Raw genomic sequence first — 70,169 nt, forward strand, 5'->3', positions numbered from 1 at the left:
GTCTGCACTCTACCTCCTAAACCCAAGGCTGACTCAGCTCTTCCTCTGCAACCTCTAACTTGTCCATACCTGGCACGTGGAGCTAGTAGGAACGATACTATCTGCCCTTTACAACTTGAATCAAGCTTTTCAATTAAAAGAGCTGCACCACATTAGTTCTTCCAGGCTAGATCAATTTTATGCTTTAATTTGTGGAGTTTTAATAGAATGGTGAGGCTATTCAAAGCCTTGCTCTCTTCTCTGAACTCATTCTGCAGGTACTGACAGGATCTCAGCACTAATGTTGCGGCTCCCAGTGACTTAATGGTACCAAGCACATTCCTTCGCAATGTCTGTTTGCCCTTTTTATCAGGAGTTTAACATTGCCCTTAGAGGGCATGTTTTTGCAGTCATAAATATGCTCTTTGCATTTACACAGTTGTGGTCTTGCAAGTGATAATGGGCAGAGATGTTCACTTGAAACTCTTTGCAGAATAAACAGTAGCAGTCAAAGGTGAGCATGACATTCTCAGTGCTTTGTTAGCACAGATGTACTGGGAAAAGGGCCCTAAAAGCCCTGGAACCAAGCATAGAAAATGGCATTCTTGGAAGTAAATGTTAACCCTGTTTAGTAGGTGGCAGCTTCCAAGAGGAAAGGCGTTCTAGGGAATGCTGCAGCATTGCCGCATTCATTCCAACTGGTGCTGTTGTCAGAGGCAACAGATAACTGCCTTGTGGATTCTTACCTGGAGTATATCTACATGTTGAATTACCCATGACCGCTGTGAGTGTCAGCATCCCTGCAGCAGTGTAACCTGCTGTTCCTATGTTGACTAGCGCTCATCTGAAAGCCACCACCTCCAAAGCCTTTCCATGCTGCAAGTGTGGGATTTTCTCACCTGCTTGGGTCACATTTGCATTTTGCTGGAGATGATCTCAGTTTCCCTTCCTACCTGCTTCTGAGCAGTCATGAATTGAGTTGCATATGAGCATTAAGGAAAGAACAAGCTCCTGTGATTGATCTGTGTATGAAGGGGAATCTGCTATTCTTCAAATAGTGATTTGTCACTTGTTTTTTACACAGTGAGCCGAGCACTGATGGTCAAGAGTATACTGTGTTGTAGCCTCGTTGCAGGACTTGCATGCTGGTGTGTCTGCAGTGTAGTACTAGAAGCAGACTTACTGAAGGTGAGGTTGTGCTGATCTGTGACTTCCCCAAAAGCTGCCAGATGGAAATGGCTTTTCAGAACAATGAGGATAACACTGTCGTAATGAAGCTGTCTCATTAAACATACTCCAGGTGAATCGGGTATCTGTTTGATATGTCACGCCTGCATTGGGGAATGCCACTTGTTTTCATGTTAAAAGCCAGTGTCCTATCATAAAGTGCTATATCCATGTGGCTGTGGAAATTCACATTGTCATGAGGACCCTCATCCTTTTCAAGCCTCTGTACTCAAGACACTGGTGACTTGAGCTGCAGGTTACCGAGCACCTCTTGCAATCATGGCCTTGCTTTCTGTTCTGCTCCCAAAATCAAGTCTTCACATAACCCCAATTAAAAAGCCTTTTTCTTTCCTGCAGCTCTTTTTGCCATCCTCAGAATGCATTAGCTAACAGGGATTGTGAACATGAACACCAAGCACTACATAAATAGTAAGTATTAAAAGTATATTAATTTATATAGCACTTAAAATGCTATATAAATTCAACCTTGAATGAAAGCCCTTATCCAAAGCTGTCTAAAGAGCTTGTACATTTTGACCTGGGGAGAAAGGAAAGCACATCCCTTTAGGAAAAGTGAAAAGCTTCACTCAATGTCTTGTTATTTACATGTGCATTTATATTGCACAATCAAGGATTTGCACTAGAATGTATCATTTGCCAAAACTCCGTTTTCCAGCTGAATCTGGCCAAGATAAGAAGGGAATTACATATGCCAGAGGGAATATATGTCAGAGGACTGCAGTAAAAGAGATTTAAGGGGTTTGAAATACTGTAGAAAAGACTATAATAAGTGAGTAGTGGTCCAGTCAGCTGTTTTAATTACAACAGGGCTGCTTATTGATCTAGTATAGAGATTTACCCCCACCTGCAGCACTTCAGCAATATTCCCTTCACCCATTTAAGACAATAGTGCTTCTAAGAGCCATATGAAGAATATAGAAGTTGAGAATGGAAGTCTTTAACTCTGAGTTTGGTCTATTTTCCATCCCATGTAAGCAACTTATGTATTTCCATACAAGTGACTCAAGTATGTGGCTCAAGCCAAAGAAGGCACTAATAAGAGTATGGAAGGGCGACTCTATCAGGAGCTTGGTAGCCCTTTGCTCCGGAAGGGCTTGATTATTTAACTTCTTGCTATCAAAGTCATGTGGTGAAAGTAAAATAGGGTGAAATGAAAGCAGTGTTGGTGCAAATTTGGCACAATTGGGTTTAAAGCCTGAAATGTGTCCTTAAATAGTGCTATTGGCTGTGGCAGAGCATCTGCGTGGGAAGGAACCAGAGGCAGAAGAGGAGAAGGTGATGATTATGATGGGTATGATGCTGTATCATAGAGTACGTGTCCATTTAATTAACATGTACAAAGAGCTTTGCTGCATTTACACAGGTTTGGGGGGTGTGTTGTGCTGCCTTTGTAGCACCCAATGGTTATTTGCCCTCTGTGTTGGTGACAGGATGAAGCAACTGGTGATTATTATCCAACAGCTGTGTTTTAAGGAGAAAAAGGAATAAAAACTTACCAAGCACAATAGTATTGGTTTTCATTGCACACCAAGCAGGGCTTGGAGCTTGTGGGTCAAGAAACCTGGGCCTAGATGTAGAGATAGCTTTATTTTAGAGGGGGGGAAACTCATTGTTAAAACAGAAAAGATGAGGAAATTGCCTTATTTTCCTTTTATTACTACACCCCACTCTTTGCAGTGGGGAGGGAGAAGGAGGGAGGGTTTATAGTCTATAGGCCCCGTGCCCCCTTATACTCCCGTATGTAAGGAGTTGGTGGCTGGTCCATGTTTATAGTCTATATCTAACACTAAAAGAGGGTGGAATGCCCGCCGGGATCCTCCTTCTCACGCTCTCCCCTCAACACTGGCAGCCATTCTCGGGCGGGGAGAAACTCACCCCCTGTGGGCGGGGCAACGGGCCCCGCACCGCCTCCTATTGGCTGGTAACGAGAAAGGGGGCGTGGCTCCTGCCCCCCAGAAGTCCTCACCCTCCCGGGCTAGCTGCGGCGCTGCTATTGGCTGAAGCGAAGGGGGTTGCGTGACATCACCCCTCTCCCTCCCCGCGATTGGGCGAGGCTGCGGGGAGGGCGGGGCCTCGCGAGGCGGCTCCCGCCGAGGGGTCGCCGAGGCCGCAGTAGCGCTTGGGCGGCGGCGGTGGCGGGCGGAGGCGATGGGATCCGCGGTGCGCTTCCCGCTCCTGCTCCTCTTGGGGCTCGCCGGCCCCGCGGCCACGCTCGCTGGGTACATCGAGGTGTGTATGGACCGAGGGGTTCTGTGCGGGGCGCGGTGCCGCTGCCCGCTGAGGGAGCGGGGTCCCCGGGGAGGCTGCCTGGGCGCCGGGCGTTGGCTGGCGGCGGAGGAGAGGCCGCGGTGGGACTTTCTCGCCATCTTACCGGGGTGTTCCGACCCCTTCGGCGGTGGATTAGCGCCGGGCGGTGCGTTACCGGGCTGCGGTGGGCAGGAGGAAGGCGAGAGGTGTGCTGAAGGTAGAGGGAGCTGGAGCTGGACCAGCTTCTGCCTTCTCGTAGGGGTAGGCGGTGGTGGGTCCGTGTCTTCAGGCAGAGTGCTTCCAGCCGGATACCGCAGGCCTCGGGTTCCTCGTTCCGCTGGGATGCTCGGGGATTGGGGCTTGCGTTGGGAAGTGACCTCTGCATTCTTGGCACGGTGCAGGAGCGGTGAGCTTCGGATTGGTCTAGAAGCTTAGGAGAGTATTAGAGGGCAGTTTGGGAGAGAAAAGCCTCGGTTAAACGGATCCGTTTGATTGCATCCGCTTGGTAAATCCTGAATAAATCCTCGGGTTTGAACCGTTTCCTTGGTTTTCGGAGGGGATGCTTCAGCCAAGGGTTAAGGGTTTGCGATTAAGATGAAAATGGCTTAGATATCACAATATGCATATGTATACACGCACATCTATACCTGTGTATATCCATGGACATACTACATTTATATCTCCACATGTAAGTATTTGGAAGGTGGGATATTCTAACTGTGCCCCATACACATACATCTACACCAATACATGAATATGTATTACATTTGTCTCTGTATGAATGCAGTTGGAGGGTGGGAAATCCCGACTTTACCCCTAAACCCCAAAACTTTGTGTAATTTCTCGATCTCAACAACGAAATGGAGATGAAAACCCCTTGACTGAAGGACTTCACACCATAACCTGCCTTTTCAAGTGAAACAGCAAAACAAAGAGCAAAGGATGTGCTGGGCTTCAGAGGTGGCACATCAATAGAGTTTAGTAATCAGTGCGTGGATGTTGGTTGGAGATACAGCTGCCTTGTGTGGGTTCTGGGTTATTAGATGGATAAAGAACGGGCTTGTGGCTGTTGTGCATGGCTTGACTTGATGGCTTGCAGTAAAATCAAGGAAGTTTGGTTAAGCAGAGCATCTACCTCTCAAATCTGGACCTGGGGGTAGGGAATGAGTGGCCATGAGTGGGGTTCTGTAATAGTTTTGCGTATGTGTTGTGTGATACCAGTCAATGACTTCTCAGCAGCTATGGAGAACAGTGTTCCACCTCCCTTGTACCATTCCTGCTGTTCCATTTCCATAAATCAATGGAATGTGATGGTAATTGTCACTGGGACAAGGATAACCTCACGCTCGTTGGGGCTGTGCTGAGGGTGTCAGATCTGGTTGCTTGGCTTTGCCTTGGTGGAAAGGGGACTGTCCTAGCTGCCTTTGGGTGGCCACGTTAAATCTGAGCTCTCTGCACTTGTTTGGGAACTCCTCCAGCTGCAGGTCACTTCCTGTGTCATATCCGAGGCTAATTCGGGCCCTGTGCACATCCCTTTGGGAAGCTGCTGCTACGGACTACAGAATGCCAGCTTGGGAAACAGACAGAGCTGTAATTTCACCCCGAAGCCCGGTGTCCATCCGACAAAGCAGATCCTGGGATTTGCCAGTCACAGGATGGGCAGAGGGATTGGCTAAAGGAGCCCTCAGCACCCCAGGAGCGCCCGGCAACCCATGAGAAGGGGGATGCTGATGACAATGAAACCCTTCCAGCATCATTCCTCATCAGGGCAGGGGGATGGCTGTATTAGGGTTGGGTTTGCAGGCTGGTGCTGGGGCACTGTTAGTGCATAACCTGTCCTCGCTGCCCCTCCCGCAGCGCGGTGTGCATCCTCTCAAGACACGACGGCATCTGCTGACACAAAATGTCACTGGAATTCCTTCTTTTGCTGCATCCTCTCCCGCTGCCATGTCTGTGGGGGACTGCAGCTCTCCAGGCTCCGTTGCTGCCAGGTTTCCTCATGGATGTGGAGCTTAGGGAGCAGAATGGTTACTGGTTTGGGGGTTTATGCTGTGATACTTATTGGATGCTGTCAGGTAACAGGGTTGACAAATAGACAGGAGATTGCTTATTTGTTATTTTCAGTAATAAAGGTGATGTTTGAGGATGGAGTTAAGGAAAACCCGTAGCAATGGCTGCAGTGATTACTTCAGTTGGATTGGCACGGTCCCGTTTAGATGGATTTGCTTTCCTTGATGATCTCAGCCACCAGTCCCTGTCCCTAGAACACCCAGTAATCCTTTTAGGGACTACAATTTGGGTTTCTTCCTTTCTTTGCCATCAAAAACGCACATCTGGGAGTGGCAGATGTGTCTTTTCATTTGAATTACTGGTACCCGAACCTTTGTCCAGGGCGTTCCCAAGGGCTGGTGGCTGGGGACAGTCAGGTCATTGTGGTTGATGGCATATAACCTTTAACAGTGCCTTTTCTGAATGAATCCGAATAGAAGAGCTTGGAGAAATCACTGATGCACGGCTATTGGTGTTGTATTTGAGCAGTGTGTGTCTTGGGGTTGTGCTGGATTCGGTGCCTGCTGCCACAGCGACATTGATGCCAACTGGGAAAAGAGGAGAAATCCGTTCTAATTGGATGTGTATCCCAATGATAAATTACTTGTGCGGTGCCCTCAAGGCCTTTAAAGATGCAAAGTTTCTTCTTTATCACTTGACCTTTCAGTATAATCAGATCAGAGGCGATGCAGACTCGATACTGCTTCTCTTTAATCAGGTTTGTTTCCAGTGGCTTTTTCCAAAACTATCTCAGATGCTTACCTGCATGTTCCAAATCACCAGGATTTGGGGTGAGACACCCCCCCCCAACAGCATGTTTTGCAGCAGAAGGATGTGTTTTGTGTTATCCTTTCTGTGTGCTTCAATTCACACCGACGAAAACGAGCCTTGTGCCATTTCTGCAGCCCTTGGGGACTTGTAATTGCCTGCTGCATTGAACAAAGAACTCCACCTAGGGGAAATTTCCACTCCTCTGTTGAAGTCCCGAGGAGAAACAGCTCAGGAAAATTCCAGCCTGGAGCCTGTGGCCTTTGGTTTCCCTCACACTTCCCAGTAACTGGTAGGAAATAGAATTTGCCATGAAAGGGATGCCTCGACAAAAGCATCTCTGCAGCAGAGCTATGTGCGAGGGGATGAAGCCCATCAGATGGACAGCTGCTATTGCAGAGGCTCTGGAATTTCTGCTGTGTTGTGGAATGCCATGGCAAGGTAAGCCCTGCTTGTTGGAGAAGGCCTTCAGCTCCTCTTGTTTCACATGTGAAATATTTATGGTCTCTCTCTCAAATGGTTTTTGAGCATTAATATCTATACTGGTGGGTTTTGTTGTTAATGTGTTCGCTGCGTCTCCTGAGAGCTATTCAAACCTATTGTGTAGGTGGCTTTAGCTGGATGTGAGCTTTGTTATCATCATATACAGCTACTCCTTCAGCACCTTACAGTGCAAGGAAGGATTAATGCAGTGTCAGGGCTCTGTACACCATTTAAGTTTCTCCTTAGGTGATGCTTGTAAAAATTATACCTGTTTTTTACTCCTTGTGTGTCTCCTTGGGGACATTTGGACCTTAATAGAAGTTATTCTGACTGTAGCATCTGCTTCTACAAGTGTACTTAAACCATAACCTTGGTCTTCAGTTGAAAATAGAAGAGAAGTGCACTACCTTGGGGGAGCAGTTGCACTCGATGATCTTGAAGGTCTTTTCCAGCCTAGCTGATTCTGTCTGCAACTATCTGCTTTTTCTACTGGCCCATAGCTCTTTGCAGGCAAATGATTTATCCTACCACAGCTTTTACCTTCCTGTTTATCTTAAATGGAGGCTTTAGGGCACTTTGACTATATTAATTTTGTTATTTGCATTCCAGTATTGCCATTCTTGAGCTTTTTTGCTGCACAAAGGGGTGTGGAGAGAGGAAACAGATTGACAACATTGCTCAACGTTGCCAAAGGAACTCTATAGATGCATATATTTATTGTATGCTTACTACTAAGTTATAAAGCAGCAAGAAGGAGGATGTGAGTGAAGTAAATGGGCAGGTTTCTCTTTACTGTGTCCTGACCAAATGGTGTGCTTGTTTTTCTTCTCTGGTTCAGGAGGGCTGCTGGCTCCTCACTGGGTACAACAGGCTAAAGGGTAACTTGGGCTAAAACAGGGCAAGTTGTGCTTCAGGTTGTGTGCTGCAGGGGAAAGAAACAAGTGAATTCCTGAGAGACCGAGCACAAGCAAATGTGCATTTCAGAAGAGAGAGTTTGGCTGGGTTGAGAGGAATTTCTAACCGTTAGGTTTGCACTAGATTCACTACCTTCACCCCATCTTCCAGTGCCTAAAGGGGATGCAGGAAACCTGGAGAGGGGCTTTGGACAGGGGCCTGTAGGGACAGGCCAAGGGGAATGGCTTTAACCTGCCAGAGGGGAGACTGAGATGAGCTCTTAGGCAGAAGCTCTTCCCTGTGAGGGTGCTGAGGCGCTGGCACAGGGTGCCCAGAGAAGCTGTGACTGCCCCATCCCTGGCAGTGTTCAAGGCTGGGTTGGACACAGGGGCTTGGAGCAAGCTGCTCTAGTGGAAGGTATCCCTGCCCTTGGAACTGGGGGCGAGCTTTAAGATCCCCTCCAAACTAGGTTGTGATTCTATGTTTAAAACACACAATTTCACCTCTCTGTGTGGTTGTCAAAGTTCCAGCTTGGGGTGAACGATGAGAATCGTCATGTTCTGCAAACAGTGTTCAAGTCATCCTTCTGGCAGCAAACCAGCCTGCTTGGCTTTATGTAATCAGGGACCCACCTGACCAGAAATGCGTGTGGCTAAGCCGCTTACCAGCGCTTCGGTTTGATGTAATGCACTGGGTATTTTGTGTACAGCCAGAGGGAGAGAGAATAAATTCTTTAGTTTTGAAAGATAGGCCCTTATATGTATTAAATTTAGTTATAATGTTTTGTTGTGTTTCGTGCTGTCAGCTGCAATTGTGTTCTTGTACAAGTTTATCCATGGCAGCCCTTCCTTTTGGGTTATATCTTTAGTGCCAGTCGTTCTTAACTAGTGTGAAGAGTCTAAGTTGCTGCTCTTGGTGGCAGGGAGTGGAGCATCTCCCTTATGAGGAAAGGCTGAGGGAGCTGGGTCTCTATAGTTTGAAGAAGAGGAGACTGCGGGGTGACCTTATTAGTGTATATAAATATATAAAGGGGGAGTGTCATGAGGATGGAGCCAGGCTCTTCTCAGTGGCAAACAATGATAGGACAAGGGGTAATGGGTATAAACTGGAACACAAGAGATTCCACTTAAACTTGAGAAGAAACTTCTTCTCAGTGAGGGTGACAGAACACTGGAACAGGCTGCCCAGGGAGGTTGTGGAGTCTCCTTCTCTGGAGACATTCAAAACCCGCCTGGACACATTCCTGTGTAACCTTATCTAGGTGTTCCTGCTCTGGCAGGGGGATTGGACTAGATGATCTTTTGAGGTCCCTTCCAATCTCTAACATACTGTGATACTCTGATACTTCATAGAATCCCAGCCTGGTTTGAGCTGGAAGGGACCTTAGAGCTCATCTTCCTCCAACCCCTTGCAGTAGCATCTAGGCAAAGTCTTAGCTCTGAAGCCTGCTGAACAGTGACAATACAGAGTTTAAATTCATCTTCTTTGCAGGCTTCTTCTTGGGGGTTTCCTCTTCTGAACCTTGGAGGTTCCCACCAGTTATTCCAACTGTTAGGATTTTGCCCTGGTGAGCAGTGTGGTGGGTTGCTGTGGCTGCCTCCAGTTGATGGAGTTGGATCTGAAGTTGGTATCCTGTGCAGCCAGCTTTAAAGAAGCTTACAGAAGAGGCGCAATCAACAGCTCCTTGGCTTGATGCCTTTTGTGCCTTTGGGGACTGAAAAGCATCATGAAATGATGACTTGAGTCTGAGTTTTGCAAGTCACCAAATAGGAAGGGCTTAGAAATGGCCAGCACAAGTGAACTGCAGCCTGGAAAGAAACAGCAGTATCACTAAAGCTTCATGTGTCTTGGCTCCAGGTGAGGCACCAAGCCATCAGTAGTGTTACGGTTCTCCTCTTGGCAATGCAACTCCAACCTGGTACCATGCAGAGGTGCAGCGTGGATGCTAAGCGTGCTTCAGCACTCAGATGCCAGGCTTTGGCTCGCTGACAGGGATGCATTTAAGTGATTGCATGCAGTAGTTTCTCTCTAACAAAATTACAGCAGTCAAAAGTGTCTTTTGATGCAGGTCGAGACGAACACAAGCACACAGTGATGTCTGGGGCCATGGTTCCTCCTGACTGTAACAGCAGGTTGATAGTGAAGTTTCCATTTAAGAAGGGTCATTTTACTGATCACTTTTAAATAGAAGTAGTGTTTAACCTCCAAAGTTCCCTTATTTAGGTCCTTTTTCCCCCTCCAACAAACACTTGCTGCTTAGGTTCTATTTTCAGATGTCTGATATGTTCTGAGGTGTCGTCAGTGTTTTGGGAGTTTAAATTCTTGCATTAGAGTTTTATTCTTCTGTTAACTCTGTATAACAGGAGCTTGCATTTTCTCACACAGATGCTGTGCTTGCCTTCTTTAATCTGCCACCTCAAAAGCACTAAAGCAGTCAGCGAGGAGACCTCAGAAATGGTCTCTTGATGATGCTGTAGCAGAGATGAAACAGCCTTGGTGGAGTGCTGGGTATTTTCCAGGAGTTGCCCTGTGCTAACTGCAGTACTGAAATCAAAAGCTAAACATTTGCATTTCTGTTTCATCTTTGGGCTGTTCTTTAAAGACTCTTCTGTTATTTTTAGCTCCAGCTTCTGCTGAAAGCTTTGTCCCTCTTCTTTGGGGTTTTGGCTTGGTGAATCCCACTAGTTCTGACGCTGTGGTGTGGTGTGAAGTGACAGGAACAGAAAGCAAAGCCTTGCTGTTGCCATCTGTCACAATGAACATGATGCACTCCTGTTTCAAGCGGATTTGGATTGCGTATTCACAGCAGAAGCTGGTCTCTGCTTAGACCCATGGTAACCTCCAACATAAAGCTTTTAATCACCAAGTTCTCTGTGTGGTTTTGGGCTTGGCGTGACACGTTGCCAGGTCTAAGTTAAGTCATAGGGGTGTTATCGCTGTTTAATCTTTTCCCATTCATACTGGGACTCGTAACTTGCCAAAAATGATTCTCCATGAACTGTAATTCACTAATACCAAGCACCAGTTGACTTCTTAGGCTGGTAGTGGTACAGTAATTGCGGCTCAAGTAGAGAGGGGCTTTAATCTGCTGAGTATTGCTCTCCAAAGATGAAATGCAGCATGTCGATTCAGGCCTGTGGTCTGAGTTCCCAGCCACTATATCGGCACTTGAACGTGAGCCTGTCTCTGCATAATTTATCAAAGCTCTTGCTGAAGAAATTGGATTTGATGTCTGCAGTGTTTCACACACACGTGTTTAGAAACCCTAAAGAAGGGAGTAATGGCGGGATCCAGGCTGAGCATACCAGCATGCGTTGAGGGGCTTGGTCAGAGCTGAGTTCTCAAGGGTAGGGTATGGCAGTGCTCGTGTATGTGCTTCGATGCTGCTGCGTGTCCAGGTAAAGGGAAACTGAGGGTGCATGTTATCACAGAGAGCAGTTATTACTCTTGAATGGAGCATCATCCATCCCTGGAGACATTCAAGACCAGGCTGGATGTGGTTCTTAGCACCCTGATGTCCTCATTGCAGGGAGTTACATGACCTTTGAAGGTCCCTTCCAACCCACACTTATTTGATGATGCTCACAGCTCCCATTTGGGACTGTTGGGATGAAATTAAGTTCCTCTAAGTAGTTTGAGTTGCAGGGTTTTAAATAACTGCTTTGTTTCCACAGTCTTAAAGTAGAGCCTCAAAACCTCAAGCAGTGAGCAAGGTTTTTTCCTTGGTGGTCAGCCAAGAAAGCTGGGATTTTGGGTTGGCAACGTGTTGGTGTATTAGAGCTCAGCCTTTGGGCACAGTGCTGAGGACTTAGGCAAGAACCAGACCCCAGAAGAGGCTGAGCGTGGGGGTCATGGAATGAAGTTGGGGTGTTCTATGGATGTGTGGAGCCTGGCACAGAGCATCGTGTCGCAGCAAGAGAGACCCACTGGAGGCTTGGGGAAGAAGTGTTCCTGCCCTGTTGCTCCTGATAAATGCTGTCATGTTCAAATGGCATCGATACTTGCTCTGCTACAAAGCTACTCAGTATGTGGAGATTCTGTTTAGGGCAACAGCTGCCTGCTCGGAAGCAATTTGCCACTAACAAAGGCAGGAGATGAATGGCCTGACAGAGCTCAGCCTTGATGCAATGGAGGCTTTGCACTGCTGTAGCCCAGCCTTGGCCAGAGCTGGCTGCATGGTTTGAATCACAGCATGTGATTTGCTTGGATCTCCCTCACCTTCTGTGTTTACTGGTCTTCTCATTGTGTGCGTGTACAGATCTACTTGGGTTGGTGAATGAGAACTTTGGCTAATGACACTGAAAACTATCACCTGGGTTTAAATCCCCAGTGCTGTGTTCTATGCAGAGGGCTTAGATAGGAATTAATCCATCCTTTGAAATACATCTCTCTTCAGGATGTCTTCGTTTCTCAGGTTAAGAGACAAAGTCCTTCCACCTTCTCTCCCTCTCCACCGGGTCCTTCCCTTGGCAGTGTGGCTCTGAGGAAGGCTAACAAGAAGAGCTGGATTCCTAACGTAGCTGTTAGGATGGCAGGAAGTCTTTCCCCATTTGCTTCCATGTAAATGCCACAATACAGGCAAAAGGCATGTTGGAAGTAGAGGCTGAAATTCCAGGGTTTGGATGGAACTACAGCATGTGTGCAACTACATGGAGCAAGATTTCCATGTGACTTGGTGTGATGAAGAGAATCCTTCTCACAGTATATACCCGTATGGGAGGCTTTCCACAGGGCATCTACAGCATGTTAATTCCCTCGGTCATTGCAGGGCACTGACTAGAATGCATCACTGTCATCCTGTTGTAATAGATGCTGCTCTATTTCAAGAGCATTCCTGTTCTGAAATGGCCACTGTCAAACTTCTTAGTCCTGTGCATGCAAACAGCAAAGTGATTGCTCCAGAGCAGAATATTATCAAGATACCCACAAAACTGCAGGCTTCATCTCTAGTGTTGAAGAGAAGTGGTTTCTAAGGCTCTAAATGGCCTTTTTCTTCAGGAGAGAAGCGAAGAGGACTTCACCTCATTGCTGTCCTTGGTTTCCGTTTGGCTTTTTGGGGTTCCTGTTGCTATATTGCAATATTTTGGCCAAAAGTTAGCTTTTCTCATACTGTTCTGCTGTTTTATTTAACAGTGTGTGATGATTAAACCTGCCTGTAAGCTGCTTCTCGTGCCCTGATAGGGAGCTGGTGGGTTTTTACTTTTTATAACGGCTAGCTTTAAATACTGCAGATCAAGTAAAGCAGAGATTTTGGTTTTGTAAGGATTTGCCTTGGAATATCTCTTGAAATACATCTCCAGGCAGCTCCCATTGAACGGTATGCATCTACATCACATCGAGGGTGACGTTCTTCAGTGATGAAGAGGATTAAAAGAGCCATTAAGCTGCAAAATACACCACATGTCATGTAAAGCACAAAATAGAGATACAGATTGCACATGCTGCAGTGGTCCAGTCTGTTGGAATGCATCAGGATGTGAACGCCATCAACTCAAGCCAAGTTTGATATGCTCCTATGGCAGAGAGCTGAAACTGGAACTTAGTTTGTATATGAAACACTTCATTGTGCTGTCTGCAGACACACTTTCTTGCTTTCATTTTCTCTCCTGTCTATGAATGGGTAGTTGGTCCTGTCTGCAACACCTTGGCTCCTGAGTGAAACTGCAAATCATGCGCTTAGCAGTCTTTGTTAGTGAGAAAGACCTTTGGGAATAGCGGCCTCAAAGCAGAGATCTGTCCTTATTATTCCCACCTCTCTGGGCTAATACATCCCTTTTATTGATAGGGATGAAGATATAGGCAGCCTGTAATGGAATAGCTAGACCTTTTGTCTTTGCCGTGCCAACCTTGACACACATCAATTAATTTTGTGCCTGTTTCCTAAGCCGTTTTCCTCCTCAATCTGATAGAAGAATTCTCAGAGTCCTCTAAATGCTCCTGGCTTCACAGCACAAATTCACCTATTACTGGTGTCACTGTTGTCCGGGCAAGCTGGGCGTTGTGCAGGGGTAGGCAGCCTCTGAGGATTTAGTCTGTTCAGGAGCTCAGTTGGGCTCTAAATGGTTGCTTTTCTTCTCAGGTGTTCAAAATAAGGATATGAAACTGAGATGTAGTTAGTTCCTAACTGTCTCATGCTATTGCATCATCAAGCTCTGATTTCAACATGGCCTTCTGGGGTACTGATGTGTGAGGTGTCCCTGCCCATGGCGAACTAGATGGAACTAGATGATCTGAGAGTCCTTTCCAACCCTAACTATTCTATGATGTCAAACATCTGTATATATTCCATAGGGCTTATCCACAGCAGTGATTTACCACATTCCGGTGAGGTTACTATTAAATGTTTGCAGCCAAGATGCCTCCATGGCCACATTTAGAGTTAAAAACCACCTTAGTGGGCCATGTCTGAAGTCAACCGGTGAAAATAAAACCCCAGCTCCCCAGGGTTAGAACTTTATTGCAACATTTTCATCCTCTGACTTAGAGAAAGCTCTAATGAAACTACTCAGCCTATGGCTAGGAAAATGGTGAGCGGCCTTTTGCATCAATGCACAGATCAATCTATGCTCCAAGTGTGGTCCTAGGCATGTGAAGGCAGCATTTCCATTGCTGTCCTTATCTGCTTGGAGGGCCAAGGAAGGCAAAACTTGTTCTACATCTTTCTCACTTAAGTGTGTATCACGCGGGACAAGAGCATCAGAGCAAGCAAAAGAGTTCCTCTAAGTACCAGTAATTGCTGTCTTCTGTCCAATAACCTTTTCCAAACAGGAAAACAAAGAGTTGTTTGGAATCCTTGTGTTCAAAATGACACATCTTGAAGTATTTCTTTACTGGAGAATACTAAGTCTTTAGGAAAAAAAGCCAGTTTTGCTGCTGTGATGGACAGCCTGGACAAAGGGTTTTCAATAAAAGAGATGGAATAGTAATACCTTTCAGAGAGCTTGAAGAGGATTTGAGGTGATGGAAGTTCTCAGTGTGTGCTGCCTGTTTAAGGCACAGTGAAGTGGTGAAGTTCATAGAACTGATCATCATGTGCATGCAGTTACAGTACAGGACTTCTTCCATCAGCTAAGTAGACAGAAAAGAAGAAAGCAGTGTTTTCTCCATCCCTCCCTTGGTAATTCCCAGAAAATGCTAAAGGAAACCTCAAGAAAACAGGTATCAGTGTACAGACAGTTCCTGCTGAAACCCAGAAGGAATTGCTCACAAGCTGGAATCTCATTTTATCCAAGATAAAATTCAGCTCTCCTTTTTTGTTGTATTTCCATGCAATGCTGCAAGTGTGATGGAGATGGAAGAGCTATAAAGCTCAGGGGTGTTTGTACAGCATACACCACCAGTTAAATGTGGGACAGTGTGAAATGTTTGGGGTTCTAGGCTGGCTTCTGTTGAACTGTGATCTCAACTTACCCAGCTCTATCTGTGCTATAAATTACCCCTTAATTTTCTAATAGCATTAAGCAGTTCTTCTAAGTAGAGATGTGTTGCTTCCCTTAAAGGGACTGTTTAATACAGCCATTAGAGTTTCTGTGTGCTAGCCTGCCTATGATAGGATGCTGTGATTATTAAACCCCGGCTGATAAATTAATGCTTCAGAAAGAAAATGCAGCTAAATTAGTCAGGATTGCTTTTAAAGAGGAAAAAATAGAAATCCATTAAGCCATTACTGAGCTCCTTTACTTTCAGTGACCCTGCTGCTGACACAACTTTAGGGGGACTTCAGAAAGCTCTTTGTTATTTGACTTCTGGTGTGTCAGACTGCTCAATCTAGGTGCTGGCAGTGCAGGAAATAGATGGAAGTCCACCCTTTATCCTCTGCTTTTGGAAGAAGGAAGCAAGTTGGGAGATTTGAGCCCAAATTCTGCTCATAAGACCAGGATGCTTCTGAGAGCTGTTCACTGATGGGGGACAAGCTTAAAACTAAGCTTTTGCCATCTGACACTTGGAAGCTTGCTCCGAGCCATCCTCCTGCACTTGAGTCTCTTTGCTGCTCACAAAAGGTAGGGCTTGTCAGGCTTTAACCTGCTCCCGTGTGCTTGCTTCTCTTCCTCCAGGTTGCCAGCATTAGTGGCAGGAAACTGGCAGCCTTTCATTGGCTTTACTGCTGTTTGCTGGGATCAAAACTAGCAGCAGGCTGGCGAATGAAAGGCTGGGTTTTGGTGAGAATCTGAGGTGGTTTTGCTAAGTTAAATCTCTTGCATTTATTTTGGAGTCAGTGACGACTGAAAACTGAAACTTCCTGGGGTGATGTTTAGGGGAAAGTTTTCTGTTTTGGGTAAAAGAACATCCTTTACTGTAGCTGAATAAACTTCTAGTAGGAACCTCAGAACAGCAGGTACAATAACTGCAGTAACCTGTGCTTTTGCCAGGAGCTTAAAAGATGTAAGTATCAATGTGGTTGCATTTTTACTTACAGCATCCGTTTGGATGCTGAAAACAGCAAAGCTGATCCATAGCTTTTTGGTAACTTGTTCATTTTGATCTGGATCAGCATTCACTTGGCAAAGCAGCCCTTGGATCAGATAGTTGAGTGGGGACTTCCCTGTGTTCAGAAGATGGTCATTAGCATGATTTGGAAAGCCAAGACTTGAAAACCTCATGGATTCCTCTTCCCCATTTGAAGTTTGAGCTGGGCTCTTTCGACAGCAGAGTTACCATAAATTTGGAGTTGGGGTGGTTTTCCTTTCCCAGAAGATGGTGAATTTTGGGCTGGAAAGCGATCAGCATGACCTGCAGGGCTTCATTAGAGCCATGCACAGTGACTTATTCCTGTGTGGTGTAGGGAAGTTGATGTGTTACCCAACTGCGGGACTTGAAGATACGAAATGGGTGTTTTTCCATGTTCCAAACCAACTGCAGTCTGCACATAACCAGCCAGTCTGTCATCCTGAACAACAGCTATAAAGGGAGGGATACTTGAGCTTGAAACCAAACCCAAACTGCATTGCAAACTGCATTCCCACTTGTTATCTTTCCTTTATCTTGCATTTTTTCCCCCAGGCGTTTTTCCTTGCCACTCCAAATTCTTGGTGCTCTGTTAAGATACACCCTGCAGCTTCCTGCTTGCTTTTAGGATGCTTGTGTATTAGGGAAAAACACAATCTTAAGTCATTCGAGGGGTTCCATGCGTGGTCAGGCTGAGTTCCTACATTGCAGGCTTCCTTGTGGTGCTCCCACTGAGATAAAGCCAATAGTCATGCTGCTTTGAGGGTTTTGGTTTGTTCCCCCTTGGAATGCTAAGTCACTTGGATTCAGTAGTAATGTTACTCTCCTGGTCTCCTTTCTGCCAGCTTTTCCCACTAGGAAAGCTAGTGGACGAGTGGTATGTGTGAGTTGGGATGCGTTTTAGTCCAGAAGTCATTTTTGCTTCGTGCAAATTGTTTTGAAGTGCTGGGAGATGTTGGAAGTGTGCTTTCTTGTGTGTTATGGAATCTCTGTATCCCAGTAACCACAGCAATTCTATTCCCTAAGTCTTACTGTAGCTAAAGAGCATTAAGGTAGGAGTTGTATTAAACCATGGGGAGAAGTTACAAAACAGGGTTATACCTCAGTACTCCTCCATATGTCAGTGAAGCCTTTATGGTGTGACCAGTGATGGTTCATATTAACAGCTCAATAATGAAGCTGAAATCCAAAAGAAGAGCCAAATGCTTTTCCTAAGCGGGGTCCAGGTGGTTTGGATCTTCCAGTTTCCAAGGAAGGCAAAATCACCCCATGGCCATTTTCTCCAGCCAGTTTTGGGTGCATGTAGAACCTTGCAGTGAAGCTGTCACTTGCTGGCTGGCAAAGGAGACTTCTTGAGGCTCTGTGGTTCAGATGCCCAAGTAATTCCAGTGGGAAAGCAGTAATTAGTCTTGCTGTGCCCAGCAGAATGATGGCACAGATTGGAGCAATGTGGAGTTGAGGATTAAACCAGGCTGAGCCTGCTGACGGGTGACCTCAGGCAAGTCACTTGACTTTGTGCCTTAGTTTAGCCCAGGAATAAATAGGTCCAGCTCCATGTGCTGTGATATGACTTAGGATCTCTCCATGAAAAGGGGCCTTTAAGTGGCTCTGGTGCTGTGTTCTGCTGAAAAGGGGAAGGAAGAGGCCATGAGTGCAGCCATCCAATGCTTTGCGTGGAAATAGTTGCTGAAATCCTTGTGAAGAGTGGAAAGCGGCTCAGCTTGTGAAACATATTTGGACCTACCTATGCACTGTGTAAGGATTATTAATGGCATAATAGTGCTGAATTTCTCTATTTTCAGGGTGGCTCTCGTGGTAAACTGTTCCAGTCCCAGCCATTAGACACAAGTTTTGCATGCTTGAGGCCTATAAATTAATCTCTTTCTAAAGCACACTGGTCTGGGTACAGGAACGTTTGTTCAGGGAACGTTCCAAGTGAGTTGTTGTGAACTCAGCCTCTCTGGGGGTAGGAAAGAGGATGCCGAAGGCAACTGCGTTACACAAACAACTTCAGGAAGCCAAGACTATGCTGAGCTGTGGCTTCGCTCAGACTAGCTGTGCACCAGTACTGCCTGCAGTGCTGCTTCCCCTATCTGAGCATGGCAGTTCCCCAGTGCAGATGTCTGACAGGCACATTATCTGCCCAATGACTCATGTAGGCTTCGTTTATGGAGCATGATAAGCTAGAGGAGGAGGAGGAAATAACCTGCTGCCTCATTAATATGAGCTTCAAGGGCAGAACGGCTGCCCGGGAGTCACAGGTACTTGGAAGTTCCCCCTTTTCTCTGCAGGAAGCAGGCTGCAGCAGCATTTGGTCTGTGTAAAGCTCTGGATGAAGATCCATCGATGGTTGTCACTGTTAGACATCCAGTATGAGCTGCGCCCGAGCTAACACTGCAGCTCCGCACTGGTTCCCAGTTTGCTGCTGGTGCAGGATCCTCCTCCCCAAGAGTCAATAAAGGACGAGCAGATGAGAACTCCTCCCCTTCCAGCAAGTTAAAGCAAGCCAAAGACTGCTATTTCTGCCATTGAAATTCAAAGGCAAACACGGCGCTGGTATTATCAGCTCACACCAGATCTGCCTGCAGACAATAATTCTTCCTGCCTTGGCCCCCTGCCCACGTGCATTATTGTAATTATCAGCAATGGAAAAAAAACCTAAAGCAATAAAGCTGGGATGAGCTGCTGGGCTGAGATTTACTGCCTGCTGTGTCAGGCATTCATTAGCCTGCCTGGGTTCCAGCCACCTATCTGCTAAATAAAAGCAGGAAGAGGAGCGAAGGAAAACCAAGCATGAAACACAATCTGAGGCAGGAATTGAAAGCTCTGCTCATGTGCACGAGTTCGAAATGCCAAAGCAGGGGAATTTTAAGTGTTCTGCTCAGTTCTTGGGCCTAAAGTTTGGAGCAGGTTGCTCCAAGCCCCTGTGTCCAACCTGGCCTTGAACACTGCCAAGGATGGGGCAGCCCCAGCTTCTCTGAGCATCCTGTTCCCTGTCCCAAGTCCTCTGCGCAGTTTTCAGCCCAGGAAAGGGTGGAAAGGTAAAATATTCATGCATTTGAAAGCAGCAGCCATTGAGGATTGTGGTTCCAGGAGGGCTGATAAGGTAACAAGGCTCATTTTAGTATCAAAGGGACTGTTGGAATTCCTCAGTGGTCTTGAAAGAGTTCAATTTATAACCTCCGGATCTGTGGCTATGACAGTGACAGAGGAGGAGCTGCACCCTTGTGCTGCAGAAACAAGAGGAAATGCGTTAAGAAAATAATCTTCTTTCTTCTTATTTCCCTTTTTCCTTTAATGAAGGTGGGAGGTGTTCATCAGGGTAGGAGCTGCTCTGAACAACGCGTTCTCAAGTCCCTCAGGTTGTGCTTCACGTGCGTTCTGATGTTAATAACCAGGATTGCTTTCAAGGGGCTTTGCTTAATTAAAACCAAACAGCACAGGCAATCTTCCCAAGTAGTGCCTGGCATTCCCTGTCAGCGTGGCAGCAAAGAGGTGGGGAATTCTTGTAATTCTTCCAGCAGGGAATCTGCTGGGACCTGCAGGCTCTGCCACAAAAGGCTGCGCGTTTCCTTCTCTGGCCACCAAGTCAATGCCGCTAGCAATCAGAGCTTCATTTCAGCACCTGCTGAATTCTACAGGCTGGAGTTCCAGTTGGAAAATGACTTAATCTTCTGTGGGTTTATCCAGGCAGGGCTGCTGGTGTTTTGCCTCAAAGGAAAGCTGCTGGGAAGCACAGTGTGAGTTTTGCTTGCAGGCTCTCGGTACTTCTCAGGCTCTGATTTTCCATAGTGCATGTTCCATGATCGTCTTGGGAAGCAATTTGTGAGCAGCTCTTTAGCATGAATGAGAAGGGAATCAAGATTTCCTGCTAAGCTCCAGTCCACCCTGCTTTTACTTCAGTGAAGATTGATACTGCAGCTAATCTGCTGAGATAGGCGAGGGGTCTGCAATGTTTGACCTCACTGAAAATTCAGGCCGTAGTTAAATGATGCTGCTTGTGGGTATCTTTGTGCTATTCAGGTACTCAGGACCTCATTTCTGTCAAACACAGGGATGAACTTCTCTTCCCAAAAGCAAAACTCCAATCCTAAAGTCCCCAGCAGCACGTGGCAGGCTTTCCTGACCGGCCCTGGATAGGGAGCTGTGCTGAAGAAGGTTTGTTTTGTTGAGCTTTAACAGATCCTGGAAATAAAAGGCAAGGAATATGTGTGTGGTTTTCAGGTTGTATCTTTCCAAACCAGAACTGCAATGTATTGCACGTGTTTGAGGGGTAAATGTACCTGTTCATCACAGCTGGAAGAGGCTAGTAGTGAATTAAAATACTTGGGCATCGAAGGGGAAGATGTAGAGGTTTGAATTCCTGTGTTTCAGAGACCATAAATCAGACACTGTGTGACAGGGTGAGGAATTCAACTGACTTTAACTGGCCAGAGATTTATGTGTTTGTGGAATCAAATACTTCCTTGGTCTTGGAAAGCAAACTTGGGTTACAGAATTACACCAAAAGGCAGAGTGGAATTTATCATGAAGCATCCTGTGAATGCGAATGCCAGTGAGGAAAGTGATGGTTTATGTAAATCTGTTTCCCAAATAACATTCATCTTGCTCTCACGTTATGGATATATATTAATAGGATAATAGCTCCTCAAATAACATTCAATGAGGAGGTACGCAACTGGATCAACTCTCTTCCATTATGTGTGTGTTGCCCCTCCTAAGCTGTCAGCCTGCTTATTTAAGAGGTTGCATAGTTGCTCCCCAGCACTGAAGGAGGCAGCTGCTTCCATTTATGGCTGGGAAATTCCCAAAGAAAAATGTTCTGTCAGCTTGTTCATCCCTCTGCAATGTGAGTTCTCTGCAGTACTGAAGAGCTTAACGAAGGACATGGCTTTATCCCAAGCTTCGTGCTGGTTTGCATGTTCCTTAGCTCTCCTTTTGCAAAGTGGTGCTTGGGGATGTCCCATCCCTGGCAGTGTTCAAGGCCAGGTTGGATGGGGCTTGGAGCAAGCTGCTCTAGTGGAAGGTGTCCCTGCCCGTGGCAGGGGGTTGAAGCTTTAAGGTCTCTTCCCACCAAACCAGTCTATGAATGTAGACTGGATAACCTCAGCCTGAGCAATCTGCTTTTATTTCTGATGCACCAAAGGCAATTGTGTGTAGCAACTAAAATTACTTTGTCCCAAAAAGGTGACTTTCTTCACTAAGTAGCAATGTTAAAGATGTGGCTTCCACTGGTACAGATGAAGTTTGCTGTGCCCTATTCTCTCATTACAGGTAGAATGAGGTGAACATGCTGCATTTTAACTGCTGGGGTTGGAGCAACCTCTCACTCCAAACCCTTATCTTGCAGGTCATGGGGTTAAAGATTCAACTTGCGTCTATCAAAGTTCATTCACTTACTCAACAGCCTGATGCAAGACAAGATTTCCATTGGATTAAAAGTGATGAAATCAAGTCATTGGTGCCTCGTTTGTTCAACTGTGAACTGGGGCTTAGCATGCTCTGGTAGTTGGGGCAACAGGACTGCACTGATAGGTAAAGTATGTGAGCAATCCATCCAGGAGGAGGAGTGGTATCTTTGCCACAGTGCGAGGTGTCAGGCTGGAGAGGCAGCAAAAACAAACACTGGATGTGCCTGGGGCTGGTCATGATGTCAGGAGGCTGGTATGTGTTTGAACAGGAGTCTGCTCATGCAAGAGCTGCTGTGAATGGATCACTTAGGGATGTTTCTGCCTCTTTTGCTTATAATTACATCATTTTGCCGCAGTTTGCTTAGGAGAAAACAGATTTGCAGCATCAGTAGTGCTAAAGATCTCCAAACCATTCCAGACCCGTACCTTTTGTTCTCTTTTGATGCAAGGGTTAACACCTTGTGCACGCTCCATCTTGCATTTCATTTTGTCCTTTTCAGAGTGCAGATTGAATCTTGAATGCAGTTTCATTGTTGTCATCAGGCAAAGCGATTGTTTCTTGAACATGTCAAGTCTTGTGCTCTCTGGAACCTGGTTTTGGTACCAAAGTGGTGCTGGTTTGGAGAGAGATAGAAAGGCCCTCTTACAAAGGGTGTATGTGTGTATTTATAGAGTGATGAAGAAGCATTCTACATTTGCCTTTTTCTTCTGGAATGCTACAGCAGAGAGAAGGCAGCACAAGAGCATGGGTTTGCTCTCTGCCATCCGTTAGCACTTGATAGAAGTGAATGTCTATTAAATGGTTTGATTTCTTAAAGGAACAAAGTTACTGCATCCTGTTACCATCAGTGCATTCATCCTGAGCCCTCCTATACTTGAAGTACAAACTGTCTTATTTTTGTTAGGACAGAGCACAACAAATTCATATGCTAAACTTGTGTGTATGAGTGGACTTGGAAGCATTCTGTTGTGGGACATTGATGCCTGTCTCTTATATATGGTTCAGTGTTTTATTACTTTGTGATCTGTGCTAGAACTTGCTCTCATGTTGGGTTAGATTAAGTAGAAGCTGCTTGTATGAGACTCTGTCTTAAATGAAGATTTTGGGAGAAGCACAAACTGGGAACTCCTAGGAGGGCTTGTGCAGCTATTCTATCAGTAGTAGCAATACTGTGGGTAACCTCACAGAGGTGTTTCTGCCAAAAGCTACTAGTATTAGTTATTTATCCTCAAATATAGGTTAAAGTTTTTCAGTCACCTTTGTGGGTACAACCTTGAAGCGTGAATTACTGTTGGTTTTGGCAAGCTGTTGAAGTAATAAAAGCGGAGTTTGGAAAAACACTGTTGAAAACATGATGTGTGCTCAGCAGCTTTAAGGAATACCATTATAAAATGGTTGGGAAGACTCCTGCAATGTTCTGGTTTAAGCAGAGGAGATGGCAGAGGCCTTCTGGTTCTTTGGGTCGTTCTGCTTTCCATGCAATCAACGTGTCCTGTCTTTGTGTTCACAGGCGCTCGCAGCCAATGCTGGGGCAGGCTTCGCAGTGGCAGAGCCTCAGATTGCCATGTTCTGTGGGAAGCTCAATATGCACGTGAACATCCAGACTGGGAAATGGGAGCCTGACCCTTCCGGGACCAAGAGCTGCTTTGGAAGAAAGGAAGAGATCCTGCAGTACTGCCAGGAGGTGAGGTTTCCTGTGTGCCCCTGCATCTTCACTGCAGCCAAGGAATTGGATTCCCATTTAGCCGGTCAGTAGCAAATTAACCCCGCAGGAAAAGAGCTTGCTTTTGACTAGCTCAATTCCATGACCTGTTTGCAGAGCAGGGAGGACACTGCAGTGGGATTGAGGAGCTGCCTCTGGTTTATGTCAGCTTGCATTACCACAGAAGGTGATCAGTGTTTTAAGTAGAGGGTTTTTGCAGGGGTATCTCCAAATCTTAACCTGGTTCACCAGCATCACCACCACGATGTACATAATGGAACCTGACACTATCCTCATCAGACTGTGGCTGGGTTGTTCTCAGCAACATGTTCAGAACAGCCAGAACATTAGAAAAGTACCTTCATCAAAGAGCTGACAGTATTTACAGGCTCTTTATCCTTTATTGTAGAAGATGTAATGTCCTTTCAGTGTGCTCCAGATATGCTGTAGCATATTGGCCTTGATAACTGCCTCTGATTGCTCCTGTGAGGTGACAGACAAGGAAAATACTTTAAGTAATGAATCTTTTAAATAGGAAAGTGATAGAATGCACCATGTCTGGACTTAGATAACTTTTAAAACTGTTTTACAAGGCTGATGTAATTGGGGCTACATTTGGTTCACGTAGTGAAAGCCTAAATATAAGTCAGCGTCTGGACTTGAGAACTCGAGGAGGATGTAGGAGTCATATTAATACATCATAAATGGAGCAGGCATAAGGAAACCTGAGGGGGTAGGTGCATATTAGCCTGACAAGTGACAAGAGAGTCTGAAGATGTTACTAAGCCCTGTTTGTTGGTGACTGCCCTCTTCCAGAGGGTATCGTGCTGCACCAGACAGAATGAAATGGAGAAATCTCCTCCAAACCCAAGTCCTCCTTCTCCATTACCATGCAAAGCCAAACACCTCAGCTTAGTGCCAGCAAAGGCTTTTGCTCCTGACCTGGCTTCCTCCTGCTGCAAAGAAGTGATGGATGACACATTCCGTTTCTCAAGCCCTGGGTGCCAAACAGCTTTTCTATGTCTTCAGCTGTTGTAAGCTTGATCCAGAAGAGAACGTGTGTCCATGCGCAGATTGGAACTTGGCTTTGTGTGGAGAATCAGCCTCGCTGCTTTGGTGAGGAGCCACTTGCCCATTCTCTGTCCTTTCTTGTTAAACAGATGTATCCAGACCTGCAGATTACGAACGTGGTGGAAGCCAACCAACCCGTCAGCATCGACAGCTGGTGCAAGAGGGGGAAGAAGCAGTGCAAGGACCACACTCACATTGTCGTGCCCTACAAGTGCCTGGGTGAGTCTGTGGTGGGATGTGTTTGTGTGTTCATAGGGAGCAAAAAGCCTTCTAGCTTTAAACAGAGGGAACAACTGAGCTTTACAAGGCTTCTCTCCTCCGAGGTTGCCATTTCCGCATCCAGCTTCCTCTTAAACGTTTTGATCTCCACAAGATGGAACTCTCCCTGTCTCAAACAGGTCAACAGCTTGATAGCAGCTGTGGTGGGATAATGGTGCCTGGCATGCAAAAGAGATCCCCGTTCCCTCTCCAACTGCCATAAAAACCTGAAGGCTATTGTACTTGAGTATCACAAAGACGTTGGGATTTAATACTCTGATCCTATTTTTGTGGAGCCTTTAATATTTTGTTGCCTTGGAGACTCCAATGCTCAGTGTGTTCAGGCTTCCTGCTTTGGTCTTGGCGAAAGATCTCTCTTCTGTTTCCATGACTATATTTAAACTTTGCTGTTTCAAAGAGGCCCTGCTTCTTGCAGCTGTATCCCATGTCCCCACTTTGAACTGCGAAAGAACATCAGAGAAACTGATGGATTTTGTGGTGCTTTCCAGAATCTCTCCACGTACTGGAATGAAGGCACATGTTTAGCCTGTTTACCTTGCAGTGCGTGACACTGCTGCACTGCATGTGTTCTTAGCGCTAAGCTTAGTCTCAGCTGGCTGATTCTCTTTGGAGTTATCCACTGGAAAACGCTTGGTTTAATAGAAGGCTTGTGCTATCTTGGGGAGTCTGAGTGCTGGGAGCATTGAGTGGGAACCAATTTTCCTTATCTGTGGCCTGATTTCAGGTTAGGATGTGGTTTGGAGTAGGAGAACACAAGCAAATCTGTAGAACTGTATGGGTACTTTGTCCTGTATGTGTGTGTATATATGTGTGTGTATATATATACATACACTTTCATATACATATATATGCACACATACATATATATACACATACATACATATATATATACACACATACGCCTTCCAATAGACAATCATAAAGCACATCATAAAAATGGAAGCTGTCGTGGAAGCAACCTGGGAGAGAAAGACTCGTGACTTTATAGATGTGGCAATTCAGGTTTGAGAAGCAACCAAAGCCAGCTGATTATACGGAGAATTTCTAATGGAAATCAGGGTGAAAGCAAGATCTCTGGCTTTATGAGGAGTCATCTCGTTGAGGAGTAATCCTTCCCCAAGCCTATTCTCTGGCTGAAAAATAAGCTCATTTTAGTGACGCTGCCCTAAAATGTGATAAGCATTAAACTCCGTTCAAGTTTGTAATTAGTGTCTTTCCCAGTGTTCCTGGCTTGTGCTGCTCAGCCTGCGCGGCAGCTTTGGCTTGTAGAGCTGAGTGGCAGCTCAGTAGTCCACATGTACATAAAATACTTGTTTTCAGCAGTCCACAGATGGCTTGTTGCAAGTGGATGATGTGTTTCTGTGGGGTGCATATGACCTTTTGAGTGTAGTCAAGGGGGTTTTGTACTCATTCCTGCTTGTGTCTTCCTCCCTTCATTAAAGCACAGTCAATCTTGAGGTAGATTTGCTGCTTGCTGATGAACCTTCTCCTGCCTCCCCCCAGCAGTGAAAGCTCTTTTGTCATTCAAAGGTAAAGAGGGGAGAAGAGAAGCCATTAGCACTGCCACTGAACTGTAAAAGGAAGGTAACAATAGGATGATGGGAGCAGGGCTGAGCCTGCTGAGGTGTGAAAAGACAAACTAGGCTGCTGGATGGCATGGAAACATAAGAGGTGACAAGGAAACACTTCTTATGCCTGCTCTGAGCTGAAAAGGGAGAGGATTTTGCTTTATTGACAGTGGCCATCAGTGGGGAAGGTGCCATCAATGTACAGTATGTAAGGGTTGTCCAGTTCCTAGGTGGATTGAGAGGCTCTTCCATGTGTTTTATGTGATGGTGTGAGGGTTCAGCATTGTTTGAAAGAGCTGTTTGGTCACATTTACTGATCATGTTGAGTCTTTTGCCTTCAGCCCCCAGAACCTCAGTCTCTTGATATTAAAGCTTGATCAGTGTAAGCTTTCCTATCAGAACCATTTAAACCTCTCCTGAGAGGGAAGGATTGTCGAGTTTAAAATCTAGGTGGCCTGTTCTGAGATAAGGAAATGGGGGAAATGCCATTTCTCTGTTGTGCTTACTAGTTTAAAATGTAGCTGATGTTAGAAGGGTGATGTTCAAGTGTTAGTTGATTTCATTATCTTGCATTTGGCCTCCCATAGTCTGCCCCTAAACTCTGCTTAACACCCTCTGTGTAGGGCGTAGGAGCATTGTCCCTGAGCCTTTGCTATCGGTGCTGAGTGGCTGCCAAGTAAGTGGTCATGCAGAATCATAACATGTATTTGGAAAAGATAATGTTGGACAAATGATTCTGCTCCCTGAAGGCTCTGGGGAAAGGCCTTTTGACTCAGAAGTGTTCCCAAACGTGTAGATGAGGCCCTCAGGGCCGTGCTTTAGTGGTGGACAATGGTTGGACTTGATGATCTTAAAGGTCTTTTCCATCCTGGTTGATTCTAAACTGAGTTGTGATGGAAATGTAGGCTAAATGGCTGCTCAGTCCAACTAATACAGAGTCTGGAGAGCAGGCTGATGCTCTCCCCTCTTCCTCGAAAGCAACGGTCTGGTTTTAGGGCAGTGCCAACACTTCATCACGCTGGTGAGGTGGTGGTTATCTAAAGGATGGCATGCAGTGTATTGGATTGGCTGGCTCTGCTTGTACCCTGGGCTTTGGCCTGTGTAGCTTTGCTTTTTCCAGCCTGCTGTGTTCTGGTTAGGACAGGACCGTCTGAGTCAGGGGATGTGCTGCAGTTGATCCCGAGTTAAACCATCTGGAAACAAAACAAGACTTGCTCAGATGCCCAGATACTGAAAACATAGATAACACCAGTGCCATATAGAAGTGTCCAGGCTGTTTCAGCACCCAAGAGCATGATATAGCTTTGCTGTGATATTTAGAAAGTGGTCATTAAGTGGTTTGAAAACTTCCATATGCAGATGCAGTGTTTTCAAAGCTCGGTGTGGAAACCCTTCGGTCAATCCTGTCTCATCCATGAACAACTGTTTAACTCGCACTGGAAACTTTTGCCTTCAGTGCAGCCTTAGGATTCAGATAATGTTTCAGCAATCAGCCCCTACTCCTGTTCTTGGGATCCCAGACTGGTTTGCATTGGAAGGGACCTTAAAGCTCATCCAGTTCAAGCCCCCTGCCACAGGCAGGGACACCTTCCACTGGAGCAGCATGCTCCAGCTTGGAAACTCTGAGGCTCTGATTTTTCTGTCCCCATTAAGAGTATACCAAACTTTTAAGGCACTTTGAGCAATGTGTGTTTTCATGGAGCTCTGGTGGTGGCTTTGGTGTCTGTTAGGATGCATGTGAACTATGGATGTTTCTTGTTTTCCAGTGGGGGAGTTTGTAAGCGATGTCCTGCTGGTGCCAGAGAAGTGCAGGTTCTTCCACAAGGAGCGGATGGATGTGTGTGAAAGCCATCAGCACTGGCATACTGTGGCCAAGGAGGTAAATGACCTGCTGTGGCAGGAATGTTTATCATGGATCCATCCCCTTGGATGTATTGGAGCACCACAGCGTTCATCTCTGGGGTCTATCATTCCCATATTGCAGCCTGCAGACTGAGGCAGAGAACAATGAAAAGGGAATTTAAAAGCACTCAAGTGACTTAAAACAAGCTGAGTTGTTCCTCACTCACCAAAGGAGCTTGCTCAGGATCATACTCTAGGATGGAGCTAGGAATTGAAGTCGGGTCTCTAGGATATTGCTTTAACCAGGGCTCATCCTTCTTTTCAGGTTAGAGAGCCACAGTGTTTATGGCTGGTTCCGATTTCCCTTGCACATTATGCATTAATCTACCTGCTGCTGCAGGGTATTTGGATGGCAGCGCTTGCTTGGGGACAATCTGAGTTTCTGGTGCCTGATTAGTGGAGGTTTTACATAAGAGATGGATTATCTTCTCAGAATAAACCTAGCCTGGGCTGTGGGGGGAGTTGTGTGGTGGTTTTTAATCTGACTAGCATAAAGGTTGCAGATTCTCTGCACACCCATTTGAGCTGGGGGTAATGAAACCAGGATGCATCTGTCAAAACAGCAGCACAGTGATCAGTGCTGTGCTAGTAAAGGTGAGGTTATAGATGCACCAGTTAAACCTATTTCTGTAAAATCCCAGGAGCAAAACCCCATCGAAATAAAGCTGTGCTGAAGGAATCCCCTTTTAATTGGGGATAAACTTGTTAATGTTGAGCATATTTAAAAGTCACTCTGCTTTTGACGGAGTTGGAGACCTTCTCCAGAGATATGTGGCTCATTTTATATCCATGCTGTAAGAAAGCAAAGCATGAAAGGGTTCTGATGGGCATAATAAAGCCTTTCTTACTTCATTCTTTTCTGGGGCACCACAAAGCCACGTATTTCCTTAGCTTACGAGACGTTTATAGACGTAAGGTCTGATCACAGTTTGCATTTGGCTTTTCCTTGAATTATCTGATTGATTTTCATCTTCAGCATGTTAAAATAATCTTGACATAAAGTCCACTGGAGTGATTATTCACTTACTGTAGTGTAAAGTGTAATAAATAAACTTTAATGAAATGGCCAGTCCAGAAATGCAAGCAGCAGCTCTGCTGCTTTGGAGTGCTCCATCCCTGGAGTTGGTACAGAATGTCCTGAGCTTAAATCTGGGACTTTCCTGGAGATGTTGTTTCATCTACAAGATTCACATCCATTTTCCTTTGATATTAGACTTGGGTTCTATGTTGCTGTTGTCTTTTTGCTGTCAAGTATAGACTGTTGGTACTAATCTCAAGATCTGTGCTAGGCAAACTGCAGCTTTATCCAAAGCAAGAGCATGATGCTGAAATGACACAAATGTGCTCCTCTTTCAGGCCTGTCTCACAGAAGGGATGATCCTGCACAGTTATGGCATGCTGCTGCCCTGTGGAGTAGACCAGTTCCATGGAACAGAATACGTATGCTGCCCTCAGGCAAAGGTTGTGGATGAGGCTCTGTCCAAAGAGGAAGAGGATGAAGATGAGGATGAAGACTATGACCTCTATAAAAGGTAGGATTGTACTAGCACAGATGGTGTCAGCTCTGTACGTGAAGTTGCTGTTAGTGAATATTTCACCCTTGTGAGGGTAGAGAGGAGAATTCCTGTGCTTTTGAATTTCCCAAAGGAGCGTCCTGAGCCTGAAATAGCCTTGCAGAAGGACAGATGACTTTGCAGCACTCCTATTAGCAGAGGAGCTAAACAGTCCCCCCCACTCCATCCTCAGACAGTCAAAAAGATTGACTGTGACAGCAGCTACCTCCCCTGATGGTAGAATTTCACTTAGTGAAAAGAAGCGGATGAGGAAATGCAAGTAACCTCCACTAAGCCAGAGGCATGGAGAAGCTCTGCCTGCAGTAGGTGTATCTGTAGTGAGGGAGGTCCCATCACTGCAGTCGATGGGCTGATCAATAGTTGCTCCATTAATTTTTCCCATCTCCTGTGTTTCTGGAACAGATGAAAAGAGAATCATGACTCTGGTACATCAGAGGTTGTCTGCAGAGTGATCAGTCTTAACTTCAAACCCTAACTTAACTGTATCCCTTCAGTGAGTTCCCTACAGAGGCAGGTGTAGAAGACATCACAGGAACGGCTGTGGAGGAGGACGAGGATGAAGAAGATGAAGGGGAGGAGGAGGAGGACGTGGTGGAAGACCGTGATTACTATTACGATAGCTACAAAGTGGATGATTACAACGAGGAGTCCCCCACAGAGCCAAGCAATGACAAGGCTGCTCCCGAAAAGGAAGTCAGCAGTGACATGAAATGTAAGAGATGTTCCAGGTTGCAGGTCTCTGGCTTCCCTGAGAGTCATCTCCTTGGTGCTAGGTTTTTGATCAAGTCACTAAATGCCACTTGGAGATTGTATTTGTCAGATAAGTTAGCAAACAGAGGAGAAGCTGATGATGCTTATGTTTCAGGTGTTGAAATTAACTCTCCAGAGCATGGGCCATATGTTTGCAGATAAACAGGAGTTCTGCTGGCAGAAAGCGCAGTGTTTGGCACGTTGAACAAGCACCTCCGTGAAGATGCAGTTTTGGGTCAGAAAAACCATACCTGCATAGGCTGCTTTTTGGAAAATCCTAGGCATTTGGGGTATACTCTGAATGTAAAATCCTAGTTTAGAGCGATCATTTTGGATTGGGTGGATGACTAGGAATAAGCTCTTCCCTGTGAGGGTGCTGAGGCGCTGGCACAGGGTGCCCAGAGAAGCTGTGGCTGCCCCATCCCTGGCAGTATTCAAGGCCAGGTTGGACACAGGGGCTTGGAGCAAGCTGCTCTAGTGGAAGGGGTTCCTCTCTGGGGCAGGGATTGGAACTGGATGAGCTTTAAGGTCCCTTCCAACCCAAACCAGGCTGGGATTCTGTGATACCAGTTTACAACAGGAAACTAAAAGCAGTGGGCCGTATTCTGCACAGGTGGCATAAAGGTGCTTCCTGGCCTTTTAAGAGGAACATATTTGGTGCTGCCTTTGTCTCAACCCTTCTCTTTCCTGCAAGAAAGTCAGCCAGCACAATTGGCGTGCTTTTATTACACAGGTGACAGAGGCTTTCTGCAGTAATAATATATACTGTGCTTAAGTGGTAGGTGCCATTGCAGAGGGCACCTGCTGGTTGTGTGGTGCCTCAGCGTTATGTGATGTTCTATCCTTTGCGTGTAGAAGTGTCTGCAGAGGAAGGAGGAGGGGAGAGGGAATGAAATTCAATTAGCTCCAGATCACTGCATCCTTGCCAGCAGTTCTTGCATCTTCCTGGTACAATGCCAGCATGCTGCAGATAATTTTACTTGCTGAGACAAGGCTTAGCTCATGTATGTACAGGACTGTTAGAGATCTGGTGTTGAAACAGCCTTGAAACCATCGGATTGGGGTGTCTGTTTTGGGATCCACAGTCTTTTTTTCCCCAAAGTGCTGTGAGGAGTTGCTAAATCACACATTGTATCTGTTCTCTTGCCTTAGAATAACCCAGTTACGTGCCTGCTCATTGTGAAGCAGCCCACATACCGTGGCTACCTGGAGTTTCAATGTTTAGCATATAGATGTTTCCAAACTGGAAAACCTAGCAGCTGAGATTGCCATGGTGATCACGTTCCTTGTGCTTAGCCTGCCTTTTCGCTTGCTCTTATACCTCACCTTTAAGACATGGAGTGGCTATCCAGGCAGAGTGCAGCCAACAGGACATGTTTGGATGCTTTAAGCGGCCCTAATGGGTTTTCCTTCCATCATGTTGGTTTTATCTTTCCATCATGCTGGGATGCCTGAGGCATAACACTGTGACATCAGCCATACAGATCCTTGCTGTTTCAGCCTCTAGCTAAGGAGAAATCACTCCTGCAGATGAGAGCTCCATGTTGGGTAACCTGGTGCTTCAAAGCACCATGTACAGTCACCTCCCCAAATAGCAAGCCTTGGGGTAAATGCTTTTGCAGTGTTGAATATCCCCCTCCAGAGCTGACAGAAGCCCTTTGGCTGGTGAAGGTATGAAGTAGAGCCACCACCATGTTGCATGAAGTGCTCAGCAGGGCTTGTGCTCATGTTCTAACCCGTCTCCACACAGCTGTCTGCTCCCAGGAGGCGATGACAGGGCCCTGCCAGGCTGTGATGCCTCGTTGGTACTTCGACCCTAACAAGAGAAAATGCATTCGCTTTATATATGGAGGCTGCGGAGGCAACAGGAACAATTTTGAGTCAGAGGAGTATTGTGTGGCTGTGTGTAAAAAGATGAGTAAGTCCTGGCTCCCACTGGCCCTTTTGCAGCTAGCCACTGTCTGTCTGGCGTTTGGTGTCTCCTCCTCCTTGCCTAGGTCAAGAGAGGACACGTGCGTAGCTTATCCTCTTGGTCCTGGTGTCTGCAGCAGTTCCGTCTGTCCTTTTGCAGCAGTCTCCTCTTGTCTCCGCTTCTCCGAGTCTTTAGGGTGAGCTTTCCTAGGGAAAGCAGCTCTGGATGTATGGTGTCTGTGCTCTCCGTTGGCTTGCAGCTCTTACTAAGGATGTAGTTGTCCTCTTCCAGATCTATAGCAGGGATTAGGAGCTGCCTCTCTTGGGAAAAGGCATAGCTTTTCTGTTTGCTTTTGCTCCAAAGGTATGGAAGGAAGCACTTGCTTTCCCTGGCGGTCTTCCATCCATACGTTTGAGCAGTCCATCCTGAAAAGTAGGCTGCTCCTCGCTGCTCTCCCGGTAGTGGGCACTTCCTTGCTATTGTATTTTGGGAAGGTATTGGAGAAGTAGCATAGAATTCAAATTCCCACTTTCAGCTTGGTTTGAAATATGAATCATGACTCAATCCCAGTGTTTTTGAGAGCTTGAGGTTTTTGGCACCAGTTTCAAGCGGCTTTTATGTCAGATGATAAAACTACCAAAACCATTTTAACCTCCTTATTAATCTTATTGTTGAACTCCAGCACTTCCACTTCAGCTCCCATAAAAGCCTTTTGAAAGGCTTTTTGTGTTATCTGGGGCTTGGCAGTCTGACTCCACAGCCATAATCCTGTTTACAGAATGGGCTTCATGCAAGTGCTTTAGATTGGGCTGATCTCACCGAGGCAGTGAAATAAAAGATGCAGATGTCAGGGGCTTTTTGTCTGAAACTTTGTCCTGTAACAGAGGGATTTGGGGCTGGAAAGAGGCTTCTCTGTGTCCAAGCATGGTTCAGGAATGCCATGAGCCGGCCTAGAATGTGGTACTGATCTCATGGTGTCCGTTGCACGCAATTGGAATGCCTGTGTGATTCTTCTCCTGAAGCCTTCAATGACATATTGGAGGGGTTTTCCACCCAAGTAACTAATGTGGTTCCTCTTTCTGCCCTCCCTCTGCTGAAGGGCAGCGATGGAGAGCATCCTGTTTGCCATAGATCCATTGGGAAAGGGCTTTGGGATGTGTAGCTTCTAAAACTGAGCACAGAAACGCGGTTCAGCGTTTCCTGAACTGCGGTTTATGGAGTACAGAGCCCCTGTTGTGGAGTTTGCATTGTGGATTATTGGATAATGCTTGGAATTATCAGCTCTGAAATTGTGTTTCTCCCCTTGTCAAAATTGAATGTCTTAAAAGATACAGACAGTCCAGTTGATTGGATGAGCCAACTTGTCACACTGAGCCTCCTTCTGTTGCTGTCTTGTCTAATATCATTGCCTGTTAGTCCTGCATGGTGCATCTGGTAGGGAAGGTAGGTTTGAAGTGTCAAATATTATGTAGTGTTTTGTGCAGACTTATTTTTAAGCTCCCTGATCATATTAATGATGTCTGGAGCCAGCTTGTCAGCGCACTGCTAATGCACAAAATGTCATTTAAGCTCCCCAAAGCTAATGTGAAAGGGAAGAGAGAACAAGTTCTTTATTCTGCAGTCCAAGTCATTCTGTTGCTGGAGCTGAACAATGCTCATCCCAGAACTAATGGGAGGACCGGTTGCCACAGTGCATTACCGTGCTTTGGGGATGATGGAACTAACTGGTGGTGTGCAGTAAATTGGCAGCTCAATGATAACCAGACCGGACTGCTGGTAGGTGGTGGTTCAGTGAACTCAGCCTGGCAGATTGTTAATGGTGCAGGAATGGAGCTTCCTTTCCCTACCTGTCCTTTGCCACCCAGGATCACAGAGTTTGGCACCGCCGCTTATCCTTACCCTCTCTTTGCAGTGCCAACCGATGATGTGGATGTCTACTTTGAAACCCCAGCTGATGACAACGAACATGCCCGCTTCCAGAAGGCAAAGGAGCAGCTGGAGGTCAGGCACCACAACCGTATGGACCGGGTGAGCATCTAGCTTTGGTGCCTTTACCAAGTGTGTTTGGACAAATTGATGGTGGACTGGTGATGATGGACTCCATGCACCAGCCTTCCGTGTTTCTTGCAACATGGCAGTTAGATTCTCCTTTCTTCAGAGTTCTGGGAGAAGGGAATCAATGAGGACATTTGGCTTGCTGCTCAGTGTGTTGAAGTGCTAGGTTTAAACGCCACTGCAGCTCTGTTTTGCTAGCCAGGCTGTACAGGGATCTGCGTGCGAAGGCAAATAAGCTCACAAAGATTGGATGTTAATTTGGGTTCTGTCCTTTCCTTGTCCAGGTGAAAAAAGAATGGGAGGAAGCAGAGCACCAAGCTGTCAATCTGCCCAAGGCAGAAAGGCAGACTCTCATTCAGGTAAGAGCTGAAGGACATGAAAGAGGGAAGTTACTGGTGCTTGGCTGCCTTCTTCTCCATAAGTGAGAGCTCGAATTGTTCAAAGCCAGCGGTCAGCTGAGATGGAAGAACAGCTTTCCTGTTCTGTCAGCAGCTGCCTTGTAGAGCAGATTTGATTCAAACGCATGCTTTGTTCTTAAAGCTGGAGATGAGCTGATACTGTGCCAGGTCCTTCCCTAAGCCCAGCAGTAGGAAGCTGTCTCACCCCTCAAGCTCAGCGACACCAGAGCCAAATTGTAACTTCAGCCCTTTGGCCTGTTCCACACTAACCAGAGGCCTCACAGCCCGGTTCAGATTGGCCCCGACTCTCTGGACACACATTTCCTGTTTGGGCAGACTTAGTGAAAACCACTTAGCCAGTAGATAAAGCTGGTTTGCTGCCAAAGTGCCAATCTTCTGCCTTATGAGGAATGTTCAGTTAGGCTGCAAAGTTAATCAGGGATATTCTCAGTATGGGATTGCTGGGGGCAGGCTCTTCTGGCAGGGACAACTGTGTGAAGTTCCCTCAAAGCAATATCCATCTGAAGTGATTGACCCTGCTTTGGATTTCAGCCTGGCACATGGTTTTATCTCTAGATTTTTTTTAACACAAGCCACTGTTTGGAAGTAGGGGCAAGTCTAAAAGAGTTTGTCATCATCTCTGTTGAAACATAACAACGCTTGATGGACTTCTGTGGTTCGTTTGGAGATGTGGGTTATGACCTTTCTAATAGACTATATAGAGGTTGGTCCGAAGGAGGACTGATGAACCATCCCCTACATGATACCTCTGTGAACTTCTGCAAGTTCAGATTGTTGCTTCTATGCTGAAGGGATCAATCCTGTTTCCATATTGCAAGGTCAAGGGAAAGAGTTAATACCAAGTCATTAGCTCAACACAGCTGGATCTCCCAACATGAGCCACATGTGTTCTTCAGACCTCAGAAATGCCTTGTGAAGGCAGTTTGGAAGACAAATAGTCACTGTTCAATTTGCAAAGCGGAAATCTGCATCAACATTTCACAGCGCCCTTCTCCCCTGCTATGAATACCTAGGACACGCAGTGTGACAGGCTCCCTTTGTTCACAGGAGGAGTGAGAATAGGTGATCCTGATGCCTGCAGCGCCTTTCATGCACGTTCTTTGTTGCAGCACTTCCAGGCAATGGTGAAATCCCTGGAGAAGGAGGCAGCAAGCGAGAAGCAGCAGCTGGTGGAAACTCACCTTGCTCGTGTGGAAGCGATGCTGAACGATCGCCGCCGCATCGCTCTGGAGAACTACCTGGCTGCCCTGCAGGCTGACCCACCGCGGGTGAGTTTCATTGCAGGCTGCAAGGTGAGAACACTGCCTGGGGCTTGCCAAGGCAGAAGCTGGGAATAGGCTCTGTAAAGCTTTCTCCAGCATGGCCATTTGTGCAGACTTAGCTGTGGGTCTCCAAACTGACTCCTCCATTCTGTCTGGTTAAGAAACCCACCGCTTTGTTCAGTGTGCATAAGGCACAATAGCTCTAACAGACTTGACATAAAAGAAAATGGGTATTTTCTCAAGTCCTGTGAATTGGCTCCAATGGATCTGAACTCTTCCCTTCCTCCAATCCCACAGCCCCACCGCATCCTGCAAGCTCTGAAGCGCTATGTTCGTGCTGAGAACAAGGACCGGCTGCACACCATCCGCCACTACCAACACGTCCTGGCAGTTGACCCAGAAAAGGCTGCACAGATGAAATCTCAGGTATAAGAACGTTTCTGTCAAAGGAGGCATTGTTAGCTAGGCCTGGCTGTCAGAGGGTTTGGAAACTGTGCATTTGCTGGGTGCTATAGCAGCTTCTTATTCGTGTGCAGAGATCTTTGTGTCATCATGTGCTGTCTGTACAAGTTTCCTCGGTGCTTAGTGCTCAAAATAGGAATTCTGGTGTATACAGGAATTTTTGTTGGTGACAAGGACATGCCTAGGGGTTTAGAACTAGTTTGGTATCATTTTTGTGTTTCCTTTTGTGAAACACCCATGAATTTGCTGGGGACTTGGTCATCCTTGAACCTGCCTCACTTCTTCCAGTACCTCATGTCTATGTGTTACTTTCATCAGGCTTCTTTTTCACATGCCTCTGTTTTGGGCTTGTGGGAATCTTTTGTGCCTCTGTAGAGTTATGCCTTGATTCCGAAGCATAATACATAACCCTTGCCAAGCACTCGATCATCATTGTTGGCTATAATAGAAAGCCTATTTTTGATGAGTTTATTTTGTGCTGTTGCGATACATTTTACTCCTGAACAGCCAGATTGTGCTGGGTAGTGTCTGTGAATATGCTGCTTCAAGTGGATGTCAAACCTGGCCATTGGTACTTGTAAGAGGAGCTGCAGATATTCCTCAAGTCCTTTGAATTACATCCTAGCACTGGATTTTCACAGCCCACCTTTAAAAAGGTGGAAGATGTACTGAAAGGCCTAAGCAAGAGTCAAGATAAGAATGTCCAGTTAATGTTAAACAGATGTGTTCATAAGGGTATGTCCTTTCACAAGGTCAGAGAGCAGCAGAGAGCACTGACTGCATCCAGTTGCAGCTTCAGGAATGTAACCTGTGTTCCACCAGTCCCAGTTAGGGGTGGGTTTGCTGCTTTTGACTTCTCTTTGAGCTCTGTAATGCATGAAAGATGTGCCAGAATAGAAGAGAATGGAAAGCTGCAAGGAGACAAGGTGGTGGAGCTCATCCAAATGGAAAGAGAGAGGAAAAAAATAACCTCATTACTTGGCTTTATAACCAGTGAATGGAAATATCGTGGTTTAAGAGCAAGACAGGGACTGGAGCCTGTTACTATCACCTCTAGTGAGGTGTAGAGTCATGTTGCAGTGATTTCGTAGAAGCAAACCTCACCCTTGGAGATGTCCTGGTGGTTTCCTGTTATTCCTGGGTGCTATCAGTGTACCTTCAGCCCTTGTCCCTCAGGTTATCTGCCACTGCTGCTCTGATTCTTGCCAAGCTGCACATCCTGGTGGTATTTAGAAGCTGCTGTTTGCCTTGCGGTGTGGAATACGCGATAGCTGTTTTCAGAGGCAGCTTAGCACAGCAAGCGCAGCCTTTTGTTCTGGTGCTGCCAAAGCCCAAGAGAGCCCGTGTGAACTGTATTCTTAAGCTAAAACCTAAACAGTCCTTAATTCATTCTGAAGGCTGCAGTGTCAACAGATCGACAGGGGAGGGATGTGGGTGGGACAGTTCAATTTCCATTCCCTTTGCTTTTCAGGGACACTTTAAGCGCCTCGATCGATTCCCTTGATTGACAAGCTGCCACATGTAAAATTAAATAGCTTTCATCCTCGCTCTTAAAGGTCAGGCACACGTCAGACTGTAAAACAGGGCCTTTCAACTCCTTTATTTCAGCGTTAGGGTGTCCAGATACGTGGTTTTTGTTGTCTACGTGATCCCTGATTATGCAGCACCCTCTTCAGATCAGGCTTGACTTCACCAGCGAATTAAATATGCTGGGGAAGAGCGATTTGAGGTTGCCTGCAGTTGGAATTCATTTCTCAGATGAAGGGAGAATGCTGTTGGCAGGGAGTGGGTGTAGTGGGTGTAAGACAAATGTAATGCCACCGTTGTTCTGAAAGGCACCTTTGTTCTGCAACCAGAGTTGATAAATAATATTGTCTACTCCCTTTGTGTGTATCTCTTCTAGTAGTCAGGAATGATAATCCATTTAATAAAGCACTTGCTTGTAGCTGCTGCAGGAAATGAATTATGACCGTGTCTGGCGTATGGGAAATACCAGCTCCAGCATTTCCAGTGGAGAGCTGGTTACAGCAGGAGTCAGCCACATCCTCTCTGTCTGCTCCCAACCCTTCCCAAAATACGGAGAGGACCACGCACAAATGATCAGTTCCAGCAGTGATGTGTTAGAGACTATCACGCATGGAATGGGACTAGAAGGACCCATGTCCCATTCTGTTGTCTGTGATGGTAGACCCATCACCAGTAGCAGATGCTTAATGAAACAAGTGAAGGACTGGTACCAACTGAGTGACTGACAGTCTTTGCCTCCTCCAACACACTCTTGTACATCTGCAGGTGATGACACATCTCCATGTGATTGAGGAGCGGATGAATCAAAGCTTGTCTTTGCTCTACAAGGTGCCATATGTGGCTGAAGAAATCCAGGATGAGATTGGTGAGTGTCTCTGTGCCAACTCAACTCATCCCTGTGTTAGACAAGCTTTCATAGCAAGCTCCAAAAAGATGGCTAGCTCCTTTGAGGGGATGCCCTCAACAACAGGCTTAGGCTTAGGTACCACAGGGCAGATACTCTCAGGGTTTTAGAAGCAGAGAATCACGGAATGGGATTGGGTTAGAAGGGACCTTAAAGCTCATCCAGTTGCAACCCCTTGCCACAGGCAGGGACATCTTCCACTAGAGCAGCTTGCTCCAAGCCCCTGTGTCCAACCTGGCCTTGAACACTGCCAGGGATGGGGCAGACACAGCTTCTCTGGGCACCCTGTGCCAGCACCTCAGCACCCTCGCAGGGAAGAGCTTCTGCCTAAGAGCTCGTCTCAATCTCCCCTCTGGCAGGTTAAAGCCATTCCCCTTGGCCTGTCCCTACAGGCCCTTGTCCAAAGCCCCTCTCCATGTTTCCTGCAGCCCCTTTAGGCACTGGAGCTGCTCTAAGGTCTCCCCTTCAGGAGCCTTCTCTTCTCCAGGCTGAACCAGCCCAACTCTCTCAGCCTGGCTCCAGAGCAGAGCTGCTCCAGCCCTTGGAGATCATCATGGGTCTCCCCTGGACTCACTGGAGCAGGTCCACAGCTGACTGGCAATGTTTTGCAACACATCCACAGCAGCCTGTACCTAAGAACTTCCACTGTCAGTATCAAAAAAAGCCAACAGCATTCCAAATAGCAAAGTCGTCTCTCAAAAGAAAATCAAAAGGATCCATAAAACCAGGCAGATGCTTTCCTGCTTTATAGTTTAATCCCATCTTGCCAAAGCCTCTTGCCACCTCAGACCCCTTGGCTCTTATTTGTATGTATTTCTAGGCGATGCCTTTACTTAAGAATCCCAGATGAGACTTGGGAGCATGCAAGTTAAGATAACCTGGCAGCCCTCAGCAGCATTCCCTGCAGCCCTGCCTCAGCTCCGTGCAAGCCATCTGCCCCTTCCTGTCCTTGCCAGGCGTTGTGCAGTTTGTATAATATTTCCTCTTACTCCTTTCAGATGAGCTGCTTCAGGAGCAACACGCAGACATGGATCAGTTCACATCCTCCATTTCGGAATCCCAGGTGGATGTCAGAGTGAGCTCTGAGGAGAGTGAAGAAATTCCCCTGGAGGGCAAACCTTTCCGTCCATTCCAGGTGAAAACCTTCCCAGCCTTGCCTGAAAATGAAGGTATGTGGAACTGGAAACTGGCTTTACACAACAGAGGTGCTTTTACCTTAGGCTGAGATTCGTGGAACAGAAAGCTCCATCCCTTTGGGTGATCCAAGAGCAAAGCAGCTGTCCCAGCAGTGCCCCTGGAAAGAGGCAGTGCCACTTGTAATCTGCGCTGAGCTTCTCTCTTGGTTTTCCCATTCTTCTCTTGGCAAAGCTGGTTTCTCTCTTCCCATTTTGCAGGGAGTTTCCCATTCTGACTGCGTGACTTGACTCTGCAATGCCTTTTCAGTCTTTAAGCAAATTGCTCTCATGTTATATGAAGTCTTTGTGCCCTGTTGAAGGGCTGCAGGAATTCTCTTGATTTAAAGCTGTATTCTGTTGTAGTGTTGGGTGTTGACAGCTGGTGTGTGTGTGTGTGTGTTGACTTTATAAACGCTTGGACAGAGTCCTGAGCTGAAAGAAGGCTGAGGACTAAAAGCTTTTCCCAGGCTCTGAGTCAGAAATCATGCACAAGCCTTTTCCTTTCTCTCTTAATCTCCTTTCTCTGCTATTTTTGTTTTTGTTTTCCCTCCTGCTAGATCCTCAGACGGATTTGTACCACCCAATGAAAAAAGGTTGGTTCTAAGCTGCTCCCTCACAGTGCTTTCGATCACTCTCCTACCTTCTCAGTGTGTCTGATAGCTTCATGTTAGTTCCATACTCACCTTGGTTTTCATTTCCCTGCTCTCATTTAGATCAGTAACTTTCAGCTGTGCTTGTTTAGGCCTAGTGTTAAAGATATGAGCTAGTTTGAGCATCTCATTGAGTGTGTGTGTTCCCCCCTGCCAGGCTCACAAGGTGTCTTGGAGTAGCTTTTTTGCCCTCGAGAAACCTAGCAGGCTGCCTGCAGCATCTCCAGTTGGGCACTGGGCAAAATAAAGCTCACTGTGATGATGGAAGAGTCTGGAGGCTCTTGTCCCTGCTGCGGAATCCGTTCTTGCTGACAGCACTAAACTAGGAACCGGTGCCACAGCAGGCATGGGTTGTGTTTCCTGGCTAAGTGTCCTCATAGATACCATAGAGTGCAGCTAGTATGGGACATGTGAATTAGGAGATTCCTTCTTTGTGGTCTCCTCAGCATCCCCTTTCCAATCGTAGCATCTCTCCATACTGATAACGTCCTGTGTGATTATCCATTTCTCATTTAGCTCCTTATTAATGCTGCAGGAGCTCAGTGCCTGGCTAAATGGGGCAGCCTGGGCTGGAAAAGCAGCATAGAAATACTGGCATTAAATTAACTCCTTCATTAGTGGTACAGTCTCAGGTGAAGATGAGGCCTGGCTGATCTGCTACCATGGATCTCATTCCTGAAGTGGAAATTGCAGGCTACCTGCTAAGATGCTCTTGCAGAGCAGTGGTAGGTGTGCTGTGCGTGGGAAGTAAACCCAGCATTTTAATGTGCCTTTGGTTACAAACACATTGTGCAGAATCTCAAAGGGAGAGCAAAGGATTTTGCTAATAACATTGAAAATGAGCACAGATAGTTTTGTAACACAGTGAAGGCCAGAAAGCTTGGAACTATTCTCATTATCGCGACAAATGTAAGTCACCTTCATCTGTCATGTGGAGCAGCATACAGCTGATTCAGTGCACTGGCTGCTCTGGAAGGAATTAGGACAGCCTTTAGTTTGATTATTCTTCCTTTGGACAAGTGCTTTGTTGACTTCAAGGTGATCAATATAGGCTGGTGCTCCCCATTTCATAGAATCATAGCATGCTTTGGGTTGGAAGGGACCTTAAAGCTCATCCAGTTCCAACCCCCTGCCATGGGCAGGAACACTTCCACTAGAACAGCTTGCTCCAAGCCCCATAGGAGAGTTTCTGATGACTTAGGGACAAAGATTATATCTGCACTTGCTCCCTATCTCTACACTGAATTTCAGGAGGGCTGCTAGGGAGCCTTGTGGGGGATGTTGAGCATGTGTGTGGGTTTCTTTCCCCTGGGAAGTATAGAGTCTAAACTGTGCCTGTGAGCTACATAGAACTGGATCTGTTACTTGGTACAGCACTCTGTGACAAATAGCAAAGCTCAGAACTCCCAGCCCTGGAGACTCTGCTGTGTTGGCTCCTGAGGATTGACTAAAGCAGCCATAGGCCAAAAGCTGACACAGTAGTTCTCCAAAAGTTATTTGTGGCTGATCTCTCCAGTGAGTGCCCATCATTGCCTTTCACAATAGCATGACCTGCTTGGGCAGCTGCGAGAAGTCAGACCGGCAGCCTTGGCCGTGTTTGGAATCTGATTACTGTCTCCAAAGAGCTGGATAGGGAAAGGGGATGTACAAAACCCTGAGATGCTTCTTTTGGGAGGAGCTGCAGTGAAACCTTAGTTTCCTTTGCGTTTTCAGGCAGTAAAAACTTGCCTTGGAGCCAAGCAGCCTTTCCTTGCATCTCATCAAAGAACACACTGCCAATTTCAGCAGTGGCTGACATAATGTCTTAGGCAACCTGCAAGCTCAGCAGCCTGTGGAGAGGTGTATGCAGGCACTGGCCAAGTGTTAAGTGCTGTAGCAGTATTGCCCCCACCTCATGCTCTGCGCTGGGGAGACCCCGCTGTAGATTTGAGGCTTTGCTCTCCTCCTGCTTTTGCATTAGGGAAGTTTAGGTGTTGTGAAGGGCGTTGTGTTGTCCCTGCAGATAATGGAAACCAGGCTTTCTCCTGGTGTGCTGTGTTATGTTAGGTCTTTGTATCTTGCATCAAACTCTTCTCTTATTGATCCAATCTATTTATAAACACTTCAGATCTGAGCAGTTTATGCAGAGCAGCTGCCTCCTGTTAATTGATATTCCTCTCTTGATCCTATGCTAGTTTCAGCCTAGAAATGGGTGAGTGATGTTCTGGTATGAAGGCTAGCTCTTTGCTCCTCCCTTGCAATGGGATTTATTGTTTCTGGGCTTGTGCCACATAAGGGACAGCAGCTCATTACGGAGCTGGGTGACCTTGACATTCCCATTCCGGAGGCGCTTGCTGATGCGCTTGGTTGCAAAAGAATGGGTGCCAGCATTCCCTATGTGCTGGCTCGAAGCATGGAGATGTGTGTCTCCAGCATGGGGTCATGGTGAGGTGGTGCTGACCCCAGGTGACATCTGCAGAAAGGAACTGCTCACTCACACTTTAACACGTTGCCTTGAACCTTCTAACAGCAGCACTTAGCGGTAGATGGTATTTGTGGATTGACACCTCAGCCTGGTTTTGGTGAGTCTTGTCTGCTCCTCTCATTGCCACCTCATTCCCACCCATTAACAGAACCCCCCCAGTCACTTGTCACTGTAGCATAGTTTCCGAGCTCCCCTTCTGACACAACAGCATGAAGACAGGTTAATAATCAGCGGTCCATGTGGTTAAATACATTAGCCATGGCAGCTCTGCAAAGAGTAGGTAACCCTTCCCAAAGTCACTGAGTAATGGTTCGTGCCTTGCCCTTCTGGTGCAGGTTCTGGCATGACTGAGCTGGATGGGCTGATCGGCGCTGAAGAAAAGGTGATTAACAGCAAGAAGAAAGTGGATGAAAATGTGGTGAGCCCTCCACCTTTATTTTGTAAAGCTGAGATTGCTGGGCACACTAATTAGTGTAATAGCAGTGGCTTGTTTCCATGCTTGCAGAATGTCACTGCATTCGTTATCCATATGGTGTGGGGGAGTCAGTTTTCTGACTTTTGTAGGCTCTTAATAGTGCTTAGCATCAGAAGGGTGGGAGGCTGAGGGAAGGAAAGAGATGTAGATCTCTGGCAGTCTGAGCTGGAGATTGGTCTGATTTAGTAACTGCTTTCCCAAGCAGAGACCCTCTGCATGGCTTGATTGGAGCTAGGTCTGCACACACCATGTGATCCAGCTGTCTTCCCACCTATTTTTCATGGCAAGAAAGGCCCTGCTGCCTTCTGAAGGGGTGCAAGCTGGTTGGTATTAGCTCCATCAACAGTGTACAGAACTCATGAGGTTCTCGTGGCAGCCTTGCCTCAGTTTCCTGGGTTAAAAACCCAACACGGTGGACTTTGGAGAGTTTCCTTTCAATATTGTTATTATAGAATCATAGAATCACAGAATGGTTTGGGTTGGAAAGGACCTTAAGATCCTGTAGTTCTAACCCCCAAAAAAGGGGGTTTTTAAAGCCACAGGTTAGATCTTCCACAGCAGAAGCGCTGTGTCCAAAGGCGGGTTTTCATTTGGGCCTTTAGTTTGAGGTAGCCTGAGTGTCCAGATGGCTGCAGTACTCACTTTAAATGTTGGAGAACAGTTGAGAGATGTTCTGAGTCTTTGGTAGTCTTCATTAAAGGTCTCTTGCGTGCCTCCACATCCCTTCTGTCTTGTATGGCTCCCTTCATAGAGCACTTTTGTGGCTGTTCTCAGGTCATCGACGAAACCCTGGATGTGAAGGAGATGATTTTCAATGCAGAGCGTGTCGGTGGGCTGGTGGACGAGCCGGTACGTACGTGGCTACCGAGTCCAGCAACGGGCAGGCTCCTGAAGCTGAGGTTTGGTTCCTGTGTGGTGCTGAATTTGAGGTTTGGTGCCTTGACACTGCTCTTGGGAGGTCACGCAGCACCCACTTTGCTGCGTAGCGGTGTGAGCAGTAAATACACATGAGAACCTGACCTGTCTCTTGTGGAAATGTTTTGTGGGATGGAGAAGCAGTGTGGGTCACTGCCTGAGCAGGGGAACAGGTTTGTGTTGATTATCCTTTTGGTGAAGTGTTTAGAGGTGAGATATTTACCCTATCCAGTGTAATCAGTCGTGTCTTGATACCACAGATGGTTAAAGAGCTTTTAGGTCTTTATGCCGCCTTTTTGGTTTAGCAGCGCATCTCCCTCACTGCTCTTCCTCCACTTTCTCCGTTGTTCTCTTCCCTCCAGGATAATGACAACTCCCTCCGTGATGACTTCAGTTTCAGCAGCAGTGCCCTCATTGGCCTTTTGGTGATTGCTGTTGCCATAGCTACTGTTATAGTCATCAGCTTGGTGATGCTGAGGAAGAGGCAGTATGGGACCATCAGCCATGGGATTGTGGAGGTGAGAAACGACTCCTGCTCCATAACTGAGGAAGAAAATAGTCAGCACGGAATCACATGTTGTGTGTAGGGGGCGAAGATGGCAGGAGCTGCCAAGCCATCAGCAGCTCCACTCCTAGCTAGATGGGGCTTAACTCTGTAGATACTGACACGTTCATCACTTACGTGTTAGCATGCAGGTGTCGGTCATCGGCGTGCCATGGTGGGATCTGTCACTTCGCAGCTGTATTCCCGGATCACAAGGAATTCAGTTAGGTTTCCCTGTCTGGCTCAGGGTAGGATTTAGCAGTAAATAAGCTTTTCAGGTGGTATCTTTAGCAGGGGAGTAAGTCAGTCAATCTGTAGCAATTTGTCCTCCCGCCTAATGTAACAGCTATTAAGACGAAGCGAGGTTCCTCCTCCTTCTGCTCCCAACATGCACATTTCTAATGATGACTTAATGGAGTCTGGAGAAAGCTGCGTTTCCCCTTTGCCCAACTGATGCAGGAAATCATAATGACCTCTCTAATGAGAGAAGCAGGTCCCACGCTTGTAACGTTGGCTCACTTAGGAAGAGATTTGTGCAGAACATCTCCAAATAGGCAGTAGCAGGCAGGAGGCGTTAGTGCCTGAACAGGGAACTCTGTTAAGCTGATTAATTTTTGTGGCTTAACCTTTTTCTCCTGTTTGCTGCTTGCTGTGTGCCCATCAGCGTGTGCCCGTCAGCTCTTGGTACTGTGAATAAGGCCTTCAGGGTCCTCCTTTGAGCAGTAACCCTCTGTTCTTCCCAAAGGTTGACCCGATGCTTACCCCAGAAGAGCGGCATCTGAGCAAGATGCAGAACCATGGCTACGAGAACCCCACTTACAAATACCTGGAGCAGATGCAGATATAAAAGAGATGAAGATACAGCAGCCCTGGCTGGGAAAGGCTCAGGGCAGAGGGCCAAAGTGGTCCAGCGTTTTGGATCAACTACTGACCAACAGTTGCTTCGAGAGGACTTCATCTTACATTCAGAACTCCTGGATCATTAAGACTATAATTACTACTGTAGAGTTGCAATTTCCATTCTTTTAAATGGGTGAAGAAATGATAATATAACAATATGATATATAAATCTCCTTAAATGGGAAAAAATGGATCTATTGCAGATATTTGACTGAGATGTAGTTTTCTTTTTGGGTTTTTTTTGTTTGTTTGTTTTTTTTAAATAATCTGGGCAATCCCAGTTCCGTTGTTCTGATGTCTGATACAAGCTCTATATATAGAAAATGGGAAATGTGGGGTTTTATTTCAGACAGACCACCTGCATATTGAGGGCTTTGTCCCAGCCCGCCTTGTAAAAAGGAGACACTTGTGGCTCTTAAGTCGTTTTGGCTTTTATACATGAAAGCAGTGTTTGGGTTTTCCTTTGGAGTTTTGATTCGCAAGTGAATTTCACTGGGAGTTGCAAAGAGATTCGTTTAGGCATAGGAGCTGTGACACAGACGGAAGCAATTGGGAATGGAAACTAACAAAAACCCCTGATAACAAGGAAAAAAAAAAGAGAAAAAAAGAGTAAAAAAAATAAAGGAGACCCCCCCCCCCCCCCCCCCATCTTCATATGCCAGTGGTGTGCACCCTGCTGCTTAGCAGCCTGGGCTCTAGGAATCAAAGACTCCCTGGAGGCAAGGAGTTAAAAGGCTTCTAGCATCTCTGTGTATTGCTCTTCTAGTGGAATGTTAGAACATGGTTTGTGCATCCTGGGGTCTGCACATTCCCCCTGCCAGAGTCAGTTCTGCTCTAGAGTTGGAAGTTCCTGGGTATTGAATTGAAATCCTCTGTTCAGAACCAGTTTCCTTCAGTCCTCACCTGGCATTAACAGCCCCTTCTCGCTACTACTTTCTAATTGCCCCCCAGCTCTCCTGCCTCACCAATGTGGTAAGTAGCTGAGAGTCTCAGCTTGTGGAGCCTTTGCATCTCTCTGGGTGCCGTTGGGCCACGGGCACGGTTCTGGGTGCCTTTGCCCAGAGGTGACAAATCCCTGCAAGGTTCAGCCCCTCTGGGAGCTGCCGAATGTGGAATTCGCTGCAACTGGGGAGGGAAGAGGGACGAGGTGCCTGCTTGAAGGGCAATGAGATGCATAGGCCCCGAGAAGAAGAACAAAAGGGGTGGCATTCCACTCACCATCATGTCTTTGTAATGCTTGTATAGTTGGTGTTAATGCTCACGGCTTTTTTAAATCTGGAGGTTCTGGTAACCTGTGGTGTATTTTTTCTATTTTTTCCTGTGATTTTTCTTTTGTTCCCTCCCCCCCTCCGTGTCTCTTCCCACTATGCACAGATTTACCTGCAAACTCCTTCGTGTGGTCTGTGGGGAATGTACAGAGTTTAAACACATCAATAAACACTTTAACTTCCAGAGCGTTTCTTCTCTTTCTTGCCGGGCTCGCCTCATTTCCCTCTCATCCCTTGCCGAACCTGTGCAGCTCTAACCCCCCCTCTTTGTCCAGTGAGAAGGAACATGATGACATTGAGAACATTGAGCTGTGTGCCCTGAGGCGTTTGTGGTGTTCTCCAACCCTGTTGACCTTCATGGGGAGAAGGAGGCACGACTGAACCAACACCAGGACTCCTGATGAGCACCGTGTCCTCGCTCTGCAGGTCAGTGAGAGCTGATGGTTGTCCTCTGCCTATTCATCCAAGGTACCCTGAGTGGTTCTGGGGTGGAACAGCTCCCTGGGTGAAGGGAGCCACTGGCAAGGCCTCGAACCAAGTGAAGCCAAAGCACTCTGCAGTACCAAGCTGCTCCTGCTGTGCTTCCCAGTGAGGTGTAGGAGCAGATCCAGGTCTGGCTTCCAGGACACCCCAAGCTCGCAGCCTGTGAAGCTGTCAGTGCTCCTGTGTGTGCTGTCCCTCATGACCAAAGAGTCGTTGCCATTGAATTGGTGATGTAGGATGCCAAGAGACACAATGAATCTTCCTCCCCATTGATCTGAGCAGTTCCCAATAGGTCTGAATGAAGAGGGGGAGAGGGGGTAGGAGGAAATGTGAAGGTTTAGCCATTTGGAATAGGAAGCAAACAGTCGTTGTTTCCTGTTTCTCCTTAAATGCTGTCCTTGGTGCCACTGGAACTTCCATGTTCTGGTTAAATTATGCAGACACCATAGGAAGGAGCAGATGCTGTCCTAGAAACCGCCGTCTGTTGCCTTGTCACAGCTACTTGGGAAAGAGTTCTGATTCTAAACAGGAAATTGAAAGCAAAGGATGCCAGAGCATATCTTCCATCCAAAGCTGCTTCTTGCACTTGCACCCTCAGGTAGGACAACCTGGAAGAGAAGCAAATGACAGAGGCTGGGGATTGAATTCCGGAATTGAATTTGGGAATTAGATTTTTCCTTCACTAAATCCTATTTGTCCTACAGAATGAATACATCAGGCTGGAATCAAGAGTCTGTTAGTTCCGTGCTTTGGCACAGGTTGCCAAGCACTCGGGATGGATTCTTTAGGATGCATTTTGACTGCAGCTTTGGAAAAGGGATGTTTAAAAGCAGTCACTTGAAGATGGTGCCAGATGTTACCAGGATCTGCTGTGCAAATGAAGAGCCAGGTTGGACAGGGCTTGGAGCAACCTGGTCTAGTGGAAGGTGTCCCTGCTCATGGACAGGATGAGTCCCTTCTAACCCAAACCAGGCCAGCCAGCACCCACCAGCAACCCAGGGGTAGGGCTTGGTGCCCCCAGGACGTGTCTTTGAACACAGAGCAAAGAGATGGTCTTCAAAGCGATCTAGCTGAACAGAGGCGTTCCATGGTGGGCTTTTTATGCTGGGAAGGGGGAGTTGTTTTCCATGTTTACCAGGGCTGCTGCAGCAGTGACTGACACAAGAACAGAGCCAAGCGGATGCTCTTGGGGCTGGCACTGTCATCAAACACAAGGTGAGTTATAATCCTTGCCTCCAGCCTGGTGGTTTGGCTTTGGAAGGGATAATCCTCCAGCTGGGGCGGGCTGATGGAAAGATGCATGTTGGGAGGGACTCCTGGAGGGCATCTCGCCTCCCAAGTCACATCAGGTCACTGTGGTTGGAGATAACACTGCCTTTTTGTGCAATGAGTCCTCTTCCCAATCCATGGGGTTGGGGGCACTAAAAACTATGTAAGTTTTATTATGAAGTCAGTAAAGTCTAAAGGTGAACTCCTACTTTATCCTAACAGGAAACCTGCATCCTGTTTAACTTCACTGGGCAAATGGACTCATTTGTTATGTGCAGTTTTTACTGGGGATGCAGAATTTATGCTGCTGAACTGTGCTCTGGGTGGAGGGAAGGGTCCTGGTGTCACCTTTTTCCTCTTTAGAAGACAAGTATCTCTTCTGTGTTATCCTGTGATGTGAGTGTTCAGCAGGCCCAAAGGCACCAATCCTCACAGAGCATCTTTGGGGAAGGGCTCATTGCCATGTGAGTATTGGCATGCTGGGGAGCTCAACTGCAGGCAAAGCGCTGGTCCAGCTCTTCTCTATTGGGATGCATTGATGGTGGTTTGGTTATTTTCTGGGCTGAAATGTATGTTAACCCCTTACTGGTGAACACATCACCAGAGCTGAGTCTGGCTAGTCCAGGTACTTAGAATCAAGAGGCAGACTGGGCCTAATGCCCCCACAGCGATAGTTGGACCAAGCTCTTTAATGTAATAATCCCTTTTGTACAGATGATGTGTATTTTGTGCCTTCCTCTGCTCATAATTGTGGGGATTCTTTTTGCTTACTGCTGTCTCTTTGTTTTGAAGGGCAAGCATCAAGAACACCCCAGAGGATGGTACCGCGCTGCAGCCGTCATTTGTCAGGAGGCATCAAGAACTACACAGCCACTGATGAGAAAAGTCCTTGTACTTTACATTCAGGCCTATCTGCACTTGATAGTGATATTGCTTAACTTTGAGATGGTCCAAGTGTTCTCTCCTTTATATATGTAATAGTAAGGGAGGTGGGACAGGATTTGAGTGCATCCAGCAATGCAACACTTACTTAGTGTGCTTGAAATAGCTCCATGAAGACACAAAGAAGCTTCAGCACTGAAATGGGGCTTGTCTTTGTGTTCCCCAACGAAGGACTTAGGCTCTGGAGCAAGAGTTGGTGTTACTGGCAAATAAAGCTCAGGACCCTGATGCAAGGTAATGGGGGGGTGGGGGAGAAAATAACTCATGCATTTTGGGGTTTTTTTAGGGGGGAAGGGTTTGTGTGGTTTTATTTTTCCTTATTTCTTTGATTTTGCTCTTATTTTTATTAAATGTTACTTTATTATTATAGGGCTCTTATGGGTGTTGTGTTTGAACAGACTTAGAGCCAGGGCTGATTGCTCACAGGGAGGTGCATGGCTCCAGCTGCATCCATCCATCATTCGTTACCTCGCTTGTACCCGTTAAAGACATCGTGCAATTAGGATCAGTCATGGCTTAGGGAGAAGCTTCTCTTCTTATACCTGTTGAATCACAGCAACAAGAGAAAGCACAGAGCACTTAGACTGTGACTTAACACACAGAATAAAAGCTTTCTGTTAAACATGGGTTGCTCCCTGCTAACACACCAGTCACTTTGTACATCCATTGCTGTACAAGAGACAGTACAATCCCCAGCACCACACTTGAGCAATGCAGTGGATGCAGGGATGGCAATGCAGTGGAGCAACCTTCTCCAGTGGAAGGTGTCCCTGCTCATGGCAGGGGGCTGGACCTGGGTGAGCTTTAAGGTCCCTTCCAACCCAAACCAGTCTGGGATTCGGTGACGCTCAGCTCTATGCTCCCACCTTATTTCACCCATGTCTGTCCATACCAGCGTGACAGCAACACTTCGAGGTAGACAGAGCAGGTTTTCCTCATCAATAACACTCACACATTACCTAGTCCATGAGTTCCATTGCCCTCCAGCTCCAAAAGGAAAAAGCACTTTGGGTTAAAGGCTTGTTATAGAACATTGTTATATATATTACCCATGCCACACACAGCCTGGCTGGGAACTGCTCTATAAATGCAATTACAGCCACGACAACCTCATTGCTTCTCTCTACTCTGTTGACCCAGCAACTGTTTGTCATCTCTCACATGTGGGACACCTCCATCCCCCAGTGTGGTGACAGGTAATTCTGCACCCTGCTCAGGGAAACCCTTGTGCTCTCCCTTTGGGCACCAGCTTGCTAAAACACACACCTGGATGAGCAGTGAATATTTGTTCTTGTATTTATTCAAACAAAGATGGAACATCCCCACTAAAGTCTTGCGTTTTAAGTAGCAAAAACCACACCAAGAGAGATTTAGCACAGATAAACCAGGGCAAGAAAAACCAGGGCAAGAAAAACCAGGCAAGAAGTAACATTACTTGATCAAAGGGGAAAGATGTACAGTTTCCTCCTTTGCCTTCATACCAAGTGCAGCACAGAGGGTTATCACCTATGCACTAAGCATGCTGTTAATAGCAAATACTCTAGAATAAGTAACCCTGCTTCTAGTCCCATGAGGATTATTAATAACCAGAGCACATCACCTCCACGGAGCACTAGGTCCGTGTTGCCCTAGCTCATGGCAACCCTCCCCAGCAGATCCTGGATAAACCATCCCTCCTGAATGCCACCCTGCTTCACAACCCCTAGTAACGGCCCTCTGTGTGTGGGTATCAAAGGTGAGAGCCCAAGAAGTTGCACCCACCGTGGTTCCTTTGCTCCTCAAGGTCCTTTTCTTGACAGCATCACTAAGCACTGGTCACCTTCCAGCCCTGCTCCTAAAGGAGAGCATCACATCAGATACGCAACACTCGCTCTTCCAGGGACCTTTCCTGGGGCTGGGGATTGCAATTGCCCTGAGCCAGGGAGCGTTTTTCCTTCCTCCCAGCACTGGAGTTGTCCACGTTGATGATGAACTTCCAGCTCTTCCGCTAATCCTGCTTAATGAAGTCTTTTAAAGGTGGTTTTGACCTCGACGGCAGGAAGCATCTCCCCATGCTCTTCTGCTGCCAACCAATAGGGACCTAAGGGGAGCAAACCCCACGTACCCCCAGACACCAAGTGCAAAGCAGAGACCCAGAGTTGAAAGGTTTTGTTTGGAGGTGACCGAAGAGGTTGCTGCTCTCAGAGACTTACCATTAAGGTTCCTTCCAACCCAAACCATTCCATGAGAGAGGCTACATGGCAGTGCCAACAGCAGCCTCCATCCTTTCCATCCCCTGGCCACCCACCCCTTTCCCCAAGCAGATTTGGCTGCAGTAAGTCCCATCCCTCCAATATTGCATCCACCCTCTCAAATCACTGCAAAGCCAAATGTCACCTTAACCATGCCCTTCAATCTCAAGGCTTCATATTCAAGAGGTTCATTGAGGTGGTTCTTTTAAGTACTTTATTGGCAACCACGTATACCCTGTGCACATTAACCTTTGTACAAAACCCCTTCCATTAACACCAGAGCGAGCAGCAGCCACCAGGAGCTTTGGACACTGGTTTGGCTGGAAGAAGCAAGGATCATGTTAAAACAAACCAGCCAAATTGGCCTCGTTGCTTGGACTCCACCAGCAAACCAGTCCTGCAGTTCACAACACACAATATGAAGTATTCCCTCCTGGATGAGCCTGGTTTGCTCTTGCAGCCACCAAAGGGATGTGCGGGAAAGGGATGCGCAACGAAAGGCTTCCCATCTCCTACCGCACTCCACCTTTGGGGTCCTGCCTCCCACTTCTGATGCTCTGCCATCGAGTGCCACTGGAGCTGATCAGGACTAATCCAAAACCTCATTTGAGAGCTCTAAACCAGTGGGGAAGAAGGTTCCATGCCCAACACAGCCTCATTTGTCATCCAAGGAGCTCTCAGGCAGCAGGGGACCGCTGGAGCTCTTGTTGCCTTTGCGGATGCACATGCCACAGTCCAGCTCCACGTCGATGGCCCCAAATCTCAGCTGGCAGGACTCGTTACAGCTGCAGGGGACACAGAGACATTGGTCAGGTATTTGCAGAGCCCATCCTTTCCATGGACACCCACTTGTCTTATCCCACGGCACATTGGATTTCCATAGTAATAATGGGCCTAGGTGATGCTCTTGGCCATCCCAGCCCATGCATAGCACCTGGACCCTCCAGCACTTCCCTTTTCCCCCACGTACCAGCGGGATGCAGCAGCGTTTGCTGCCAGGACAGCGAGAGCCCCTGCGTAGTGCCAGCAGAAGCACATGGTGAGGAACATGAAGTTGCTGCGGTCGGTCTGATCCCAGCCTGGTCCTCCCCATGGAGGGGACAGCACAAACCCAATCTGGTCACAGGCAGAAGAGGTGTTGAGCATCAGCACACATCAGGCTGTTAAGTGCATCCTGCATCTCTTTCCCCCTCTGTTTTATCCAATTGGCTATGGGCTGGACGCACAATAAACCCAAGGTATACCTGGGCCACTGTCCTCAGCATCCCCCAAGCATCCTTGTCACCCCACAGGGGTGTGTTTCAGGAGGACAGGGATGCTCTGCAGGTAACTTTAGGACCCACAGTGCAGCCCCAAAGAAGGATGGCAACCCAACGGCTACATTGCCAGGCTGTGCATTCCTCCCTAGGCCCAAAGCTGGGTGGTTATGTGCAAGATCCCCAATTATTTCCAGTTACTTGGAGCAAAGAGAGGAATAAATCCAACATAATAACAGGTACAAAAGCTCATGACTGAGGTTTCCCACCCTCATGGGGTCTAATTTCCATTTAGCATGCAGGTTTGTCCATAGAATCATGGAATGGTTTAGGTTGCAAGGGACCTTAAAGCTCATCCAGTTCCAACCCCATGCCATGGGCAGGGACACCTTCCACTAGAGCAGGTTGCTCTAAGCCCCTGTGTCCAACCTGGCCTTGAACACTGCCAGGGATGGGGCAGCCACAGCTTCTCTGGGCACCCTGTGCCAGCACCTCAGCACCTTCACAGGGAAGAACTTCTGCCTTAGATCCAACCTGAACTTCCCCTGTTCCAGTTTAAACCCATCACTCCTTGTCCTGTCTCTACATGCATTCCATGTGCATGTCTCCATGATGACAGCTTTGGTGCTAAACCTCATTTCATCCTCTTATATTATGGAGTATTTACTAAGATATTCCAACCAGCCTTCAAGTTTAACCCCAACAGGTAATGAACAGGTATGGAGCCCATTGCTCAGCAAACAGCACTGGATATGCACTGACCTGCCAAAGCCAAGAGCCCTGGAGAAGGAAGGAGCTGGTCCTGAAGATCTCCAGGATGATGTGGTCTCGGAGGAACACCTCTAGGAGGGCACAGAGGGCTCCAGCAAAGATACCCATGGCCAGCAGGGAGTAGAGGTGATGATCCAGTGCTGCATCGCTGTAGTCACAGAAGCAGAAGAGCAAACCTGCCAAGAGAAGAAACCTCCGTGAGAAATGGATGCTCTGGGCTGTGGTGTTAAACTGAACCCTGCAAACTGAGACTGCTCCAGGGTTTGCTATGACCCACCTGGCGGGAAGAGCACAACATGGGCATGACAGCACTATGCCAGCAAACGTCCTGCTATCATCACCTTCACTCTGCAAGGACCACACAGCCCTTAGCACAGGGTCTGCTCTGCCCTCGGAGCACCCTGTGGTGTTCCCCATGCCCAGCCAGGCCTGTAGAGCCATCAGGAGGAGCACAGCGATGGGGACCTTGGAATCAGGCTCTGTTCCCTCTGTGCATCCAACCAAGGTGGGAGGACAACCCCTATTTGCAACTCCAAAGAGAGCCTTGCCAGAGCTTGTCAGGAGATGCTCACATCCATAGGTCCTTGTGCATCCCCTGTGCGGGGGGGAGGGGGGGGCACCCTCAAATACGAATCCAGCCCTAGATGGATCCGTACTTGGAGACGGGGACACTGGGACATGCAACCAGTGCTTTTTGCCCTCAAAACAGGGCTTTGGAGCTGTTGCCCATTGGTGGCCCTCAGAGCCCTTCTCCTACCCCATCCTGCCCCCTCTCCCATGCACCACCATGCTGTCACCTTCAATGAGCAGAGCCATGGACAGCGAGAGCCGGTCCAAGCCGAGCGGCAGCTTGAGCCGGGAGTGCGAGATGAGGTCCACGACGCCGGAGAGGAGGAAGAAGAGGTAGATGGTGGTGTAGTGCCAGCGCGTGAGGTCGGTCCAGCCGCGCGCCTCGGGGCTGTACAGCTGCAAATGGGGCCCAGTGGGGATAAACTGCTCCACCAGCATCCCTGCGCAGAGAGGGGAGGAAGGGACAAGCCTGCAGGAAACCTTCCTTTGGAATGGCTTTGCTCACCCATAGGAACAGCCACAAGCCCCCCCATGCCAACCCACCCCAGACATCCCCAGCCTCATGGGAGAAGGGATGCAGCAGCAGGAGACATTGAGGCTCATCATCACTTCTTACCTGCTAGAGCAAAGAGAGCTTTGACCGCCCCTTCGAAGGCTTCCACGTGCTGGGTCCCATGGCTCGGCTGGCTCTCTGCATTGCCTTTCCTCCTGAGGTACCTCAGTGGGTACCGCACTGACCACCAGAGACCAAAAAGGAGGAAGAAGGTGCCCCGGAGGGCACTGCCAAGGAAACTTGTTGGCATGGGGCTCTCTTGCTGGACCTGCAAGGACAAACAGTGCCTGGGGCTGAGCCAAAGCATCCCCATGGAGCCGCATCCTGAGGGAGAAGGGGCCCATGGCTCTGCCATCAGCTGCAAAAGGGGAACACCAGAGGTGCTACCATTGAATTTGGCATCTCTCTTCCCCTCCTCAAGGCTTCCTGGTCCTTTCCAGCAGCTCAGATGTGCACAGGAGGAGGCATTACTCACCCTGAAGCTATCTCACCGCCTTGCCCTTGCATTACCAATCACATCTGCGCCGTGTTTATAAATACCAAAGGGAATTGCAGAGGCTGGATGAGCACGTTCTCCGAGTCCTCCCACACTAGAAAGTAATTAAGCACTGCAAAACGAGGGTAGGATGTGGTGTGGCAATGCTGTAGGTGAGGGAGGGCTCTGCAGAGCTGGCCCAGGTCAGGTTGGAGCGCACCGGCAAAGCGGAGTTAGCATCACCCATTCCATCTCCACTGGGAGCCTGGGGAAGGCCCAAACCTGTTTACACCACATCAAGGTTTCCCTCTGGGAGGGAAGTTACTGAACAGCCTTCCAGGGAGGTGAGAAACGCCCCATCCCAGGAGCGTGTTCAGGCACTGGGGATGGTTCCTGCTCTATTTTGGATGCCGGCACTAGGATTAGCTCATACTCCAGTCTGATTATAGCCCAGATCCCGAGTCCAGGGCACAAATCTTCCCTGCACGCTGAAGTGACTGAGGACAAATGCTATTACAGCACATTTAAGCAGCACACAATTGCACCATCCATATCCAAATTTTACCATTGTCCTCCAGGGACTGAGGACAATGAAGCTGCAGTCAGGAGCACACCTTGACCGAGATAGACATCAGGAACTGTCATTTGATGTGCTTAACTGGAGGAGAGGAGGAGAACAGAGACATCCCCGTGCTCAGACATTGCAAGGACACACAACCAAGCTCCAGAGGCTGCTCCCAGCTTGAATGGGATCTATCACCCCACATCCTCCAAGCACCGCCCCCCCTTTTGCTTTAGCTACCAGCAGACCCAAACCACTCCGTTCCAGAGCTCTCCTTGGGACCTCCTACCCCAGCATCCCTCTCCCCTCCCCGATAACCTCACTCTTCACAGTGCCAAGGACCCTTTTACTTTGCAACCTCTCAGCAATGCCTTTGGTCGCTGTTAGGAGTCCTCTTTGCTTCTCACCACCCAGACACGGCGCTTGAGCAGCCACTGAAGCATCTCTCACTTGGCAGAGCTGTCCCAAACCAAGCAGAAACTCACTCAAAAGAGCCTGAAAAGCTCCTTTTTTAACCACCACTGTTTTGGAACCAGATTCATTTCCAAGCAGCAGTGCCTTCTCTCAGCTCACACATTGGAGGTGCAGAACAGCACCCCCAGACACCCAAACAGCCCAGACCTGGTACCCCTTCACCCACCAGCTCCTCCATCCCCTGCCTGTGAGTCCATGCTCACACAGAAGCTGATTAAAGCTCCAAGAGAGCTCCTGGGTGTTTATGTTTCCTGGGAGCTGCTTTGTCTGTCCCAGGACCTGAAATACAGCTGCAGTCGCAAGTTATTACCTGGGCTCCCAGCCTGTGATGCTTTTGCTTAACAGCCATACTGGAGCTGCCTGCTCTCCTTACTGTGCCTCATGCTGAGCGCTTACAGTATTACCAGCCTCGGCAACAACAGCATTCTTGCCCCATTTCCAGGCTTTCTGTGTCCATCACCATCTATGGCCTCTTATGGGGCCTTGCTCCAGCTGATGCAGGGGGATCAATGCTGCTGGGGTGATGCCTTCCCATGTGGGTGTATGAGTATCCCCATGGGTGCAAACATCGGACAGCCAGCCTATAAGCAGAGGGCAAGTTCATTGCCTGGCCATACTTGTTTGAAGGGGCTTCTCTTTGTGCATCCTCCTCCACTTTGCTACCCAGGCACATCTCTCTTGTGCCAACAGCACTCACCCAAGAGGCACAAGCTCCCTTTCCCGCTGATCCTCTGCTCCAAACCACGATAATCCCCCCCAAAACAGGGCTAAAGACACAGGTTGCTGGCAGACCTCCTCCACCAGTACGATGCTAAACCTTTGCCTCGCAGAGGTGGAATCTCCCACATCCCTTCTTCCCAAGCTCAAGCAGCCACATCCATCCCCTCGCACAGCCTTTCACCAGCACTATTCCTCTCTATGCATAGGAGACTTTACCTGTGGCTCCTGTCCGTCCTCCTCCTGCTCCAGATGTGGCAGCGAGGAGCTGTTATTACTCACAGGAGGCAGATAAAGGAGAAGCCACCCGGGGGAGGTGGCCCTCACACAGGATGTTTGGAGCTGAGCATCCTGCAGGGCAGTTCAAAGCGCGCTGAGTCAACGCAGCTTTCCCAACCCGGAACACCTCGTGTCTGCCATTAACAACCAAATTCCAGCCTCCTGGAATTTGCCACAAGAATCAGGATGAGCAGCCAATTCCCATCCCCATGGCAACCACGTTCAGTTCTTATGTTGAGGGGTACGGAAGGGCTCTAACCTGGGATGCCAGGTACATAATAACCCTGTTAGGGGGGTCTGGGGTTATAATAAGTGCCTGGAAGCAGGAGATTTTGGGCCAGGAGCTCACAAATCAAAGCAGAGCCCTTGTGAGCTCCATCTCCCAGCCCACAGCAGCCAAGGGAAGGGGGGCAGTGGCCCAGTCTTAGCACCTCGATGGCTGTGTAGATCAGCAACACAAGTGCCTCAAGGGAAATAAACACCACAGACTCCTCCAGCATCCCCGTTTCCCTCTGAAACACCAAGTTAGTGGTGCAGAAACAGTCAGCACTGCCCAAATCTCCAGCTATGGAATGGTTTGTGTTGGAAGGGACTTTAAACCTCATTAGTTCAGTGGGCAGGGACACCTTCCACTAGACCAGGTTGCTCCAAGCCCCGTCCAACCTGCCCTTGGTTACTGTAAAACATGAGCACTAACCATCACGCAGAGCATCCCCAACCCGGTGTTTCTATGGGTTGCAGCCACATGTGCACAACTCCTCGTGCAACCCACAGTAACCTCAAGGAAGGCTGCAGGATCAGCCAAGAGCCCCACACGTGAGGCAGGAAAGTCCCAGTGGTGGAACAGCACAGGAGCAATGATGGGCTGCTCTCCAGCACAGCCATAAAAGCCACCAAGCTGTAGCCAGGAGCTGCTTTATGCCCTTATCTTCATATCAGCAGGAGGAGGAAGGAAGGAAAACAAGGAGCTGGTGGTGGTGCTGGCACACAGCCACGCCGTGCACACATCACTGCTCACCTCCAATCCTGCTCAGGAAGCAAGGCACAGTGCAGAGGGCTGAGCACACACACAAAAGGTTCCTGTGCCATGGAGGAAGCCCAGAGCAGCAAAAGGGCTTCATTGGGTTCACTTCATGAGCTTGCTACCACGTTAAACCCAAGTAGAGAGAGAAATTCACCCCTTAAAGGAGCAATTCCTTACAGACCTACCCTAAAAATAACACACAACAGAAACGTACTTTTCTCAATGGCAAAACAGCAGCAGCAAGGGGCTCTTTGCAGCTCAGTTTTCCTTTCTCCAAGCACCCAGCTCAACAAACCATCAGCACAAAGGCATTTCCCAAGCAGGATGAGTGAGGTCCTTGCAGGAAGTGGGACAATGGAAGCTGGGAAGGCAGCAGGTGCAGGGAGAGGGGAGGAAACGATGCTCAGCTGAAAGGGATCTGCTCAGAGGCTGAAGGTGCCATTTCCCATGGAGTTTAAAGGGCCAGCAAAGAGTAAAGCATATAGAGGAAGGTATCTATGGAAAAGGTAACTTATATTAAAGTCCCGGCAGTCAGACAGGGATAAGAAGTTATAGCTGGATGGAGTGGTGTGAGGAAAAGGGGTTTCTAGCCTGTCAAACCATCCCCATGATGGAAACAAGCATAAAGCTATGACAACTGAATGGGAACACCATGGGGTACCCAGAGAAAGGATGGCAACGTCCCCTCCAAATCACAGAGCAGGTCACTCACACACCGCGTGGGATAAAAATCACTGCGGGCATCAATGGACGCAGCTTCATCACAGTTCCTTAGGGATGTGAGGTATTCCTGAGGATATGAGAGGTATCCATGGCAGAGAGTTGGAACTGGATGATCTTAAGGTCCTTTCCAACCCAAACCATTCCATGTATGAGCCTGATCTCCTCTTCCTCCCAGGGAGACACAGGGGGATGCAGATCTGCATCTGACCTGCTCCTACCTCTCTAATGATCTCAAGCTAAACCCCAAAGTGCATTTCGTTACTCTCTTCCTCTTTTCCCTTCTCCTCAGCTGGGAGTGCAGCATCCTCTCCCTGCAGGTTCCCCATCCAGCCCCGCTGCTAATGGGAAGATGTGATAATGTTTGCGTGCTTCCCCGGGGGTGGTGGGAGGCACAATCTAATTACTGGCTCGCCAGCAGCCCGGGCGCTGCAGATGGATGGGTGTTTGGGAAGTGCAGAGTGTTATTATTGTTATGACGAATGCGAGCGCTGCCTCTCATAAACAGGCACCAGAGGAGGTGAAGCAGGTGGTAACAGCAGGGGCAGGGCTTGTTCTGCTGCCTACACCGTCATTTCAGCCTTACATAAACGTGGCCAGGAAGGGTGGAAGCAGCAGCAGATCCTATCTCTGTCAAGGAAATGAGGCCTTTTAAAACCAGCTTTGGATTTGGTTATGAATATACCCCCTATTCAATCCAATGGGTCCAGTACAAAGGCGCTTGCTGGTAACTCAGTTGATATGGTGAAACGTATGGTCCAGGACAACTGGGTGATGCTAAGGCTGTGTTTAAAGCAATACTTCCTTTAGTACTGTCCTGGTTCAAAGCAACGCTCCCTTTAGCATGTATATACCATAACATGTATGAAACCAGTGGCTTGTGAGGGCACCTCACTATATAATAAAGCATCTCTGGACCACTCACCATGCACCCAGCAACCTCCATGCCCCTGTTATGAGTCCTTTTGAAACCAGAGCTGCATTTGACTACACATATACCCCATTCCCCTCCAGTGGGTTCAGTACAAAGACACTAGGTAATAACTCAGTTTATATGGTGAAAATCAGTATCCAGGACAACCGGCCCCAAAACCTGAGCTATTTACAAACATGGTTTTCTTCTAGCTAAAAGGACAATGCTTATTCCTGCTCCAGAAGTGATCATCACCTGCATTCTTCCCCTTAACCACAGCCTGTATCCCTCCTCCTTGGCTGACCTTCATACCTTGGGAAAGAATGTGCCCCAGAGCTGGAAAACAGATTAGGAAGCGCTATCCTGACAGTGCTGGGGAGTTTGCAGGAGCAAGGATTAATGAGGCAGGCAGAAACTATTCTAGACAGAGGGAAAAAGCTTCTTGTGGCCATGCAGTGACAAGAGACAAAGAAAACCTCAGGGTGAAAGGAGGCAGCAGCTCCATTAGGAGCAGCCGAAAGAGCAGGGAAGGACTGGATAAACCTTCTCCCACCTTCCCAAGCAGAGAATGCTTTCCAAAAGCAAGGTCAGCCTTCATCTGTGCTCCCTGCGATGGGAATAACCTCTGCTTTCAGCAAGGCTGGCTGTATGGGGACTGCAACCTCAGCCAGCCTGAAGCATGGTGAAGGAGCCTGGCCTAGTGCTGCCCTCATGTGGCTATTTGATGGGAATAGGGATGTCGGGAGTGTTTTCCAAGGGGAAAATAACGCAGGGATCCAGCCCTGCAAAACGAACCATCTCAGTGGTGGAAACAGAGGGAAGCTGGGGTCCAAGGAGAGCCAGTTAGGCTTCATAACACTGTTACCAAGCAATAAAACCCACGTTACAGCCCCTTATTTTGCAAGAGGCTCTGCACAAGGGAAAGGGTGCCCAAAGATGGGCTTTGCTTTCCCTGGGTGTGAGCAAACATTTGGCCCTGCCTGTAGCTGCTTTCCTCTTCAGTCATGAGCAAGCACTACACTCAGCTGCCATCCATCCCCCCTCTGTGAGACATCAGGGAGGAGGCTTCCACACGGAGCATCCTTACAGCCCCGGGGCCTGAGATGTGAACAGACTCAGCTTGGGCTGGTGTTTATCGTATATATACATATATATATATGCATCTTTTCCTCCCATTGAGGACATTTCCAGTCCCTTTCATTGCCAGAAATCAGCTGGCAAAGGAAGGCTCAAACCAAAATGTGTGCCTGTTTCCTCTCACATTGGGTTATTCCCAATGGAAAACTGGGAGGGTTTGGGAATGCCTGCTGCTTAGCTGCGTATCTTACAGTCCTCCAGGCTTTGCAGGTCTGAGAGATGCGTTTGTCGAAGCTATTATCACACTCTCTGAAATTTATCAGTCTTAAATGTAAGGATATCAGCTCAGTGGGGATTTTTACTTCACATTTATTCACTCTTTCAGCCTGTAAGTGAACAGGAAAGCCACAAACAGCTCAGTGTTCGATGTTCAGTAGTTCAATGCTTCGGTAATGAAATCTGCTTTGTGCACAATCGAGCCATAGTGGTGGTGCAAACCTGACATCCACTCACACTCAACACTCTTTTCCTCCTTGGGGTGATGCCTTGTTCCAGAGGTACATGGTCTCAGACTGGAGGTGTCCCTGACTCCAAGGACAGCATGTCAAAGCCTCCATGCCCTTGGAAAAGTCAGGTGAAAGGGTGCCTTCCATCACTACAGGAACACACATGGGAACCCGTAGGATGAAGCAATCTTGTCACGTCAAATTCCCATGCTTAATTTTATGGCTGAAACTCAGTGCTGGCTTAGAAAAGGCAATATTGGGGTATGGATGGAGGGCAGCTCCCCCCTGCGTGCTCAATGTGCTTCCCAGGAGCAGAACGGAGCCACCTCTCTTTGCTCTCCCAAACCAGGAGTCTCGCATTAGTGCTGGGTTTTGTCTTCTAGAAAGCAGATTCCTCACATATTTGGAGCAGGCGATTGCTCCCTCTTCACTCTTCATCAGATCCACTCAAGAAGGTGGCTTCGGAGCTCGGGTCACACTTCTGCTGCCGGACTCCGAGGCTGATGTAAGGCTCTCCGTTGCCTCCCCTGCGCCTCTGGATGCAGCTGGAACACACGAGCAATAAATCACTGTTAGCAGAACCCCGAACCACTGCCACTCACCGGAATGCTCAAGGGAGCCCAATGCACTTGTACTGAATACAGAAGAGAAGAAACTATGATAGAGTTCCCAAAATGCTGTTTGGGTGGGAATTGAGGAGATTTTATTCTGCTCAGCGTCTATTTGCTTGCATAGACTATCCCATCTGTCACCCATAGAATCATGGAATGCTTTGGGCTGGAAGAGACCTTAAAGCTCATCCAGTTCCATGGCCATGGGCAGGGACATTTTCCACTTGCTCCAAGCCCCCGTGTCCAACCTGGCCTTGAACACTGCCAGGGATGGGGCAGCCGTAACTAAGTTAGAAAAGACCTTGAAGATCAAGTCCAACCATGTCTCAGCAAGCCATGCAGCATCCCTTACAGGTCCATTGGCCATAGCAGCACCCCTGAAAGTGGGATAATGTCCCCTTCCCATCTACTTGGAAAAGCCGTGCTGAGGGCTGGTGCTGTTTTAGCCATCAGACAGTGCTGTTGTAGCTGTCAATGACTGTCAACAGCTTTCAAACCCTTGCAAAGGATGGAACAAAGTGTCAGGGAGTCCTGGTAACGCTTTGATTGCTCTATTGAATCACAGTTTCACTTTCAGCACTCGATACATAGGAAAAACACAGTGTGATTCCCAGGCCCAGCTTCAGGGTCTCTGTTATTTGACTTCTCCACATTTAATGCCCGTGCCTCTTGCTGACACTGGTTTGCATTCTGTACACTCAACACATCACGTGCACCCTTGGGACTGTGCCCTGAAACTTGCTGTAGTGAGGAGCTGCTTATTCGGCTCTTTGCACTCCAGGATGGGCTGGACCACATCCTCATCCCACTCCAGCCATCCGCATCCCTTCCTGCCCAAATCCCTGCTCCAGCCATACCAGTAAGTGAGAACGTAGTTTACAGCCAGGATGGCCACGGCGGCTGCCCAGTGCCAGAAGAAGCACATGGTGAGGAACATGACATTGTTGTGGTCCTTCTCATCCCACATTGGGCTTCCCCATGGCTGGAACAGCACGACACCGATCTGGGTGGAACAAGCAATGTATTACCTTGGGGGGAAAGGAAATCAATGTATGTGCTCTATGTCCATCTCTGTCATCACCATGATCCACGTGGTGACCGAGGGACTTGGGCCCTGACCAGGATAGTGGAAGTGGACAGTGGAAGTCCAGCCTTGCAATGAGAGACCACACAAAGCAAGTCTGCTCCTGTGGTCTGTCTTATTCTGTACAATACCCACACCACTATTGTCCCACTGCATTGCAGACTCCTATCCTTCCTTTAAAACCTCCCACTTTAGCACTTTACAAGCTCAGCCCAGTCTTTATCCTCTGAATAAAGCCTGGTTTGAGTTAGGACAGCTGCAAAAGAGGAGGAAGCTCACATTTCTCTTTGTCACCTTAGTGCTGGGAGTGCTTCTCTCCCCCTGATCTCTTTGCCTCCCCACCTCCTACCAAAGCAAGCAGTTGGCTGTATTTTATTGCTTGGTGGGGTTCGCATCTTTCCTCTAAACCAGAGGGAGTGCTGCAGGGTGCATTAGGCACATTAAGCAATTAGGACTTGGTTGTTAGATCCTGTTCATTCCCTGGTAATGCTCGCATGGGCTCTTCCCCCCAGAGAAGCCATAAGCCAAGACAAACAGCAACTTCAGCAGCAGCAACCATCAGAGATGACCAGTGATAAGCACATTTTCATTGGAGGTTATGATCTATTTATGAAGCGAGCCTGGCAAAGTCATCCTTCAGAGACGTGTGGTTGATGTGTGATGTGCGGCTTCTGTTCCTCTTTGCCTGCTGCTCTCCTACCTCGCTGCCCTGCTCCGTAAGAGAACCCACCTGCCAGAACCACGTTCCCTGGACAATGGTGACACCGGCTCTGAACATCTCTAGGACAATGTTGTCACGCAGGAAGACCTCCAGCATGGTGCTGCAGGCCCCTGCGAAGATGGCGATGAGGAGCAGGGAGTGGATGTGCTGGTCCAGCAAAGGGCGGTGAAGGACGTGGTAATAAAAGAGGCAACCTGCAAAATACCAGGTTAGAGTTAGTGACTCCAACCATGACCACAGAGCCCTGGCAGGGAGAATCAGCTGCCTGGTTGGCAAACTGGGGCAGGCCACCATGAAAACAAGGCACTCCACATAGCACCATCCCTTTGGGTCTCCTGGCATCCCACCATCCTTAAGGGATGAGATGCCCAACCTTGGGGTAGGAGGATCTGAGCAACATGGGGACCAAAACCAGAGAAAAGAGGTGGTTTGCTTCACCTCTTTAGATCACCCTTTCGTCATGGTCAGGGTCCTGCTGTGTCCTGCTTTTCTACTGGTAAAACCTCACCATTTTCTTGAGAGCTGTAGACACAGATTTCCTTTTCTTATGTACCAAATGGTGCTTGTTGAGCTGCCCTTGTGACTTGGAAAACCACTGGGATGAGGGAAGGGAAAATAACAAGAGCAGTGCCTTCCTTAATGGGTTTTCTACATAAGCAAGACCTTCATTTCCCTGTGCCTTTTGCCTGCGTGCTCCAAGAGGGGCCTGAAATCCTGACTCGTGACTTGCGAGACAGCCTGAAGACAAAATGATATCCATGATGTGCTGAAGCTGGAATAAGTCACTTGAGTTTGCCACGTGCAGTGCAAACGTATGAGGGTGACAATGCCTGCACCGCAATTAATGGCTCTCGGGGGAGAACACAGGCACGCAAACAGCTCTGTAGATGGAAGATAAATGCAGCATCCTCCAGCCATTTATCATGATGAGGAAACTCAGCCTGCTGCTTTGTGCTGCTGCCACCCCAGAAACCCCAAACCAAGCAAAGCCAGGACCTATTGATGCCTGTATTTCCCATCTTGCTCTGATAATACATCACCTACAGTATGCCGTATCCTCAGGGCAATATCTCAGCCTGGCAAATTCTGGTCCCTTTCTGACTCACCCTTCAGCATCCCCCCCCAAATAAAGCATCTCCTTGCACCAACCTTCAACAAACACAGCCACAGACAGCGTGAGGCGATCCAGACCCCGTGGCATCACTGGGGAGAGGTAGGTGAAGACGTCCACCACCCCAGAGATGCCATAGAAGAGGTACATGGTGGTGTGCTGCCAGTTCATCAGCTTCACCCAGTCACGGTTCTCCCCGCTGTAGAGGTGCAAGTGAGGACCATCCGGGACGAACTGCTCTGCCAGCATCCCTGCATGGACACGAGAGCACGTGGTCCTCATGCCTTATTTGCAATGATTGTTGACTCTACTCATTGCTGTTGGGGTGGCTCTGAAGCAAGAGGGGGTGTTTTTGCATGAAGGAGAAAGGACTGGATATCAAAATCAGGGCTGGCTATATTAGTGGTAGCTCAGTTTGAAGAGGGACACAAGACTTGGCCTTTTCACATCAATCTCTACTGGAGATCAAGACAAGATGAACATCAAAGACTCGTCCTTCCACGTGTAGTTTCTATGAGAAAGGGCTCCATTTCAGGCATCACTACTGGCTGGAAAGTTACCAGCATAGCCAGTAAAATACAACCCTTACCTACAAGAGCAAAGATGATTTTGAGTCCCCCTTCGATGGCGTCCACACGCTGGAAGCAATAAATCCTGTGGGATTTCTTAGTTACTTTCTGGCTGAGATACTGCAGTGGGTATTTCACCGACCACCAGAGCCCAAAGAGCAGGAAGAAGCTGCCTGGAAGCGCGTGACCCTTGAAGTTTGCCATCCTGACAACCTCCTCTGTCTGCAAGGCAAAGGAAAAGCCATGTCATGATACAACTTACACCAGTTCTTTGACATAGCAATGGAAACAATGGGGGTTCCCTTCCAGGGTGGGCTTTTTAGCACCTCCTTCCATCCCTTCTGCTCTCCATGGAGCATCACTGAGCTGGGATTTGCCCCATGCAGAGCCCAGGATCACAACCAAGCTAGGCAGGAGAGCCAGGGACCCATTTCCTAGGGGAATTAGAGCAATTCTAACCCAGTCAGCTCCTGTTTGCCATTTTCTGCTTTGCTTAATTAGGTAGAGAAACTATTAACTCTGTCCTGTGGGCTCCAGTGTATCTTTGAGGACCTGCCTTGATGCCCCCCACAGGTCAGTTGTGTTAGGCTGGTCAACTAGGATGTTTTAATTGATAGTAAAGGCTCTGCTGCCAGTGCCTAGGACTTCCTTCTCCATTTAGCAATGCCACAGCTGCTCTTTGCCAGTGCCTCTCCACCACTTATTCTCCTGTTGCCTCCCTCCTGCATAGAGGACAATTGGGGCATGAGGCGACATGGCTTGTGCTGCCGGCCTTTGAGAGGCTTTGATTTCAGGCCAGGTTGTCCCAGGGACACCTTGTTTCTCCCTTTGAAGCCCCAGAGCTCACCTGTGTGCAGATACCATCTCCTAGAGGAAGCTGTCCCTGGGCAGGAAAATGTGCTGGGTTAGATCAGACCTGCTAAAGCCTCTGGAGCCAACCTGCCTGAATTGAACTGGTTTAACCAAGCCACCTCATCCAACAGTTCACGGTGAGCAAACATTGCCTCCCCATGCAAACACCACCCCGGTGCATGCGGTGACCCACAGACAGGGCTGATGTCCTTACAGCTTACACGGGGCTGGTCCCAGAACACCTATGAGCTATCACAGTGGGTTTCATGCCAATGCATTTAGGAGGGGATTTAATCCAGGAGTGGAAAAGCTGTGCATGGAAATGCTATTTTCTCTCTAGCAGCTTTGCAGGTGTGATTTAAAGGGAGAGATTTATTGACACTGGGTAATTAAACACAGACTCAAAGCAGGGCACCGGTCACCAGCAGTGCCAGCACAGTCCAGTGCATTAACACAATAGGCTGTTTAGAACTTGGAAGCAGACAAGCAGGGAATCAGAGCATCCACCTGTATCCCTGGGGTTAAGGGAGCAGCATACATGAGCCAGGGAGATGGCTGGAACATTTCTGGGTGAGCAGAGAATCCCATCACATACACACTGGTATAACATCAGGATGAAGACAGAGAGCACAGCTAAACCCATCCCAGAGTACCGAGGAAACACTGCAGCCATATCAAGCCATATTAATGCCATAACTCTAACACTACCACAGCAATGCTTAGTTATATATGTAACTGCACAACCTAGCTCCAGCAGTTTTATTTTTAAGCTATATTTACTGGGACCTGGTAGTTTCCCACGTGAGATTGATGCAATCAAAATAAGATGATCTAAAGGATAAGGTCCTTTCCAACCCCAATCCTTCTATGATACATTGATCAATCAAAGCACAGAAACTTGAAGGTCACTTACATGGAGAAGGAATACCCTGGCTGATGTGAGATGGGGTGAGCTTGGTGCAACAACAGGGCCTGTTTTGGGGTTGCTGCCGTCTGTCCTGTCCGATGGCTCAGCAGCAGGAAGCAGCGTGGCTTATCTGGGACTCGTGACCAGCAAAACTATTCCTCCTGCTTCTCTTCCTCCTCTGGAAACATGCAAGAGGTGAGCACAGGGGAAAGCCCCAAACAAAACTGTTCTGTTTTCAACAACACAGCTCTCGTTTGGAGAAGGCTCCTTAAGGGGAGACCTTAGAGCAGCTCCAGTGCCTAAAGGGGCTACAGGAAACCTGGAGAGGGGCTTTGGACAAGGGCCTGTAGGGACAGGCCAAGGGGAATGGCTTTAACCTGCCAGAGGGGAGACTGAGATGAGCTCTTAGGCAGAAGCTCTTCCCTGTGAGGGTGCTGAGGCGCTGGCACAGGGTGCCCAGAGAAGCTGTGACTGCCCCATCCCTGGCAGTGTTCAAGGCCAGGTTGGACACAGGGGCTTGGAGCAATCTGCTCTAGTGGAAGGTGTCCTTGCTGGATGGAGATGAATGAGCTTTAAGGGCCCTTCCAATCCATTCCATTCCATATTCCTCCTGCTCCAAATGCAAGGAGACTTTGACTGCCATCGATCACACTGGGAAAAAGAAAAAGCTGAAGGTCCAGCTGATGCTGTGGCTTGAGAGCAGCAGCCACCATTACAGAGCATCCCTGTGCAGCCTGACTTTTCCCTTCTCTCCTCATCCAACCTGTGTTTAATAACATACCCATGTCCCTGCTGGCTTGTAATTAGTGCACTTTGCCCCCTGGTTATTACAATGCTGTGCACTGCACTGGCTTAATGATTTACTCTTTCATCTGCTCTTATCACTTCTCAAAGGAGTTGGTTTCTTCCTGGTTTAGAGCTCACGCACCCAACCACCCTGGGAAGTGTTTGGAGCAGCAGGGAGGATGGAGAGGAGCCCAAGTAGGCTTTCACCTCCTTTTGCCCTATTGTAGCAGCCACATATAGCCTGTTTCCACCTAAACCCTGGACCCTTTGAGTTTCCCAAAGGTCACAATTGGCTTTTTTGGAAAGGTTTTATTAGCATAGCGATAACGTCGGGGCATCACTTCTGTTCTCCCCGGCCTGGAAATCACAGTTTAAAGTTCACCATTGGAAACAGCTCCTGCTGTTAACTCTGCCCTTCAACCCCTGCAGATGAGGCAGTTCGGACTCATCCGAGCTGGCTTGCTCACCATGGGACCTGCTGCTGCCTGGATCTGGGGTGACAGGGACACTCCCCAGGGAAACACTGACTCAGCAAAGAAAAGAAGTGCCTTAGCTTGCAATAAAGACAAAGGTCGAGCTGGGGAATGCTGCTGAGGTGTGGAGCTGGAAATAAGGAAGCTATTTCCAGCCTTGTAGATGTGGTTTGGGTCTGCTCATAACCCCACAACACTCTACCTGGGAGGCTGAATGGAGAAGGCAACATGGAGGGGAGATAACTACGTCCCTGCGGGCAGAACTATGGCAGAGGAGACACCCAGGAGGTGCCAGGAGAGGCATTGCCTCCTGTTGCCGCTGCCGCACTCCATTACCAGCCCTGTCTTCCTTGTCTGCAGAGGCGCTTGTAATCATAGCAGCACTTCCATTATCTCCCTTGGGAGCTGGATCCCTAATGCATTAATGTCAGGCTAAAACCCCTCTCTGAACCATTTCAACCCATTATCATCGTTTTTCCTTCTATCACTGCTCCATCTGCACTGGGGAGCATTCACGGTGACACTGAGCAATCACGGTCCTCATTGCTAATGCTCGTGAGCCCAACCACATCTGCAAAAGCAGGAAAGCAGCTTTTCTGCCTCTAAAGGGTCCCCAGGGGTTTTAGGCCTGTGTTAAAAACTATCAATCGTCACCACTGGAACCCATTAGGCTCAATTGCTGGGGGATAGCTGAAGGACCATCAGGTCCCGACACCTGAGATAGACTGAGCTAACCCAAAAACAAAGGCCATGGGATGAAATCAACATGGAAGTTCAACCTGGGACTAAAGCCTCACATTTGGGATGTTGGACCTGAGGGCTATTTAATAGGCACAATGGACCCACCAGAAAAGAGGCTGAAAGGCTGGTGATGGAAAGATGCTACTGCTCTTTTATCTGTCTGTTTTATAAGTCTCTGCTTTGGACTCT

General features: G+C 47.9%; 3 protein-coding genes across 8 annotated transcripts; 1 reads left to right on the plus strand and 2 right to left on the minus strand.

Annotated features, from left to right (window-relative positions):
- The first annotated feature begins 3,329 nt into the window (after nt 1-3,329).
- Nucleotides 3,330-47,487, plus strand: APLP2 (amyloid beta precursor like protein 2). 6 transcript variants are annotated; one of them, XM_080631669.1, is made up of 18 exons: nt 3,330-3,456; nt 23,036-23,209; nt 24,388-24,517; nt 27,912-28,024; nt 29,404-29,579; nt 30,116-30,333; nt 32,122-32,289; nt 34,196-34,311; nt 34,623-34,697; nt 35,867-36,025; nt 36,317-36,445; nt 38,774-38,873; nt 39,911-40,081; nt 40,645-40,680; nt 43,537-43,619; nt 44,451-44,525; nt 44,954-45,109; nt 45,881-47,487. In XM_080631669.1, the coding sequence occupies exons 1-18, from the start codon at nt 3,376-3,378 to the stop codon at nt 45,980-45,982; spliced, it is 2,262 nt and encodes a 753-aa protein (XP_080487795.1). In that variant the 5' UTR covers nt 3,330-3,375; the 3' UTR covers nt 45,983-47,487. The 6 variants fall into 6 exon arrangements, with proteins under 6 accessions (XP_080487795.1, XP_080487796.1, XP_080487797.1 ...); XM_080631670.1 differs by having other exon boundaries at nt 43,537-43,616; XM_080631671.1 differs by lacking the exon at nt 40,645-40,680.
- A 5,396-nt stretch (nt 47,488-52,883) lies between these two features.
- Nucleotides 52,884-55,628, minus strand: LOC308228398 (transmembrane protein 45B-like; the record flags this gene model as incomplete). The annotated part of the gene is made up of 5 exons (XM_080631696.1): nt 52,884-53,013; nt 53,199-53,344; nt 54,247-54,431; nt 55,053-55,265; nt 55,442-55,628. The coding sequence occupies 5 exons, from the start codon at nt 55,626-55,628 to the stop codon at nt 52,884-52,886; spliced, it is 861 nt and encodes a 286-aa protein (XP_080487822.1).
- Nucleotides 55,629-62,552: 6,924 nt separating this feature from the next.
- LOC308228399 (transmembrane protein 45B-like) lies at nt 62,553-66,425 on the minus strand (the record flags this gene model as incomplete). Its single annotated transcript, XM_080631697.1, has 5 exons — nt 62,553-62,670; nt 63,594-63,739; nt 64,551-64,735; nt 65,691-65,903; nt 66,242-66,425. 5 exons carry the CDS (start codon nt 66,423-66,425, stop codon nt 62,553-62,555), a joined length of 846 nt encoding a protein of 281 aa, XP_080487823.1.
- Nucleotides 66,426-70,169: the final 3,744 nt, after the last annotated feature.

Source organism: Psittacula echo (assembly GCF_963264785.1).
Source record: "Psittacula echo genome assembly, chromosome: 18".
NCBI lineage: Eukaryota > Metazoa > Chordata > Aves > Psittaciformes > Psittacidae > Psittacula > Psittacula echo.

Bases quoted from the DNA above. Each gene is read 5' to 3' on its own strand.
- APLP2 (XM_080631669.1), top strand. From the start codon at position 3,376: ATGGGATCCGCGGTGCGCTTCCCGCTCCTGCTCCTCTTGGGGCTCGCC. The intron at 36,446-38,773 runs GTATAAGAACGT...GTACATCTGCAG, and splicing joins CTGCACAGATGAAATCTCAG to GTGATGACACATCTCCATGT. The intron at 38,874-39,910 runs GTGAGTGTCTCT...TACTCCTTTCAG, and splicing joins AGAAATCCAGGATGAGATTG to ATGAGCTGCTTCAGGAGCAA.